Raw genomic sequence first — 72,089 nt, 5'->3', positions numbered from 1 at the left:
TAACTGAGTTACTGGCATGGGCCAACTTCAACATACGTCATCAGCTACTCTCATTCGTATTGCCAGGCCTTCCACAACGTAAGAATTGCCATGGGGGGCGTGACCGTTGGCTTCAAGCGATAGCCACAGAGAGTAGTGTAGAGGTCAGCTCCCTGTATTCTTTACTCCCTGGAGCGAAGCACAACGTTACCAACTACTCTACTTAGGAACTAGACCATCAGTGAGCAAAGGGTGTTTAGAGCCGCGAAGCGGCCTGAGGCCTCTAGTTACCTGAGGAAACACCATTGATCTGCACTGGTTAGGGTAGGGCCTGGACAAGACCATTGGTCTGGATTCGTTAGGGTAGTGAGCCCTGGACCAAAATTGTCCTTTTTCTGATAATAACAAACCCTATTACTTTTGATTGTTTGTACATAGCACTTCCAGATCTAGGCACCAGTGCATTTGTCCATTGTTGATACAGAATACGTATGTAATTCTATTGATATGAATTAATGCGGTGGATGCGTCATTAATGTTACCAGTTTTTTCATCTACTTACAAGAACAGCTTCAATGATTTAGTGCAATTGTATCTACATCACGATTTGTTTTCAAATAGCAGCGTATGTGAAAAATGTGGCCGTGAGGTTAAATTATTAGAAATAGTGAATAAGAAGCTCAATCGTGTAGCTTTTTCATGTCGTCGACGAGTACAAGGGGGTCGGGTCGGCAAGAGAAGGAACTATTTTGTTGGATACCTCGCCGAATTCCTGTTTAAAACCACTTTCCCCTTGGAAACGAGGGTGCACGAATTCTTCAAGGCTGCAAGTGTCCTGTATCCTCCACTACATTAAGATTAGTTCCATTTACAAACATTCTTCTTCTGTGTTATACAGTACATTGTTTAACATTCAGATTATATTTACTTGTGCTTTTTTTACTTCACGGGTTGGCAGCGCTATGTGCTTATAATCATTAATGGCAATGACGTAACAACACATTTTATGACAACAACCAATAGCAATGCGTGTTGCCATTGCAGCAATGGAAAATTGTGTCCGCTACTGTTCGTTAGGTTATAAAAGTAAATGTACTTCTTGAGGTGGGTGGGTTCGTGGTTCCCTAGCCATGGAAACAGGCACATCTATTATCTAAAAGCAATTCCACGTAAGTTTAGTATGCTTTCTTCTACATCACCTCCTTATAAAACTTGCGTGAACACGGCTGAACTTTTACCTTAACTCGAACAATTCCAGTGGTTATTAGGTTATCGTTCTCGTGTTCTTCTCTGAAAATGATTTTTTTTTATTTTCAGTTTGTTTCAGTACGTTTATAGTTTAATCACATGGTCTATGTGCTGTGTGATAGATGTAAGTCCAATTATAGAGGTAGTGAACAAGCTTCAGAGTTCAGATTTCCAAAAGACCCAGTATTAAGGCAAAAAAGGGTTAAGTGTAATTCATAGGGATAACTTAGAGCCAAATGACAAGCCTAATATTGTTGTGTGCATTAATCATGTTGATACCGAATATATTGTAAGGTTAGGGAAGATAGAAGGTGGTGATCCAATTCGAGTGCCGAAGTTAAAAGTATTGATGAACTATCCTAGCATTTTCCGCTGTCAACCAATGTAGGCCTACCTTACTACAAAGAAAAGTAAATCGTTCCCGAAAAGATCCGGAAAATCGTGACCAAGTGTTATGATTGAGTGGTGGTGGTGGTGGTGGTGATTATTGTTTTAAGAGGAAGTACAAATGGGCAACCATCCTCTATATAACACTAATCAGAGAGAAAAATGGAAGGGGTCCGACACTTCAGAAAATGAAGGAATCGGCCAAAGGAAGACAAGGGCCACGAGGGGCGTGAAAATGAAAGACTCCCCAGGCCTCCATACGTAATACCGTCGGGGTCGGAAAAGAACAAGAGTTGAGCAAGAGAGGTCGGATAGGATAGATGAAAGTGAGGAGCCTGGCACAAGTAAGTTGAAGCAATGCCAGGACTCAGCTGAGGGCCCCGTGGTCGCCAACCCACGCTCCACATTTCAGAGCCCCTGAGGCCCTTGATTGAGAGACGAAAATAATTTGAAACGGTGATGCAAGAATGATATAACTTAACATAATAAGTTTCAGTGTTTCACAACGGAGGTGCGTAAACTAAACGAAACCCCATTTCTTGTGAGTGAAAATGAGGATTACGTTCTTTTTTTATATATAAATTACAGGAGCATGATGTGCCATCAATTACGACGAGTTTTAAGGTGACTAGAGCTTTAGATGCTCAAATATATCTTACAAATATTACTGCATCTACTCAACAATTCAGGTGTATTTCGAGAAACGCATTTCTTTGCATGTTTTACGTAATGGATTATGGGTAATGTGATGTTGCATGGCATTTCATGTAAGGTTAATAATATTGTTTGTTGACACCTATGTATCTTACTTGCTGGCCGGAGTTTTATTATGCGAAATATTTTTATAGTGTGGGTCTGTTTCAACCTGATGTTGATAAAATAATTCTCCCTTCGTTATTTCCCCACTGTATTAGACTTACAATAGAATTGCGCGATAACGCTACTTTTGGTGCATAATTATTCATATTTTGAGTTAATGAGTTGCATTTTATGTCGTTCGACTTGTGATTTTTCTTTAGATGACTGAAAATAATCACGTTTCATCTTCCCCTTCACCTCTCATGTCGCCCAACGATGTCCGCCATGTTTTTTTTTTCTTTTCTGAATTACGGTCTGACGTAATTGTTCAAGACCGACTCCAATCCTCAGACCACTGCCTTCGTAATATACAGGCCGGACTGTAGAAAGCGCGCCAAGCCCATCAGCTGATCAATTCAGGCCGGCTAAGCGAAATTTACAAATTGTACTCGTGAATGTAATTCATAAGGATTGGGGGTATTCTTTGGATATTTGTAAGTTTTGAAAGATATAAATTTATATTTAAGTATATTGCATGTTTGTTCTTTAAATTCATCACATCAGGATTCACGTAAATAGCTGTTATTAAGATAATGAGACCTCATAGTTTAGGTTAAGTATAGTATCTGCATGTGATGAATGATGTAAATTCAAAGGCGTAATACTTCTCGTGGAATTTATTCATTTAACTGTTAACGTATAACACGCTTTTGTGGAAATATAACGTGTTGTGAATTTAAATAACTGTGTGTGAAAATTCGCAGTTGCCACAATGCAACCCACGCCCCCAAGTTAATAGCACCACCATAAAACGTGTGCGTACTACGGCGAAAATACAACTGTACAAGTAAATATACACTAATATTTTCATTTTTATTTTTATGAAAAATGAAAACCCAGCCGAAAATGTACCTGTTACGAAGAATGAAGGATTATGTTTCACTCATTTTCCCGAGCTGATGATGGGTTCTGCTTTTGACTTTCTTGTTACACAGATTTACAGCAGGGCGTTATATTGATGATACAGAATGAGCATGAAAGTGGACAGTAAAAAAATTGAACTTACATATGGTTATTTCTTGGGTCAGTAATGTTGAGTACGCGCTGCATTTTCTCCCCAAAATTAATGCGAGTAAAAGCAAAACACAGTCTAGAAATGTAGAATTAAATACAATCTATAAAACGTAACCTTCTGTTAATTTTACCATTTTTATGCACACATTTTACATTTTGAAAATTAAACTCTTGCTGGTAGATAACATTTAGATGTTAGAAGCAATGCTACTTAATAATTAAATAATTCATACATAAGTAATAATCAAGAAATTATTTCTCGGTAATTTCCATGAATGTGAGAAGTAACTAACAGATCTTGCTGGCCAGGAATTAATATTTTCGAAAACATGGGCTATTCCTAAACAAAACAATGATACAAACGTTTGTGTGAAAGAAATGGTCTGAAGGATAGTGCCAGAAGTGTTAAGAAAAAACAAGAAAGGTATTGTATTTATGGCCGTTTAGAGGTATGGAGGTAAAATCTATTATTATTAGTGTACGGTTGTTCTCTCCATATTTGTATTAATGCACAATGATTACTTTATTTATTGGATACATTGACGAGTAAAACCCTCAAGCTTTGGCCACATAGATCGCACTTCAAACCTACTTCTCCTAAACTTACATAGACCTGACTTACGAGTAATGATGCGATTACAGGTGTTAATGATCTAGCCTGTTATGTTAATATAAAATGTGTGAATATTTCGTAATTACAAGGTACAGACGTATCATATCCTTGCATTGCACGGGTCGGACGTAGGAAACAGTTTGCCTCTTTGCGTGACGTCATCGGAGCTACAGTACGGCCTGTACATTACGAAGGCGGTGCTCAGACCTTAATGCTACTCTCGGTCGTTCAAAGATGGCGAAACGAGTAGCCGGATATGTTGCTAATGTGTGTTTGTTTTCGTTTGTTGTTATTGTATTTAGTCGGTATCATTTTATGTAAGTTAACGACAAATGGTAGTTTCTTTGTAGAATATAAGTGTGCGAGTGTATTTAGATGAGTCAGTGGACAGCTGGGATCTGTAATCGTTTGCAGTAATGTGAGAATGGTGTTTATTTTGATCGTGTTACGAACCAGGTTTATGTCTAACTATGCCAATGCCTCTCATACAGCTATTCTTAGGTTTTCTACGGAATAAAACATTAAGACAGAAATGGATTAGGAATATACATCGTGATTATTTTGAAGTCGGTGATAAAACTGTAATGTGCATATACCGGTATTACTTTGAGAATAAGTCTGAGGTCATGGAAGACTTATCTCTAATTCCAAACGATGAAACTATTCGTATTCCTCAAAAAATATTTAGATAGAATATAATCGATATTGTGATGTTCCGTCAGTGTCTATGTCCTTTAAAGAATCGAGTGATTTAGATGCAAGTGTATTTTACAATAATCTGTGCTTGCCTGCGGAAATGTTTGGCTGGATCTTGGAGTATAAATTTTGTTTAAGTGTGACAGATGGAGTAATAGTGACTTGGTGGGCTTATCTGGGTTTGTAACGCAGGGTGTACACTACCGACACTTTCCGATTCATGTTGTGATTATGTGTTATGAAGCAGAATACACAGAACTGTAGCTCGTCCATGTGGTTAAATATCAGTAAATGAAATGAAATGGCGTATGGCTTTTAGTGCCGGGAGTGTCCGAGGACATGTTCGGCTCGCCAGGTGCAGGTCTTTTGATTTGACGCCGTTAGGCGACCTGCATGTCATGATGAGGATGAAACGATGATGAAGACGACACATACACCCAGTACCGAGCTCGATAGTTGCAGTCGCTTAAGTGCGGCCAGTATCCAGTATTCGGGAGATAGTGGGTTCAAACCCCACTGTCGGGAGCCCTGACGATGGTTTTCCGTGGTTTCCCATTTTCACACCAGGCAAATGCTGGGGCTGTACCTTAATTAAGGCCACGGCCGCTTCCTTTCCTCCTAGCCCTTTCCTGTCCTATCGTCGCAATAAGACCTATCTGTGTCGGTGCGACGTAAAGCAACTTGCAAAAAAATGCATACACCCAGTCCGCGTGCCAGAGAAATTAACCAATGATGGTTAAAATTCACGACCATGCCGGGAATCGAACCCGGGACCCCTGTGACCAAAGGCCAGCACGCTAACCACTTAGCCATGGAGCCGGACCAAATATCAGTGTTTAGAGTCAATAGAGATTTTGCACCCATGTTCTTTAGTGTCTGGTTACTAAGGTTACCTTCATTGTGTGAAGTGTTGCTATGCCATAGGCTACGTCAAAATTACGGTAGCATTACCAGGTTCGTTCATTAGGTTAACATAATCATTTCGGGTGTACTTGGGCTGAGTGGCTCAGACGATTAAGGCGCTGGCCTTCTGATCCAAAGTTGTCAGGTTCGATCTTGGCTCAGGCCAGTGGTATTTGAAGGTGTTCAAATACATCAGCGGCGTGTCGGTAGATTTACTGACACGTAAACGAACTACTGCAGGACTAAATTCCGACACTTCGGTGTCACCGGAAACCGCAAAATAGTAGTTAGTGGGGCGAAAAGCTAATAACATTACTATTTCGGGTGTACTTCCCTTTCATTTGGTGTTGAATATAAGAAATTATCCACGACTTCAAAACTAAGGCAACAAATTGTGTTTCACAGTTCTCGTGAGAGCGAATAAATCGAGGAATTTCGTACCTTAATTTATTTTGAAACATTAAAAACGATGTTAGAAGTATCATTTTAACAGTTTTATTACGTATTTTCATCTATCCAGCGAAGTGAAATCTAAGAAAAAGCGTTATTTGACGAATTGAAATTTCTAAATAATCAGCTTGTTGGTCTCTTTTCTAGTATACCGTAATATATGTGATTCTTGTTGGAGAAGCGTTTCCATACGTGTAAAAGTGATTTCCCTATGATGTTACATTTATCATGTTAATTTACCGCCGTTTATATAATATGTACGTGATATTTTCATGTTAGCCAACACCAGCAACCCGGCTACATCGGCCGCCATGTTTTTTATATTACGGTCTGAGGATTGGAGTCGGTCTTGCTTTAACAGTGCCATTCAGTAAAATAATGGCCTTGACTTCAGTCTGCCAATGCACGAGTTTCTAACTGAACTTCATCGCGCCATTGTATGACTTCATAAAAATGGGGGAAACTGTAAGGTGAAGTTCTGTAATATTATGCTTGTACATGAATTGCTTCATTTCTTTTGTCATTTTACTTTGTCGTGTCCTTTTAACCATATTAATATAAGGCTCTTTAGTTTTTCGAGAAATACTTTGATATTTTATATTAACATTAGAAGTGATAGATTAGATTTTAAGAATATAGTTTAGATGTAAGTACCGCCATGTTAATTGTAGTTTATATGACGTAGTTGCCACTGTAATTGGGGCACTAAGTCGTGTAGTGTGCAATAAATAAATAGTCCGCCTCTGTGGTGTAGTGGTTAGTGTGATTAGCTGCCACCCCCGGAGGCTCGCGTTGGATTCTCGGTTCTGTTACGAAATTTGAAATGTGGTACGAGGGCTGGAATGGGGTCCACTCAGCCTCGGAAGGTCAACTAAGTAGAGGTGGGTTTGATTCCCACCTCAACCATCGTGGAAGTGGTTTTCCGTGGTTTCCCACTTCTCCTCCAGGCAAATGACGGATGGTACCTAACTTAAGACCACGGCCGCTTCCTTCCCTCTTCCTTGCCTATCCCTTCCCATCTTCCCATCCCTCCATAAGGCCCCTGTTCAGCATAGCAGGTGAGGCCGCCTGGGCGAGGCACTGGTCATCCTCCCCAGTTGTATCCCCCGACCCAATGTCTCACGCTCCAGGACACTGCCCTTTAAGCGGTAGAGGTGGAATCCCTTGCTGAGTCCGAGGGGAAAACCAACCCTGGAGGGTAAAAGGATTAATAAATAAATAAATAAATAAATAAATAAATAAATAAATAAATAAATTAATTAAATAATCACCACCACCACCACCACCTATCTGGAATTAGTGTCATCAATTTAGCGTGGACAGAAATCCGACACTGTGGTAACCAGACAACCAGAGTTCGTCATCTTGTGCCCGATATATCCTACGCAAAGTTCACTATCACCTCTACATTTTTACAAGCATTGTCTATATTTTTGAATGCCATGCTACTACTAGCCTTCTGGAAGCTCTCTTCAGTATTTTCTGGCGGGGATGAATTAGAATTCGGCAAAAACGTGCTAAACAAAGAGTTACTCGAAATATTACTCGCCAACTCTTAAATTTACGTCTCTTATTTCTCATATCGCAGACTCACACTACACCGAATTATTACTTACATTCCGAGTGTAGCACGTTCTAGTGAATAAAATTAATTATCCACATAACATTAGTCCTTTATTTCTAATAGGTCCTTTTCTCTACGTATTCCAGAAATGTTTAATACCTTATCTATTAACAAGAACCTAGATTATATTCGTGTCGTTTCCTTCTTTCTGTCATGATATTTCTCATATAACTTGAAGTCTGACGTTTAGCGCCAGCGGCGAGAAAAAGTTGACTAACACTTCTCGAAAACGGTCTGGGTTGAAAAAAAATACAGTTGACCAAGGGAGGTCAGATAGGAAAGATGGAAGTGAGGAGCCTGGCATAAGTAGTGGAAACAATACCAGACTGATGTAGAGACCCGTAGTTGCCAAGTTGAAAGCCCCAGGTCCACTTTCAGCTGTCTCTTACGGCAGGCAGGGAATACCGCGGATGTATTCCATCCTTAGAGCCCAGCACGGATCCGGATATCCGCAACGAAAACAGAGATGCCACATTTAAGGAAGCTATCGTCTCGTGGGATGGCTTGCTCTCAGTCGCTTTTGTGATATTATTGGGGGGTTGTGTTAGTTGCTGCTGGTTTATGTAATAAGTTAAGTGTTCATTTCCTGAATATTATTTTCGTTGCCATATCAACCCAGGCAGTAGTAGGTTCGCGAGACCTAGGAAGACTTATATATTCACGCCCTTGATTGAGCTTGCCTTTATTTCGCCGATTTCATCATTCTCGTATCTCTTTCATTTTCCTTTGATTGGCGTTAAAAGAGGACGGTTACCCCAGTTCTGCTTCCTCCTAAAACAATTTACTAAGGGAGATGTTTGATAGATTTCCAACTGCTTTGAAATCATTTAAGACTGGCTAAAGAATTTGCTACCTGGGCAGCAGAACTAAATACAGATCGATTGATCGATCATTCTTTCGACATAGAGGAACCAAGCAGAAGGGAGGGGAAGGCTAATGACGACTTGGAAAATAAATACATGTACATTTCTCCGCTACATAGGAAAGCATAGAATCATGGATTTGTTTTAACGTAGACTTACGTTCCTCGATAAGGGGTACATCAGGGCCTCTCAGGGTGCATGCACTGTGCACGGTGCAAAAGACGACTTCGCTTGGTTGAGCAGAGTGCAGACCCCACTTCTCGATTTGGAGCAATAGCGCTGTCTCTCTCTTTCCGCACACCTGTCTCGCTCGCTCCCCCTGTCTCCCTCTTCCTCACTTGCTCCGTAGCGCTCCAAATCCGAGCTAAGTTGATCCGAGTTGAGCCGAACTTATCCGATTAGCCAAGAGACGAAGCGTTGGTCCGAGCCGAGCCGAGCCGAGCAGGACCAATGCACTGTGCACAGGAACTCTGCGCCGCTGTTTGCACGCGTGAGATTTTGGGCGTTTGACAGGCCCTGGGGTACATGGAAATAAAAATCTGAAGACGTTTTTAGTGTTTGGGTAGAACGCACATATCGCCGAGAGTATGTAACTGACGATTATTTTCAATATCTTAATTGACAGATAAAAAGGCACCTGTTGAAAAAAATTCTAAACGTAGTTTTTATGAAATAGCGCTTCAAAGTAAGGCATGATTTTTGCTAAATATGTGACGTCACACGCATACTCTGTTATAAGACGGCGCTGTGTTGACTCGCGCGCTCGGTTGGAGGTTAGCTGTGGTTGTGAATACATCGAGGTCAGTTGTATAGAATAACATACTTAATAATGGGAAAGAAAGATTTGATTAGAATGCTAGGGGCTTTACGTCGCACCGACACAGATAGGTCTTATGGCGACGATGGAATAGGAAAGGCCTAGGAGTTGGAAGGAAGCGGCCGTGGCCTTAATTAAGGTACAGCCCCAGCATTTGCCTGGTGTGAAAATAGGAAACCACGGAAAACCATCTTCAGGGCTGCCGATAGTGGGATTCGAACCTACTATCTCAAGCTCACAGCCACGCGCCTCTACGCGCACGGCCAACTCGCCCGGTTGATTAGAATGAGTCAGGCTGAAGACCTCCCAGCCGTCCTGAGGCAATGTGCCGGCCTGTTCTCGTATTGTCCCTTTCGTCTGGTGTCTCCGTCGATTTTCTGGAAGGCGAAATTCAAACGTTCGCATTCTCGCCGCTCCCCGAAGATACAAGAATTTCACTTGCATACAAGAGGAGGGTGAGGAGTGAACGAATTGGAGCAGTGACCTGTTGAAGCAGAGATGTGTGTTGAGAGAGTGTCATCGCGGTGAATTGTTGGAGCAGTTGTTGCTGTTGGTTGAGTGTATTGGATTCGTGGACTGTCGAAGAATAATGTTAATCGAGCGAGCTGGCGGTGCAGTTAGGGGCGCGCAGCTGTGAGCATGCATTCGGAAGATAGTAAGTTCGTACTCCACTGTCGACAGCCCTTAAAATGCTTTTCCGTGGTTTCCCATTTTCACACCAAGCAAATGCTTCCAACTACTAGCGCTTTCCTATCCCATCGTCGCCGTAAGTCCTATTTGTGTCGGTGCGACGTAAAGCCAATTGTAAACAAAAAAGGAAGAATGTTAAAGTGTTGGTAATGTTTGCCGTACTGTGTTATAGACTAGTGATATGTGTTAAGTAGTTCAACGTGTGTAGCAGTCACACTGATTGTAAATTAATTATGTTTAGGTGATAGTGCGAGTTATCGGCCTTGTCTGGAGTCGAACCGAGTATATAGCAGTCGTGTAATTGTAATAGTTATCGGGCCTGTCTGCAGTCGATCTGAGTGTATAGCAGTCGTGTGTTTGTATGAGTTATCGGACTTGTCTGAAGTCGATTCGAGTGTATAGCAGTCGTTTGTAAGAGTTATCAGACTTATCTGGAGTTGAGCGAAGCGTACAATCGTCGCGCTGCGTAACAGTCAGCAAACTTGTGTTCGAACCCACCTACAGGGAATTGCTGAGCAAAGAGACAGATGAAGTGAAACGCGTGGCCTGTCAATCAAGATTACGGAAGTATCGTAATTTCCAAATAAAGTCTGACAGGCTAGAGACCTGCTCTGAGGACAAGAGACATTGTAAATAGCCCCTAATTAATGAACATTAAATTAGATCAATGAAACAGACAATGTTTAATTCGTAACAATAATGTTATGTTTTTACTTCCCACTAACTACTTTTATGGTTTGCGGAAACGCCAAGGAGCCGGAATGTTGTCTCGCAGGAGTTTCTTTACGTGCCAGTAAATCCACTGACACGGGACTGACGTATTTGAACACTTTCAAATACCAACGGACTGAGCCAGATGCAAACCTGCCAACGTTGGCTCAGAAAGCAAGCTCTTTAACTGTCCGGGCCACTCAGCTCGGCGGGAATTTATTTATTATAGTTGGTTATATTACTCCGTAAAGGTAATAATGATAATAATAATAATAATAATAATAATAATAATAATAATAATAATAATAATAATAATTGTCCGCCTCTGTGGTGTAGTGGTTAGTGTGATTAGCTGCCACCCCCAGAGGTCCGGGTTCGATTCCCGGCTCTGCCACGAAATTTGAAAAGTGGTGTGAGGGCTGGAACGGGGTCCACTCAGCCTCGGGAGGTCAACTGAGTAGAGGGGGGTTCGATTCCCTCCTCAACCATCCTGGAAGTGGTTTTCCGTGGTTTCCCACTTCTCCTCCAGGCAAATGCCGGGATGGTGCCTAACATAAGGCCACGGCCGCTTCCTTCCCTCTTCCTTGTCTATCCCTTCCAAACTTCCCATTCCCCCACAAGGCCCCTGTTCAGCATAGCAGGTGAGGCCGTCTGGGCGAGGTACTGGTCATACTCCCCAGTTGTATTCCCCGACCAAGAGTCTGAAGCTCCAGGACACTGCCCTTGAGGCGGTAGAGGTGGGATCCCTCGCTAAGTCCGAGGGAAAACCGAACCTGGAGGGTAAACAGATGATGATGATGATAATAATTGCTTTACATCCCACTAACTACTTTTATGGTTTTCGGAGACGCCAAGATGCCGGGAATTAGTCCTGTAGGAGTTCTTTTACGTGCCAGTAAATCTTGAGACACGAGGCCAACATATTTGAGCACTTTTAAACACCACGGGACTGAGCCAGAATCGAACCTGCCAAGTTGGAGTCCTTTCGTAAAGGTAAGCTGGTAATTATTTTTACATTTTTTTCTAAAATGATTGTGGAATATAAGGAGTAGATTGTGCACAATATGAGCATTTTACAGACTAGGTAATCAAAGAGAATATGAATCCTGTTAGGTATTTACCAAGTTTAGGATTTATCTTTTTTAAGGATCCATTAACACATGTTTTTCATTAGCCTCATGGAATCGAGTTAGAAAAAAGAATCCGATAATAATTTGCGTTACTTTTGGGTTTGTACAGCAGTAATTGTGAAACTTTTGTGTGTGTTTATTATCTCATTTGCTTGGCTCTCTGGCTAAATGGTCAGCGCACTGACCTTCGGTACATAGGGCTTCGGGTTCAATTCTCAGCCGGGCCGGTGATTTTAACTGCGTACTCCTCTGGCTCGCGGACTGGGTGTTCGTGTTTGTCTTAATAGGCTACATCTCTGGATGCACTTCATACCACACTACTAGTACTAACCACAGCAGAAACGCACAATAGTGAATATATACATATCTTTACATAGGGCAATGTAATTCTGCCCGTGACTGGGGTGATAGAATACATCCATGATACCCCTTGTTTATCGTAAGAGGCGACTAGAAGGTGGCCTGCTAGAAACTCTCGAATTGGGAGCGTGGGTTGGGGACCACGGGCCCCTACCTGAGTCTGACATTGCTTTCAAGTACTTGTGCCAGCTTGCTCACTTTTTTCTTTCCTATCCGGCCACCCTTGGTCAATTCTTGTTCTGTTCTGACCCCGCCAGTGTTAGGTTTGCGATGCCTAGGAAATCTTTTATTTTCACGCCGTTTATGGCGTTTCACCTTCTTTTGTCAATAACCTTATTCATTAGAGCGTCGGACTTCTTCCTCAGATTAATGTTGACAGAGGATGGTTGCCCAATTGTACTTCCCCTAAAACAATAATCAATAATAGCATCATATCCATCTAGTAGGAGAATGATTCTTGCCCTACCCGACTTTTCGCATGTTTATCCCTTGTAGAAGATGGGTAGAATATAAAATTCACTCTCTCCCCGCCTATCGCAGGAAGCCACTAAAAGGGTGCGACCTCCCAGAAGCTCTCAACTAGGCGGGGAGCATTGTTATTATTATTATTATTATTATTATTATTATTATTATTATTATTATTAATAATGGTTTTACGTAGACGCCTAGGTGCCGAGATTTTGTCCCTGAGGAGTTCTTCAACGTCCCGGTAAATCTACTGACACGAGATTGAGGTATATGAGCACGTTTAAATACCACCGGACTTAATCTCAGAAGGTTAGTTGTTTATCGTCTGAGCTGCTAAGCTCGGGAATAATCGCAGTGGTGGTGATGGGGATGATTATTGTTTTAAGAGAAAGTGCAACTGGGCAACCATCCTCTATCTGGCAATAATAATAATAATAATAATAATATATTATTATATTTATTATTATTATTATTATTATTATTAACAAAGAAAATACTAAATCTCGTAGTATCTAAAAAATCACAACTGGCTTACAGAAATAAACAAAGATCTTCAGGAAATGGGTATAAATGAAGAAATCATACAACACAGGAAAAAATCAGAAATCTCGTAAACAAACACAAATTCGCTGATCAACTTAAAAGACAAACTACAGGATGGACGGAAGAACGCAAAAAGAAGCACAGCGAAAGGATGAAGAGATTTTGGGAAGACAAGAAGCGTTGTGTTAAATAAGTTCGCATGCGCTCCTTAGATGGGCATAAGGAATATAATAATAATAATAATAATAATAATAATAATAATAATAATAATAATAATAATGAAAAACTGAAATGTCGTATGGCTTTTAGTGCCGGGATATCCCTGGACGGGTTCGGCTCGCCAGGTGCAGGTCTTTCTATTTGACTCCCGTAGGCGACCTGCGCGTCGTGATGAGAATGAAATGATGATGAAGACAACACATACACCCAGCCCCCATGCCGTAGGAATTAACCAATTAAGGTTAAAATCCCCGACCCGGCCGGGAATCGAACCCGGGACCCTCTGAAGCGAAGGCCAGTAGGCTGACCGTTCAGCCAACGAGTCGGACATTATACAGTAATAATAAGCCGGGCTGAATGGCTCAGACGATTGAGGCGCTGGCTTGTGACCCCAACTTGGCTGGTACTATCCTGGCTCAGTCTGGTGGTATTTCAAGGTGCTAAAATACGTCAGCCTCGTGTCGGCGGATTTACTGGCACGTAAAAGAACTCCTGCGGGACAAATATCCGGCACCTCGGCGTCTCCGAAAACCGTCAAAAGTAGTTAGTGGGACGTAAAAACAATAGCGTTAATAATAATAATAATAATAATAATAATAATAATAATAATAATAATAATAATAATGTCATTATTGTTAGTTGTTAGTGGTGGTGGCGGTAGTGGTTCGGTAAAACTTCTGAGTGCCTTCTCTTGTAATAAGATTCTGAAAGAGAAAATATCGCAGGAGAAGAAGACAGCAATATTGACTCAGATATAAAACTGTAACGCTTTGTTATTTTAATCATATACATTTTTACGAATACTAAGAGCAATTAAATCGGTTGCCAGTCTTATTCTTTCTTACTAATTATTTTACTGAATAGCAGGGGCGGCTTTTCGGGTGAAGTGCCACTTCAATATTTATTTTTACCAGAATGAATGATTTTAAAAATGTTTAAAATGACATTTGTTGGTTTTACGGAAAGAAAATGTTTTTTGTATGGCGTTTGGAGCACCAAGAGCTCGCATCACTTGATGAGAACTAGGGGAACTCACGAAAGCGCCGGCTGTCGGCCACAGTACGGCGATTGAGATTGAGTGAAGACGAGAGATTCCGCAGCTGGCTCTACCTCCCAAATGTTCCCTCGTACCGCTTGGCCTTGGCGGTTGCCATGACAACGGTGACGTCACCCGCGTACTTTCCTCATAGCGGAATATGCAAGTGTAGTTGCCGGAAGATCGGAATGTTTCGTCTTCCCTGCGTCATCCTGTGTGAAGTACGAGTACTTACGCATCGTGGTTCATTCGTAGTGTTGTGCTGTTTTCTTTATGACATAGTGTGTATTTTATAAGAAACACCGTTTTCACGTTGGAGAAAAGAAGATAAGAATGAAGTTCTACGTTTTGGTCGCCCTAGTGAATCACTGCAAATTTGTGCTACAAAAGAAGTGAAACATTCCAGTAAATATTACAATCTTAGTTTCAAACGACCATGGTTTAAGGAATTTCCATGGTTGTGCACCTCTCCAGCTCTACAGAAGTTGTTTTGTTGGCCCTGCTTGCTTTTTAACAATACAAATAACGTTTGGAATAAAGAAGGATTTTTAGCCCTTTTGAACATTACACGTTCTTTACATAAGCACTCGGACTCTGCAGAACATATAAAATGCCAGCTAGATTTGAAGACTTTGGAAAGAAACCAAAATACGATCTCCGATGCCCTGAAGGAAAATACTACACTGTATATTGTACAGTTCAATGAAAATGTACGTTTAAATAGCCTTTCCCTTCAGTTGATAATTGATGGAGTGCTCTATTTAAGTAAGCAAGAACTAGCTTTTCGTGGTTATGACGAAACATTAAATTAAATAAATCGTGGTAATTTTAAGGAATTGTTAACATTGCTGGTATCAAGGAGCTCTGCAGAAATACAAAACCAGTATATTACGATAAAAGGTGTGTTTAGTGCTTTTTAGCGTGCTGGACCCTCCACCAGTCACAGGTACGAGGTACGAGTACAAAATAACCAAAAGCAACACATAGTTCCTAAATCTGTCGCTGGAAACCGAACGGGTTATAGCTCTTCACCATACTTTACAGCCACGAGCCGTCATTGCTGAATAGGAAGTGTGTTTCCTCTGCAACGCTCCTTCATCTTTGTCGTTGACGTGCCCTGTGTCATCCATTGTGATCCTTCACCCCCGTCAATGACCACTGAAGGGGTTCTCCCGCGATCCTCTTCAGTTGGTCTAACCATCGTCGAGCCGTCCCACACAATATGTTGCTCTCGACTTTACTCTGTAGTGAACAGTAATCTATCCAACGGTCCCTCGATCTCGTCGCATGCCATGTCCAAACAACAGTAGTATTATCTCATAAACCTTACCGAGCAAGTTGCTGCGTGGTCTGAGTCACGTAGCTGTCAGTTTGCATTCGGGAGGTAGTGGGTTCAAACCTCACTGGCAGCAGTCCTCAAGATGGTTTCCCGTGGTTTTCCATTCTCACACCAGGGTGCACCTTAATTAAGAACACGGTCGATTCCTTCCCGCTCCTAGCCCTTGCCTGTCCTATCGTCGCCATAAGACCTATCTGAGTCGGTGCGACGTAAAGCAAATTGTAAAAAAATTATCATTAACCCTACTGGATAACACTTTATAATGAAACAATACTCGAAAGATACCTCATAAAGCTGTTTCACATAAGGCTTTATTCTCAGGAACACATTTAGAGCCCTCTTACATGAGACACTAAAAGGATGCTCTCAACATGCAACGACAATTTTCTTATTTCGTTGCCAGCCTTTTTTACGTGTATAGTTCCGTTTTTTTTTTTTTTTTTTTTTTTTTTTACAATATTAAACCATTGATATGCCTTTGCTGGCAAGATGATGTAGTGTTTACAGTGCGCTATGTTTTCTGGTATGGGCTAGAATAAAATTGTTACTTTCATTGACCTGTCTCTGTCTCTTCCTTGGCTTTGACAATATGAAAGTGGCTGCAATGCCATTCCTTATGCAGCCAGTCCCTGCTTATGAATGGTGTGAAAATGTCGCTCATAGGGTCGGTTAGTGCAGGCATTTCAGTGGGCTTGGCAGACTGATGTGCAATAGCAACTTCTGGCTCGGTGAGGAAAGCAATGGGAAACTACCTCACTCCTCATTTCCCTAGTACGCCTCTTCTGTGACACCTAGGCCATCTATGACAGCTAATGGTGAACCTGTTGAGGATCCAACCAGCCTTTCGGGCTGAATACCCAACAAACATACTGTAACAGTAAATGTGGTACTTCGGTAGAGATGAGACGCAGGGCGTGTACCATTCGTTGAAGTGCATACAGAGGGAGAGGGTTTGTTTAAATAAATCTTTAAAAAAAATTCCCAGAGTTTATTAAGAAATTGAAAGTAATGTCACCTCTGTACAGCGGATACAGTAGAAAATGTTCATCGTCCTATGGCTGGCGATGTCCTTGGATTCCGGCAGCTCCATTTTCCATATCAGCGAACCACCATTCGTTCCCCGATGGAAGTTCTAGAAAACCCATTCGATGTCTTGAAGATCCATGCGACGTTAATGAATGGCGTTGAGGTAGTCCTTGTGAATGGTGAACATGAATGAACATCGTTAAGCCCTGGGGCGAGTTAATGTAAAGGCTGCTTCTGCACAGATGAGAGGAACGTTTATAAATGGTTTTAACAAAGTTCAAACACAAAATGTATCTTTATCACACGGTGAAATGTCACTCAATTTTGTCCCGTGTTAAGTGAAAGAATGCCACTAGACTCGAATAAGCATGTAAGTTAATACTCATAAAATAAAAGTCCACTTTTTTTTTTTTGCTATGGGCTTTACGTCGCACCGACACAGATAGGTCTTATGGCGACGATGGGATAGGAAAGGCCTAGGAGTTGGAAGGAAGCGTCCGTGGCCTTAATTAAGGTACAGCCCCAGCATTTGCCTGGTGTGAAAATGGGAAACCACGGAAAACCATTTTCAGGGCTGCCGATAGTGGGATTCGAACCTACCATCTCCCGGATGCAAGCTCACAGCCGCGCGCCTCTACACGCACGGCCAACTCGCCCGGTAAAAGTCCACTCGAAACTTATCGTCGAGTTTAACAGAGTCACTTAAAGTTTGTGGCACTTGGTACAACGTAAGGTAATGCCGCATGACTTAGTTCTTTGAAGCACTGTTCAACATAATTCATTGAAAATAAAGATGTTCCACTCGTGAATTAGAACTCATTCACGTATTGAAAATAACATGAAATCAAAAGACGAAATTAATCGAGTATTGACAGTCCTTGGTTCGACTGTTCGTAAACTGAATGTTCGCATAATTGAAATGTGCTGTTTATTAGAATTGAAATGCACTGTTCACACATGCACAGTTCATGACCTAAAATATTGACACAGTTCATGGAATGGTAAATTAAATTTGGATTCAAACACAGTCTTATAACTCGAAGTATTTAGTAGTCGGTAAGGAGCAATCAGTTCTAAGTCCTGTCCATAACATAAAACTTCAATTTCGAGCACTCGAAAACGTTTGCGAGTCTTAGACACTCGTATAGAGTAACAGTCAATAGATAATGTCCAGACGATACACAATTCATCTCACGTCCTATCGGAGTAAAAAGTTGTCACAGTATAAAGAAATCTGCATAAGTCCATATTCAACACGATTAGGTTAAAGTCCACGGACTTGAAACTTAATAGCGGCTTCACGCTCGATCACGGTGCCCGCGAACCGATTGTGCGAACACTACAGTCTAGCGTGCACATAGATACTCCGGCCACACACTGGCATCACACTCTGGCAACATGCTGTAACACACTGCAGCGTACTGCAGCACACTCTAACATGCTGGAACACACACTGGTCTGCTGAGCGAAGCAGTACGTATTTATATCTGATCCGGGCCTCCACCCCTTGTTCCATAACTTTATCGTCCCAAGTCAGATTCACGTGAAATTCGGCAGGAACATAGCTAAGGGATCAAGTTATATGGTGATGTTGTTCAATTTGTTCAATTATTATCGTGGGAAAAGTTATTACCCGTCGAAACTCGAAGAACATTCTACATCAGTCTAGGCTCTGTAGTGCGGCGAGGCATGCTGTGACGTCACCCGCTCACTACGTCACACGCGCACAGCTGTTGCTCGCCGTCCAGTCAGTCCTTCGTAAGCGGCCCGGAGCGTAACACGTAAGTTTTAAAATTTCTATGACGGGGACTTAGTTTGTACCGCCGTTACCGGTACAATACATACATACATACATACATACATACATACATACATACATACATACATACATACATACATACATACAAACCATTGATGGAGTCAAGTTAGCCACGTGACGGGAAAGTGGACACAAAAGTTGGCGGCTCGGCAACTCAAATTTACTTGCAAGGAAAGTTACAACCTAACACCGGCACAGATTGGTCTTATGGCGACGATGGGATAGGAAAGGTTTAGGATTGGGAAGGAAGCAGCCGTGGCTTTAATTAAAATACAGCCCCAGCATTTGCCTGGTCTGAAAATGGGAAACCACGGAAAACCACCTTCAGGGTTGCCAACAGTGGGGTTCGAACTTACTATCTCCCGGATGCAAGCTCACAGCTGCGCGCCCCTAAAGCCTAATTCACATGGGGATAGTTTACTGGAGTCAAGTACTTGAAACCTCTAAACTTGAAGACGCTATTTTTAATCAGACGGGGAAAGCTCTCGCTGTTTTTAGAAGTGCGTGTAAACATCAATGGTTTAATATTGCAACTAGTAACTACTAACAATTCCCTCTTGTTTTTCTTGAGATAATCTCGGTGCCTAATGTTCCATAAATATTCGTATTGTTCATAAATGTCGAGAAACTGTAACATTTGGTTTGCATTCCACTTGTTATTGTTAGAAACATTCATTAATATATACCAACAATTATACTAAAAACCTCGAGAAAAATGCACGTGCTGTTTTCATGTTGATTTGCCTATAAGTCGGGGTTCAGACGGGGCAACTAGTGGAGTCAAGTTAGTCACGTGACGGGAAAGTGGACACAAAAGTTGACGGCTCGGCAACTCAAATTTACTTGCAAGGAAAGTTACAACCTGACTGTCCTGACCTAATCATACGCGGAAAGTTGAAGGGTAGTCGACTTACAAGTACTTGACTCCAGTAAAGTATCCCCGTGTGAATTAGGCTTAACCGCACATCCAACTCGCCCGGTATATAGTTTCGTAACCGCACTTGGTTTTCCCTCGGACTCAGCGAGGGATCCCACCTCTACCGCCACAAGGGCAGTGTCCTGAAGCGTGAGACATTGAGTCGGGGGATACAACTGGGGAGCATGACCGGTACCTCGCCCAGGTGGCCTCCCCTGCTATGTTGAACAGGGGCCTTGGTGGGGGATGGGAAGATTGGAAGGGATAGACAAGGAAGAGGGAAGGAAGCGGCTGTGGCCTTAAGTTAGGTACCATCTCGGCATTTGCATGGAGGAGAAGTGGGAAACCACGGAAAACGACTTCCAGGATGGCTGAGGTGGGAATCGAACCCACCTCTACTTAGTTGATCTCCCGAGGCTGAGTGGACCCCGTTCCAGCCCTCGTACCACATTTCAAATTTCGTGGCAGAGCCGGGAATCAAACCCGGGCCTCCGGGAGTGGCAGCTAATCACACTAACCACTACACCACAGAAACCGACATAAGACATACTTTCTGTCATAATTCTGTATAATTAATCACTTTCAAATGTTTGTTACCGTATGCTCTGCATTGGAACAATACACAGAGCTACGTCACAGTCTCACATACCTTGATTGCCTTCTCGTCTTTGACACTGGGGCAGGATTTTATCTGAGGATTCAAACAGTAAAAGTGAAGTGATCTGCCATCTCGTGGCTACTTAAGGAACTAGGTGCACACGACGTTTGTATTGCGGGTGTTATCCGACTCCTTGGCTAAACGGTCAGCCTTGCGGACTTCGGTTCAGAGGGTCGCGGGTTTGACTCCCGGAGGGGTCAGGGATTTAAATAACGCGTGATTAATTCTTTTGGTTGGGGATCTGGGTGTTCGTATTTGTCCCAACACTCTCCTCTTTATATTCAGACAACAGACCACATTAACAACCAACACAGAAACACGCAATAGTGATTATATACCTTCACATAGGACTGGCGTCGGGACGAGCATCCGACACTAAACCAGGGCCAAGTCCACATATGTTACACAGTTCGTATCCGCCACCCCACAAGATGTAGGAAAAGCGATAGAAGAAGAATAAGAAGACGTTTATTTCAATATACTGTTAGGTTGTCCAAATATTCTCGGAGTTTTAATTTTTCGTAAAAGTACCAGTAATATAGGCCCTACATCTCGGGTATTTTAGTTGAGCGATTAACGCAACATAGAAAGTAAATATTAATGTTAAGAGCATCAAAGGATGTATCATATTTACTTTCTGGAGGTTACTGTTACATGATTTCTTCTATATAAACTTCCATCTGGAGGTCAGATAATATCTCCCCCTCTAGGTAGTTATTAGTGCGTAATCAGTCGCTTGGCAAGCACGCACTGGTCGCTGTCCTCTGACCCACAGTTGGCATATGACATTTTTTTTTTTTTTTTTGTTTGTTTGTTCAGCTCTTCCGTCCTCCCTCCCTCTCTTCTATTTTATTATTAAATATGCAAAAAGGCAAGCGAAGTAAGATAAAGAATGAGGATCCTTGTCAATAATACTACGGGTAGTCACGCCATCTTCGTATTACGACCAGATGGTGGGGAAACAAAGCTACATTCCTCCTCTTGTGTTCTAAGCAGACCCCTCATTCATCTAGAAACATTAACGATCTACAGGTTAAACGACGAACACTATCTGTTATTGCTAAAAGTGTACAGGACAGACAAATATTGATGGTAGTATATAGAAATATTGTTTTTGAAGACTTTCGTCTGGAGCGAGGCATTGTATGGAAGTGAAGCACGGACGATAACTAGCTCAGAAAGAAAGATAATAGAAGCTTTTGAAATGTGGTGTTACAGAAAAATGCTGAAGGTGAGATGGATGGATCGAATCACGAATTAAGAGGTAATGAATCGAATTGGTGAGAGGAGATCGATTTGGCTAAATTTGGCGAGAAAAAGAGACAGAATAATAGGGCACATCTTAAGACATCCAGGTCTTGCTCAGTTAGTTTTTAAGGGGCATGTAAGTAGGGGTAGACCAAGGTATCAACATGACAAGCAGATTATAGCAGACGTAGACTGTAATAGTTACGTAGAAATGAAAAGGTTAGCAGAGGATAGGGTGGCATGGCAGTTGCATCAAACCAGTCTATGGACTGATGACGCAACAACAAAAGTAGGCGTTTCACTGTCCTCAAAAGAGCTAAGCCACCTGTGTACAGGCCATGAAGGTGTCCATACATAAGCGGGATGCAGTGGTTAACTCTACGCCCGCCCGCTTTTCTCCCCAGGAATTAACGAAGTACTCATTTTTGAAGGCATGCGAGAGATAGTGGGTTCGAATCCCACTGTCGGCAGCCCTGCAGATAGTTTTCCGTGGTTTCCTATTTTCACACCCGCCAAATGCTGGGGCTGTACCTTAATTAAGGCCACGGCCGCTTCCTTCGCACTCCTAGGCCTTTCCTATCCCATCGTCGCCATAAGACCTGTCTGTGTCGGTGCGACGTAAAGCCACGAGCATTTTTGAGTACCAGGTTAATTCCTGGGGGCAAAGGCGGCCGGGCGTAGAACTAACCACTCTACCCCACCAAGTGCCGAGGTTACGGATAGTGGAAGCCTTTACCTTCCACCCCTCCAAGAACCTTCATGGCCTGTACGGAGGTGAGTTTACTTTGCTTTAGTCATCCGTTTTCTAAACTTCTCAACTTCCTGACTGGGTTCTGAACTTCTGAGCGTGAGTTGGCGACCAAGGTGCCCCTTGCTGAATCTGGCATTCCATTTAATTGTGCTTGGCACCACACTTAAGTTACATATTTCGTATAGGTGGGGGCGATGGAATGCATTCCCGTTATCCCCTGACTGACGTAAATATGGACTAAAAGGTGGTGACCCCCAGGGTACTTGATCTTGGTAGCGTGGATTGGCGATCACGGGGCCCCTAGCTAAGTCTGACATTGATTCCTACCCAACCTTCCTTGGTCAAATGTTATCTCTCCCGACCCCGACGGTATTAGGTTAGAGAGGCCTAGGGAGTCTCTCATTTTCACGCCCTTCTAGGCGTGAGCTTGCATTCGGGAGATAGTGGGTTCGAATCTCACCGTCAGCAGCTCTGAAAATGGTTTTCCGTGGTGTCCCTTCGAGATTCTTCTCTTACTTTTGCCAATACCTTCATTCTTCAACGGATCGGGTTTCTTCCCTTTTCATTTCTGATTACGACCAGCACCGCCAAGCACACAGAAAAAAAAAGCATGTTTTCAAGTACCGGTATTGGTCTTCAAACAATCTGAAAAGAGTAAATAAATAAATAAATAAATAAATAAATTAAATAGCAAAACGCGAAGTGAATTCAGAGAACAAACATATTTCTTTCTCATTTCAAGTTCACGGGTTCGAACAGGCTTAGTGCGATGGCATTTGAAGGTGTGTCAGTAGATTCCTGGCACGAAAAAGAACTCCTGCGATACGAAAATTCCGGCACCTCCACGTCTCCAAAAACCGTAAACATAGTTAGTGGGACATAAAACCAATAATCTATGTATTAAAAGAGTTTACTAAAAATAGCTTTGATAAATCCATCGGTCCGTTCTACTGGACCGATTTGTTTCAGTTTTGTTTTATTCTCTCCGGAATTATCCACCGGTGAATCATGAGACATTGATATGTCCCTAAGTTCAGCCAACTTGGAGTAATCATAAAATCAAATCATTAAATGATCACTCCAATAATTGCAGGCGAAGGCTTACCCTAACCCGCAATACACGCTGTTCCTAAGCGACTAACACTTTCATTAATATTCTGATATATTTGATATTCATCCTTAGTAATGACCTGCATGCAGCCGTGTTTGATTAGTACCTGACAAGCCAGAGAGTATACACTTCCTCTGATAACGGAAGAACACTATTCCTTGCTAGATACTCTTTGATTCTCTAACCTTTCCCAGCTTCCAGATATATTCAACAGACGGCAGAGCGTTCCTAATATCTTCGATGCTACTACGAGAAGAAAGTCTACTTAAAAACAGGCCCAATAATAACATGCGCCTTTATCCGGGAGCATCTATAGAACGATAACCTAGCTACACTAGAAAGAGTGAAGGCCATGTATCTTAAAGTTCTCTGCCTGGCAAAAAGCGCTCCTTCGAGACTAACCTATGAGCTCACGAGACAACCGTTCTATATAGAAGAACTGCGATTAAAAATACCATTGCCTTCTACGACAGAATACCAAGCTTTAGATTAAGAACTGTAGGATAAAAAAGCGATTATATAAATGGATAGATTTTTACTAAACAGACGGCATGATGACGTCAGAATGGATGAATTCTGACTACAAAGGGCGGCATACCATAATGCGCTTCTTATTAAATGTTCATGAAACCATTGAAAAGGGCCGGCTAAACAATATGAATACGACGCCCATATCAAGACGAGTTATCTGATCTGTTTTTACGAATGCTGTGGCGCAGCGCGGGTCCGCTAGTATTAATTAAAAACAAATGCTGATGTTTACATAACGAGATATGGAAGTCTAAAAACTGGTCGAACTGTGAAAGCAAACATCAAAACAGCTACTTCTTGCTGTAGCGAGGCTTTATGACTAATGCTAAAGGACGACAGTTCTGCTTTATCTGGCTGTGGAGCCGCCTTATTTGCTGATGTTGCTGGAGTGTAGTGTATAATGTATGCCACAGCGCGAACACGCCGAGCTGCTGTTGAACGACGCTATTTAGCCACTCTTTCCTCTTATCGGCTCAGAGACGTGACGGGGACAAAACGATCTGCCTCCAAGAGGCATCTGCATTCTCAACTGAACGTAAGGGGTGCTCTCAAGTGGCTTAATCAACGAGCAGGAGAATTAAATTGGAAGAAAACAGTAGACTATCCTCTCAGTTGATGGGAAGGGTTCTTGCAACAGTTGTGATTAGAGTATATTCAGAAGCATTATTAGTTTTATTTATTTATTTATTTATTTATTTATTTTATTTATTTATTCATTTACTAGTAGAACCGTGCAGCTCCGCAGCATTCGTTATAAACAGGTCAGATAACTCATCTTGATATGCCTGTCGTATTCATATCGTTTTGCCTGCCCTTTTCTATAGTTCTATAAATATTTAATAACGGTACATACTAATTGATTGATTCGTAACTTTCTCAAGAGTTTGTCCCTGCGCTTTATTACTGGCAATGATCATACAGAAGACTAGTCGATTGGATCCCTTTTATTTGTGCGTACGTCGATGTTTTCTACTAGCAGCATGTAAAATTAAGCAATTTCTTCAACTGTGCCGAAAATTGAAGCGCTAAAGGGCCCGGAGTGAGTCTTGGATTGCTCTATCAACAAAAAAAATGAAAATCACTTCCGGTCTAAATGCAGTTCCGGAAAAACAGCCTAAAATCGCTTGTTTCTTTACTCGTTTTCCTTTCGATTCAAATCCTGGCCAAATTACCTTATTTCTGGAATGTGTTCCTTGGTTCAAACCCTCAGGCCTTTTTCTTCTATTTACAATTGTTTAAAATACTTGTGATTGCATTTATGCTATTTATTTTATTCTTTTAGATCGTGTTTGAGAAAGGTGAAAAAAGAGCGAACTTTGAGGCTTTCGTTTGATTTAATTAATTTTCGACAACTGAGAGGGCTAAATTTTTCATTGAATGATGGAGTCCTCTTACTTAATGTATTGTTGAGCGATAATTGCATACGTTGAAGAAAAAGAAAGGATGATGTGTGGGCAAAATTACAAAAAGAGTAAACAACCATGCTGAGGACAAGTTGGAGTTTTATTACGTTGGCTTATTAATTCGAAAATGTCTGGGTTTACATGGATATAAATATGCCAGAGTTAAGTATTTATTTTAAGATTTGATTGATATAAATTAACTAGTTCCATGTTCAAGACTGAGGTTATATGTGAGAATAATGACTACGGAACACAAAATAGTACGTCACTGAAATAGCACTTTCTACATGAATTTATTTATCACTGAAACGTTTAATCAGATGTATTTAATGAAAGAAAAGTATCCTTGAGTTTAGCGACTGCAAGCACTGATTGGGTGGCTATATTTCTAGAAAATAGAACTCAGAGAATTAGAGTAGGCGAAGCTTTATCTGACCCTGTAATAATTAAGAGGGGAATTCCTCAAGGCAGTATTATTGGACCTTTATGTTATATATATATATATATCAATGATATGTGTAAAGAAGTGGAATCAGAGATAAGGCTCTTTTGCAGATGATGTTATTCTGTACAGAGTAATAAATAAGTTACAAGATTGTGAGCAACTGCAAAATGACCAAGATAATGTTGTGAGATGGACAGTAGGCAATGGTATGTTGTAAAAGTCAGGTTGTGAGTTTCACAAATAGGAAAAGTCCTCTCAGTTTTAATTACTGCGCTCATGGGTTGAAAGTTCCTTTAGGGGATCATTGTAAGTATCTAGGTGTTAATATAAGAAGATATCATCATTGGGGTGATCACATAAATACGATTAATAAAGGGTACAGATCTCTGCACATGGTTATGAGGGTATTTAGGAGTTGTAGTAAGGCTGTGAAGGAGAGGGCATATAAGTCTCTGGTAAGACCCCGTCTAGAGTATACTTCCGGTGTATGGGACACTCACCAGGATAACTTGATTCAAGAACTGGAAAAAATCCAAAGAAAAGCAGCTCGATTTGTTCTGGGTGATTTCCGGTCAAAGAGTAGCGTTACAAAATGTTGCAAAGTTTAGACTGGGAAGACTTGGGAGAAAGGAGACGAGCTGCTCGACTAAGTGGTATGTTCCGAGCTGTCAGTGGAGAGATGGCGTGGAATGACATCAATAGACGAATATGTTTGAGTGATGTCTTTAAAAGTAGGAAAAATCGCAATACGAAGATATAGCTGGAATTCAAGAGGACAAATTGGGGCAAATATTCGTTTATAGGAAGGGGAGTTAGGGATTGGAATAACTTACCATGGGAGATGTTCAATAAATTTCCAATTTTTTTTGCGATCGTTTAAGAAAAGGCTAGGAAAACAACAGATAGGGAATCTGAGCTAAATGCAGATCAGTAGTGATTGACTGATTGATTGGATTGATTGATTGATTGATTGATTGATTGATTGATTGATTGATTGATTGATTGATTGATTGATTGATTGATTGATTGATTGATTGATTGATTGATAATCAGTGCTTGATCAGCATGAATTTGCTGGTCAAATCTGATGTGAGATTGATCGTCGATCAAACACTGATTGCTGTTTCCGCAACTCACATAGGATGATTACCAATCAAACTCCAGTCAAACTTTGATTGGCTTTTCTGCAACCGGGCAATATTATCAAAGAGGGGCGTTAGAGTACAGATGGTCGATGTGACCTTGCAGGCTGTGATGTGAAGTATTGACGGATAGCCATAGCAGAGACATGACATAGACGGCTCTTTTATCAAGGAGGCCTCATCTGCTCTAGAGAACTGATTAGTTCATTCGTGCTGGTTTCATAGGCCGTGAGTCAGTTTCCCTCTTTCGATGCACTGAATAATAATGATCTTTATTTTTACGTCCCACTAACTACTTTTACGGTTTTCAGAGATGCCGAGGTGTCGGAATTTAGTCCCGCAGGAGTTCTTTTACGTGCCAGTAAATATACCGACCAGAGGCTGACGTATTTTAGCACCCTCAAATACCACAGGACGGAGCCAGAATCGAACCTGCCAAGTAGGAGTCAGAAGGCCAGCGCCTCAACCGTCTGAGCCACTCAGTCCGCCAATCCTACGCTTGTCGATTCCAAATTCCATACAAATGACTCTCGAAAACGATTCGTTAGATACAAATAAATTAATCGTTTTCAGTTTGAGGCTCATTCATTGAAAGTCCGGCTCCTTGGCCGAATGGTCAGCGTAGTCGCTTTCGGTTCAGAGGGCCCCAGGTTCGATTCCCGGTCGGATCGGAGATTTTAAGCTTAAATGGTTATTTCCCTTGGCTAGGGGACTGGGTGTTTGTACTGTCCCAAATATTCCTGCATATCACACACCACACACACACAACACTATCCTTCACTACAAAAACACACAGTTCTCATAAACAGCAGGTGGCGCCCACCCCCATATCATTTCTTTTCTATTTGCTTTACGTCGCAACGACACAGATAGGTCTTATGGCGACGATATCATGTTCTTACGACAGTGTCTCGTTCCAACACTGCTCGAGAAAGAATGTTTTGCCTCACGGGGAGTACTTGGTGAGATGGGAGAATTCCTTTGTCAATGACAACATTAGAAGCTGTACTGATAGTTAAGATGAACTACTCATTTACATGCCTCGAGTGCCGTCGTTTTCTTGACATGGAAGAAGAGAAGAAGCTGCTAAGGAGATTGAAAAGCAAGTAGGATGTAGTGCTTTATCTCATTTTAAAATTGGTTATAAGTTGTGATTGTGTTATGTGTATTATTTGATATTTTCAGAAATCACTGGACACCATACAATGATAATTTGAGGAAGCTAATGTCTTGCATTATACGGTTATTATCTAGGTTTCGAAATATCAGTTTCGTTCGGGAAAAAAGTCCAGATTTTCTTCATAAAATTGGCAATTAAGACCTTTCTTTCTTTCTTTCTTAATCCTTTTACCCTCCAGGGTTGGTTTTTCCCTTGGACTCAGCGCCGGATCCCAGCTCTATCGTCTCAACAGCAGTATCCTGGAGAGCGAGACTTTGGGTTGGGGGATAAAACTGGACAGGAGGACCAGTACCTCGCCCAGGCGGCCTCACCTGCTGTGGTGAAGAAGGCCCCATTCCTATTCCATCGTCGCCTTAAGACCTATCTGTTACCGGAGGAGTTGGCCGTGCGGTCAGGGGCACGCGGCTGTGAGCTTGCATCAGGGAGATAGTGGGTTCGAATCCCACTGTCGGCAGCCCTGAAGATGGTTTTCCGTGGTTTCCCATTTTCACGCCAGGCAAATGCTGCGGCTGTACCTTAATTAAGGCCACGGCCGCTTCCTTCCAACTTCTAGGCCTTTCCTATCCCATCGTCGCCATAAGACCTCCCTGTGTGGGTGCGACATAAAGCAACTAGCAAAAAAAAAAAAAAGACCTATCTGTGTCGGTGCGGCATAAAAGCAAAAATGGAAGAAAAACCAGCTCGAATGAGTTTGAGCTTGATAAATGGCAGCACTAATCAGGAGGAAAAAAATTCCAAGATATACACTATGCTCAAACTACAACCGTCTCCCCTAATGTACCTTAACGGGGGCCGCCTAGCCGAGACGTTAAAGGCATGGAAGAAAGGACCAGAAGTTGTCTTTGCCTGAATAGTCCTTGATCCTGAACACTGAATGTGTGTGTGTGGGGGGGGGGGGGAGAGATCGCTGATTCACTTAAACGCCGTGGAGGCTGTGCAGAACATTAATCTCAAGGTTTGACGTTTGACTGACCATGCCATCTAGCTTAACTTGTCGGAACAAGCTACACGAGAAAGACTAGTTGAATCTTTCTTATCAACATCCCACTCTTCAAACCACAAACAGCAAATACAGCATACAGAGTGCTGGACTTTGATACGTACAGTGTACACTTACCATTATATCAGTCCAATCTCCTCGTACAAGACCTGGAATGAGATAAGTATTATCAAGTTTCAGTTTAGGATTATACCTACACACAGTTTAACGTATTGTAAAATTCATCGTACTATTCATCCAGTAGTCATAATAATGTGTGTTTTTCTCCTTTCAGCGCACAACTCCACATGACGTAGCGAACTTTTATTCGTTTTGTGCTTCATCAAGATGAGTAGAACTGACGTGATAATTCAAGGTTATTTATTTAAGTATGGAACTCCGCTAATATGTGTTATCATTCTTTATATGATTGTGGCAAGTTATTTTGAAAGTGTCAGAAATAAACTGTATGCGCTCTATGTTATCAAATGTGATAACGTTTACGAGCGAATGACAAAACACTACAAAAAGGAGCTGTTTTCTCCTCTGCATTCTCTAGTATCAGCGAACTGGAAACTGAGAAATCAAGGACTCATCCGGATACTGGAAATAGGTGTACGCACAGGTAAGCAAACTCACCTGTGTTCATGTGATTCTATGGGAGTTGTACTATGCAGGTGTGTGGAATATACAATTGCAATATATTTAGGCCTACAGACGCGGAGGTGCTAAAGGGGCACAAGCAGTGGCGGCTGGTGTTGTCCGGCTCCATGGCTGAATAGTTAGCGTGCTGGCCTTTGGTCACAGGGGCCCCGGGTTCGATTCCCGGCAGAGTCGGGAATTTTAACCATCACTGGTTAATATCGCCGACACGGGGGCTGGGTGTATGTGTCGTCTTCATCATGATTTCATCCCCATCATGACGCAGGTTGTCTACGGGAGTCAAATCAAAAGACCTGCACCTGGCGAGCCGAACATGTCCTCGGACACTCCCGGCACTAAAAGCCATACGCCATTTCATTTCACTTTGGGTGTTGGTGATGCACAGTAATAAGACAATGATAATTTTAAAATTAATCACGGCTAACAGATTTGAGAAATAAGTAGTGAAGCCAAGGTAATCTGAACTTTCTGAAAAAATGTTCTGATGAAATAAATGTGTGCGCAGCGAAGGCCTGCCTCACAGTAAACGGCTATTAATCGAAATCGACTTTCTACCTTATAGGTCATGTTACGTACCTTTAGTAGGCCTACGTGATGAAAAGATGTTAAGTACAGCCAACCGGACACCAGTGGGATCCGAACCCACAACCTCCCGATTTTACGTCGGTTGCTCTACCAATTGAGCTATGGTGACCTAGGTCATATTTGTTCTGTTGGAAAGGACCTAAGCTACAGGTCTGGTACTACTGCCATCACACTGTAGGGTGCGTGCAAGTCGCCCGTTGTGCGCCAAGTCAATTTTTGTTCTATACTTACCATCTCTTCAACACGTACTACATGTACGTAACATGACCTAATAGATTGAAAGTCGATTTCAATGCAGTAGTGAAAATTCAATATTCATAAACGATGTTTAGTTATCGCTAGGGGCGATGCTTTTTCACAAGAACGATAGTACGCGAAATGCTTATTGAGGACAAATTGGGGCAAATATTCGTTTATATGAAAGGGAGTTAAGAGTTGGAATAACTTACCAAGGGAGATGTTCAATTTCAATCACTTAAGAATAAGAAAAGGCTAGGAAAATAACAGATAGGGAATCTTCCCTAAATGCAGATCAGAAGTGATTGATTGATTGATTGATTGATTGATTGATTGATTGATTGATTGATTGATTGATTGATTGATTGATTGATTGATTGATTGATTGATTGATTGATTGATTGATTGATTGATGCTAGTACTTTTGCATTTTCATTTTTCACGACATGTGTTTTGAAAATGCGATAAAATGCGAAATTTGTGCTACAGTGCGGTAGCCTATATAAGCGATACCGACGATTCTTCTATACTAATATTATCAAGAGGAAAACATTTGTATATTTATTTGTAACGGATAGACTCAAAAACTACTGAACCGATTTTAAAAATTACTTCACCTATAGAAAGCTACATTGCCAGTGAGTAACACGGGCTGTATTTTATTTTCAAAACAATTCGAGGGGGAGGGGGGCGATGGGGGAGGGAGGCGACGGGGGGAGATATAAAAATATAAAAATAATAGGCTAATCTGCCTGCTGTCATTTCTTGATGGATACAGCACTTTTGTATCCGTCTCATGGCACAGGCCAGAGTAATGTGTAGCTTCCACTGAAGTCCCAGTCTCATCCATGGCTGTGACAGTATGGAAGCTGCTGGGGTGTGGGTGGTGCTGAGTAATGCCATTCACTACACGCCAGTGCGTTTGAGTATCATGAAAGGTGTTGCTCATAGGGTTAGTTGTGCTACAATAGCACAGTCTGGCCCAGTGAGGAAAGCAATGGCAAACTACCTCACTCCTCGCCTTGCCTAGTACGCCTCATTTTCCTACTGCCATTGGTTTTTGTGGTTTCCCTATATCCGCCAGCCTTGAGGATCCAACCAGCCTCTGGGCTGATGACCTAACAGACAGACAATAGGCTAATATAGGCGAAATCGTATTTGTGGTTCAAGGACGAGACAAAGCTCATTTTAGCCCCGGTACGCAAAGAACGAAACTCGGTAAGCCCTACGGGCCCGAAAACCATGTTTTAAGGCCCTGAAACCAACCGTTATGAAGATATTGTAACTACACTACCCCTGCTCTAGGAATCGGATAGAGAAACGAACGGCCGTAACCATGGCAACGTCAGTTCCATGATTCTACAGCAGCGAGAAATAATTTTAAAAATCGGGTGAATTTTTAAAATGACTATCTTCTTCTTCTACATGTGGGGTCGCGGGTGCGTAAATGTACATTTGACCTTGTTTCAAATAAAACTTCATTTATGTTGTTCAGTTTCCTTCTGGAAACTTAAACCGACTACAGTGAGCACACTAAATACGCAGCGTTTGCTCAAGCAGCTTTGCAATGCATTTGGGATCTTACCAAGATTTTAGATGCAGTAAACATAATTTAATTTTAAGTGACAGGAGAACACGAATGACAGAACTAAATGTTCTGATTTATGTTCTATGATTTCCTTCTACTGTGTCTCTGTTTTCAGTTAATTTTAAACGCTATTTTCTTTTTATTATTCTGATTTTGCATCAATATAATTTTCTTCTGTGCCGTCCTCGCAGTGTAGGGGAAGCGTGTGCCTGCCTCTTACTGCTGAGGTTCCGGATTCGACTATCGGCCAGTTCAGGGATTTTTACCTGTATATGAGGACTGGTTCGAGGTCCACCCGGCCTATGCGAGTACAACTGAGAAGCTATCTGACAGTGAAGTAGCGGGCCAGGTCTAGAAAGCCAAAAATAACAGCTGAGAGGATTCGTCGTGCTGACCACACGACACCTCGTAATCTGGAGACCTTCGGGCTGAGCTGCTTGGTCGCTTGGTAGGCCAAGGCCCTTCGGATCTGTTGCGTCATGGGGTTTGGTGTATAATATTTTTTTCTGTCATGCTGTAGGCTAGCCTATATCACTAAACAAATGTACAGTCATTCAAGGGAAGAATGGGCGTATGGTACGGTACAGTACATTCCTGACTTAATTATTTTCACAACAGAATTGTCCGCCTCTGTCGCATAACGATTAGCGATATTAGGTTCCTGGCAAATTCCTGGACAATTCCTACTCACAGGTCACAGACGATTCCTTCCAGCTCCTTATCCAATTGAATTCGCCATCATTCATTTCATCTTCCTCAACTCCTTATCTGAGGTTGGCGTCCGGAAGGGCATTCGGCCGTAAAACATGCAATATAAATTCATCTCAACTCATACCCGGTCCCGTATCAAGGAACGAGACTAGGAGTAGACATACAAGTAGCCTATTTTCTCTTAAAACAGCAATCACACTACTACTGCTACCATCACCAGACTTCCTCTCAGAAGTCATCTGATGAGCTGTTTTACTCAACGTGAGAATCATTTAGTGTATGCCAATGACCTACTTCAGCTGGGTATGATTGTAGGTACTTTCTTTGCAGAATTTCAAACCATTCTCAGTATATTATTCAGGCCATTATAATTACTCGAGAAAGATCCATCATTCAATCGTAAATCCTTGGTCAGCCAAGTACAGTCATAACTACGGTCCGGATTCATATGCACTAAAAACTCCGAAAATATGCATGCTCATATGCACTAAAATGTTGTAAATATGCATGAAAATATGCACTAAAAATAAAACAAAATACAATTACCAGACGCATTATTTAATTTTAACTCGGTGTCAAACTGATAAACATGTTTAATTCCTTGCAAAATGATGCATGCCAGTAGGTTTCAACAGATTTTCAAATTTTCTGGAATAAATAACTTTCTGTTGTCGGCCAGAATTAATTTATACGCTGAAAATGATCGTTCTAAGTCAACGGATGTAAATGGATAATACTTGAATACTGGGACTGACTACTCGGAACATTCTTCTGGCAAAATCTTGAGGCAATTTTTTTAGTTTAATCTGGTGAAACACTGCAGTAGACGAAGAGCAAGTTAACAGATGAACATACTTGTTTAAGCAAACCTCGGGAGGCTACTGTAAGGAGAAGGAACGAGGAATGTCAGAAAGAAGGAAATATCTATTGTGAAAAGCGTCATTATCCGTCTACCTGCTTGTATTGCGACACTGAAAGCTTTTTCCTTGATCAGGGAAGGCTTCTTATTTTGCCAAGGCATGTACAACATACAGAGTTCATTAGATTTTTCATTTCGTTCAGAAATCTTAGATAATCGATCACTAATAAGGAAAAAAAAAATGTCTATATATGCACCAACGCTCAAAATATGCACTAACGTCCAAAATATGCACTTGCATATACGCACATGCATTTTTTAAATCCGGGCCCTAGTAATAACACAAAGATCAAATCTACAACAACAAAACTGGGGAATATTAAGTTACGACTTCCTCCAGCAGTGAGGAGTTACGTGATGCCAAAGAGGTTTGCGAGGAGGAGATGAGGCAGGACTGGACTCCAACGCTCTCTGGTCATCCTTCATCATCCTTCCGCTTAGACTAATCCTCCAGGCACTCTATAAATTATATTTCTTTCTCAGGACGTTGTCCGCATTATTATTTCTGTTAATAACCCGCATAATAACGACGTGTGGCCTCCGAAGAGGTGGTGGTCTTGATTATTGTTTCAAGAGGAAGTACAAGAGGGCAACCATCCTCTATTAAGACTATTCAGAGGGAAAAAATGGAAGCGATCCGACGCTTCGAAAAATGAACTTATCGGCCAAAGAAAGGCAACGGCCACGAAGGTCCTGAAAATGAAAGACTCCCTAGCCCTCGATACCTAATACCGTAGGGATCGGAAAAGAACAAGAGTTGACCAGGGGAGGTCGGACAGGATAGACGAAAGTGAGGAGCTTGGCACAAGTGGAAGCAATGCTAGGACTCAAATAACGGCCCCGTGGTCGCCAACCCACGCTCCCATGTTGAGAGCCCCTGGGGGCTTAGTAGGCTCGTCAGGGCTGTAGTGCCATAGGGTTTGGTTTGGATTTCGGCTCCAAATGTGAGCTACGATTTATTGTCTGGCTCCATGGCTAAACTGTTAGCGTGCTGGTCTTTGGCCCGAAGGTCCTGCTATAGGTCTTTCAAGTTGACGCTGTACAGGCGGCCTGCACATCTGTGAGTACCTATTATGAAATCTAGTGCTGAAGACGGCACACATACCCAGCCCCCGAGCTACTGAATTAACCAATGAAGATTAAAATCCACGTCCCGGTCGGGAATCGAACCCAGGATCTTCGGGCCAAAGACCAGCACACTAACAACTTAGCCATGGAGCCAGACAATAAATCATAGCTCACATTTGTAACCGAAATCCAAACCAAACCCTATGGCACTACAGCCCTGACGGGCCTACTAAGCGACCACTGCACAGCCCGAAGGCCTGCAGATTATGAGGTGACGCATGGTCAGTGCGACGAATCCTCTCGGCCGTTATTCTTGGCTTTCTAGACCAGAGTCACTATCTCATCGTCAGATAGCTCCTCGATTGTAATCATGTAGATAGACTGGACCTCGAACCAACCCTCACATCCAGGTTAAAATCCCTGACCTGGCCGGGAACCGAACCCCGGGCCTCCAGGTGAGAGGCAGGCACGCTACCCCTACACCGCGGGGCCGGCTTGTAACCCAAACACTTGAGAAAAGTACCTGACAATATAAAATCATAACCTAAATATCTTCATATTCATTCATCATATAAAAATCGATAATTACTTGTATATTGCCTACTTAAGTTTAGAATTGTTCTTTAGCAACGATTCTCATAAAATCAGACCTCACTAAAGTCACTGTACCGGTAGTACGAGTAAAATAAGCCATGGCTGTGTGGGGCGTTTGTAACGGACAGGTGTGGTGCTTGTGTATAAAAACAATGCGAACCTATTATAACCTGTTTCTAGATAATGTTTACTTACGTCATATTACATGCTCAATTATTATATATACCTTTCATTGTTCAACTTAAAAAGAGAAAAGAAGGTAAATTCGACAAATATCATTACCTGGAAGATGTACAGTGATTGCTACCTCCGTATCAGCCGACATCTTCATGTAAAATAATACACAGTTAGCGTTAAAGAAATTACTATTGACTATTGCTGGGTATGTCACAGAATGACATGTCAGTGTGCGAGAACAGGGATCAATAGAAACAGGAGACTATAGAGAAGAGTAGTCCTGTGTTTTCATGTTCGTCCTCGTATCCTTGACAAATTGTTCCCCAAGTGCTGAAGTCAGATCATGGAGTTCCACATGTAATCGCCGATACTATGTATGTATGTATGTATGTATGTATGTATGTATGTATGTATGTATGTATGTATGTATGTATGTATGTATGTACAGGATGGTCGGAAACAAAGTGAAACGGGTATATGAGCGCTAGAGCGTTGGTCATATTGATAGGTATCTCGCACCGTTGTAATATTATCAGCTGCTGAAGTTAGCCAATCAGATCGCTACGCGGACGACTTCAGACGGGCTTTGCGAGGCGGTGTTGCTAAATCTGCACGTGGCTCATGACCGGCTTGAGAGCACCAATAGTAGAAATACTCTTAGAGTAACCGATTAAAAGTCTGTGTGGTGTAATCAACACCCGGTGCGACTGTGGTCTGCTACATGTTATGTCTCACCGAGGTTCAGAAAAATGCACTAAATATGTTCTTAACATTGAAGTATTCTCACATGTCCAAACCGTGCACACATGCAGAAAAAAAATGTTTCAATAATCTTAATTTAAAATGAAAATTTGAATTAAAATGTCTCATTAAGATATGCTTTGTATTTCAAATATGTAATTGCATTTATTTCTCAACATTACTTACGACAGAATGTTCTTCCTGCATGTCTGGAATCGTTAAGTCACGGTATGGATCTACCATACCACAGTAATTTCTCCTATATTTTATTCACAATAGCCATTCAGCACTGAAGGCTACTGAAATAATGAGCATAAGAGCGCGGGAAATGTCCTTTACATCCTTCTGCGTTGTAATGAAATAAATATTGATTGATTTATTCGTGTCAGAAGCAATACATCATATAAATTATGAATTAAGAATGAGAAATGATAGGCCTAACTGGTGAAAACATACTAGAGATACATTCAAGTAACAATTATATCATATCGGACCAGAATTTGGCGAGATCTCGACCATTTGGTGTGTGGCTTTCACCAAATCTTGCATGGTGCAAACGAGAGGGCAGGAGTTTCAATTAAGTATGTGTGCCATGGTTTGTTCTTCTCTGCAAGCACTAAGGGTTGACTCTTCAGATAGATCCCCACTTCCTCATATTGTTCTTAGATCGAACGACCCTAGACCGCAGCCTGTTTAGACTCCTCCATGTAGACCACGACTCTTCATAACCGGCTGGAAGAGTTTCAGATGGATCCATCCATCCATCCATTGAGATGGAGGTTTGTGGTTCTCCAAGAAGTTAGTCTTGATGACTGAGGTGACTCCGAAAGGCAGTCAGTGGAATGAAGAAAACTTCTTCTCGATTTCAATCGTTGTTGAGCAGGTTGATAATCATATAAAGATTGATGAGCGGTGGTCAATAATTAACCAAGTACCGTAACACTGCCTTTGAAGTAGAGGGACACTTACCCAAATTTCATTTCGAGGCTGATATACTTCCACGATTTTTCGACATACAGTAGTTCCTATTTGCAATTTATTTCACTCTCTCCGCCAGACGACTGCCAGCGTGCTGGAAACTGGTAAATAAATGATTCAAAAATTCTTGTTCGCTGGTCGGCGCCGACTGCAAGTTCCGACAAGCCTGGAAATTCTTCCTTTGTGTTCGGCTACGTTTGAAAGCGAGGAAATATTGCTTCTCGCCTGTTGCCGCTTACCAGCGCCGACTCACCTGCGCTGGCAATCATTTTTTTACGTGTTCGTACCCTTTGATGAGTGGCGTGTCGTTGGAGATTTGAAGGGGCTGGCGGACCAGCCGGTATATGACTTAATTTGGCACTTGTTTGTTATTTTCCAATACTCATATTGATTTGTCGGGATCTTTTTTCTCCTTCTGAGCCGTCCTGCGTTCTCAGACTTTCACCACGTGCTATCATATTTATCTTTCCTTTGTCTATCTGAATTTCTTCTTATCTTACACTTTCAAAGAAGATCTATTAAGGTGGCCCCTCAATGAGTGGGCATGCCTGCCCTCCTGATGAAGGTGGGAAGTAAAAAAAAATAGCGTGTCGGGGGTTGATAATAATTTCGTGTGGCTATTTCTAGCCTGGTGCAGCCCTTGTAAGGCAGACCCTCCAACGAGCGTGGGCGGAATCTGCTGTGTATAGGAAACTGTTATTTGATTGGAGGATAGTGTTGTGTGTGATGTGCGAGTAGCAGGGATGTTGGAAACAGTACAAACACCTAGTCTCTGAGCCAAGGGAATTAACCACTTAAGGTTAAAATCTCTGACCAGGCCGGGAATCTATCCCGGGGCCCTCTGAACCAAAGAGCTCTACGCTACGCTCTATGCGGGGTGAACTAATAATAAATTGTTTACATTTCTCCCCTGAAGGGGAGGCGGACCTCTTATATGGTGATATGGTGACCTCGTCTCTCAGGCCAGGAGATTCGTGGTGGTGATGGCGATGTGTAGAGAAGGTGCGGGGTCCGTGGCCTATTCTAAGACCTGTCCAGACATTCGCCTTAGTGGAGGAGAAAGGAAAACCACGGAAAAGCATTCTCAGGACAGCCGACGGTCGGGACCAGCCCCTCTCCGTCTCCCGAATACAGAGGCGTAGAGCCACGGTAGAGCCGAGGCCAACCCTCCTCTGCTTGGTTGGTCGGACAGGTGCAGAGCTATCGGACCACTTGTAAGCCGAAGCCCACTCTGCAACCGCCGAGCGTGAGCTGAAAAGAAATGGATGTATAAGGATTGAAGTTGGCGAGGAGAGAGTCAGTCTATTTGAAGATGTGGAGAATCCTTTGTGTTTTGATATTTGTCCTTATCCCTCTTTTTATTGCTCGCTCGTCGCACACTGACCTGGCATTGTGTATTCGTTTTTATGATCGTATCATTCATTTTGTTTTCAACAATATCACAGGTTATACCAACCTGGAAATACCATAAAGTAACTCTATTATTATTATTATTATTATTATTATTATTATTATTATTATTATTATTATTATTTAAAGGGGCATAACAGCTAGGTCATCGGTCCCTAATGGTAAGAGGTGAACGAAACGAAAATTAAAACTTCAAAATTTATCTACTGACTAGAATCTACAGCAAATGATGATTAGAAAAAATGATAGTGGGTCTAATTCACAAAGCCTGAAATACTGGGATGATGCTTATTACTGTATCTAAAGGGGTCTAAAATCCAGGTCGCCGGTCCCGCATAATGGTACTAATCACTAAGCACGGTGTTCCTCCTATAGTGGTACTAATCACAGTAAATGAAGACCTATGTCGTACACAATGGCATCACTCACAGGTAACACAAACCCATGGTGTTTCGCACATAGTGGGACTAATCACGGGCGCCGATATTCCCGTGGTATCCCTCACTAAGTGGAGCTAATCACAGGCAATGTAGACTCACGGTGTATGGCACATTATGGTAATAACCACAGGTAATACCAGGCCCGGAACTAGGGCGGGGCAGGGGGAGCACATGCCCCGGGCGGCAGATTTCAGAGAGCGGCAAAATTTGAAAAGTTTATTAAAAAATAATAGTAAATTATTTTATTTTTTCAAAATAATAATAGCACAATTAATATTTTATTTTATTTTGTTGCCCAATTCATCAACTTTATTACACTGAGACTGTATACCAAGTTATTTTCTTCATTATAAGACAAGACACAAGAATTAACGTAATTCATGGGTCTGTAGTGAGTCTTATACTGTTATGCCTACTACTGATATGAATAATTAGTAGCCTAAGCGCTCGGCAGCAGGGTCGGGCTCGAAAACAGTCTGTCCGTGACGCGATGCGCGAGCATCTCATCTATCTCACCCCCTTTTTGCTTCCAATAAACAGTAAACTAAACAGACACCTACAGTCATCGTTGTCGTTATCGACGGCTACACATGTAGCCTGCGTACACTGTTGTCTGCGTGTGTTGATACGAACCGACAGTTGTTTTATTTTATTTGCATTTAGTATTTAGTTATTAGTGTTCGTAGTGTTGAGTAGTTATTCGTGTTATCGTTTATCAGCGTTTGGAAAACGGAATTGTTTAGTACATTTTGAGCTGCGTTTTTATCAGTTTCCAAATTATGGATGGCAGAAAACGACTCAGTGGAGCCGAGTATAGAAAACTTGCCAAAGAGAAAAGGAAGAAAGAAAGCGATGTGTTGTCACAAACACCAAAATTAGAAGCATTTCTTAAAAGCCTAATGTTAATGAAGATGAAGGCTCAAAAGAAAAGTCAGGTAAGTAAATATTAATTTTTATTTCAATAATTAAATGATAGCACATTAGGGAAGAGATGAATTAATTGTACCTTATCGGACTTAACGACAATATTTTAATACTTCATTTTGTAATATATCATATTACTGATTGAATTTTAATCCCGGCTAATATTTTAGATGACGTTTAAGCTGGAGAGGAAGGCACGCAACATGTCGAAATTTGCAAGAAACTCAGTCCTACTGATGAAGCGAATGAGGATGAATTATTATCTCGTCCAGACCTACAACTGGTCTTCAAGAAACGTCCGAGTTTTCCTTTGATTTTAGGGATCCTGGTTCATGGCCACAGAGTTTTTCAGATTCTGAAAGATGTTACATAACAAAAATGAGCTTTGAAAATCTGATCGAGCCAAATTTAATAGAAGCAGAGAAGGGTGTAACTTAACCACAGATTGATTTTATAAAGTTCTCAAAAATGGAGAAAAAGTAAAGAGATCATGGTTAGGCTATAGTGAAAGTAAGAAAGCTCTATATTGTGTTCCCTGCAGGTTGTTTTCACAGCATCCTTAGCTAAAGAAAAAGGACTTACTAATTGGAGAAAACTCAGTGAAAAATTGCCTGAACATGAAAATTCATCCAACCACAAACTTTGCTTTGGTTCGTGGAAAGCTTTAGAATCTTGTTTAGGAAAGGGAGGTATTGATGCAGAACTCCAAAACCAGATCCATCAAGAAGAGTCTCACTGGAAGGCGGTATTGCGCTGCATTATCGATGCTATTCTATTCCTAGCAAAGCAAGGGAGTCCATTCCGAGGAACTAAAAAAGACTGATTTCAGCGACCCATCCAGTGGAAAGTTCTTGAACACAGTAGAACTTATATCGCATTACAATGTCCCTCTTCTACAACATATTGAGCGGCATAAGAAAGGGCAAATCTCGTATTTCTGACATTAAATACAAGATGAGTTCCCAGAAATTATTGCCAATAATATAAGGCAAAAGCTAATACAAGACATTTTGGATGCGAAATATTATTCCTTAATATTTGACTGCACTCCGAATATCAGCCACCGTGAGCCAAGTAGTTTGTTACGTCAAAACAAATACATCCGAGGTAGAAGAAAGTTTTATTGCTTTTTCCCCAGGTGAAGGTCTCAGCCAAGAAATCCTTAAAAAATTAGACAAAGATAGACTAAACTTAGATAACTGTAGAGGCCAATCCTACGATCATGGGGCAAATATGGCCGGGAAGTATAAAGGAGTTCAGTCCAGACTACTTCAGGAGAATGAGCTAGCATATTTTGTCCCATGTGCTGCTCACTCCCTCAATTTAGTTGGTGCTAATGCGCCCAGTGCTACTATTGAGGCTCAGAATGTTTTCGAAACTTTGAACAGTATGTATTCTTTCTTTTCGGCTTCAACTTCACGCTGGGAAGTTTTCCGAAACTATGTGCCACTGACATTGAAACCTGAAAGCAATACAAGATGGTCTGCAAGATTAGATGCGGTCGAAGCTGTGTATAAACATTACGGTAAAGTTGTGCAGGCTCTAGGGGATCTTAAAAACCATGATCTCTCAACACCTCAAACTTAGAGTGAGGCCAGCCCCTTTTGAAAAATACTGGGGAACTTGAATTCATCGTTTTCACATGTTTTTGGCATGCTTTGTTCAAAAAGATCAATCATGTCAATGAGTTTTTGCAAAGAAAAGATATAACAGTAGATTTGGCTGCCCGGAAACTTCAAGGTCTTTTAACGCTCTTGAAGTCTTGCAGAGAGTTTGCTCCATCTGAGGCCATTACTGAGGGTAAATTCTTAGCAAGCATGAGTGATCTACCATCTGAGTTCTCAGAACAAAGACAAAGAAAAAAGTCCGATGAACTGTGTGGCGATGAAGCTCCTACAAGTACTGAGAATGTGTACCAATTAGGTATGTTATTGACCAGATGATTACGTAACTCAGTGACAGGTTTAAGGCTTTGGACAACATAAACAGCAAGTTTGGATTTTTGAATGGAGTTCGAATTAAAGAAATGCAAGCAAAAGATCTAAAATTGAAAGCAAAAGAATTGGCAAATATCTACACTGCTAATCTCAACATTGAGAATTTAAATTTGAAATAGAAAGTTTCAAGCATCACGCTTTATCAGTTGACGAAAATTTAAAGGAACCACATCAAGAGAAATGTTAAGTTTTATTTATAAAAATAAACTAGAGGAAGGCTACCCTACTCTAACATTACTACTGCACTGAGAATGTTTCTCACGTTGCCAGTTACAGTGTCATCTGGAGAACGAAGTTTTAGCAAACTCAAAATCATCAAAAACTACATGAGAAGTACAATGGGACAGGAGAGACTGTCTAATCTAAGTATAACATCAACTGAACACAAACGAGCATCCTTATCAACTTTGAAGACATCATCAGCACATTTGCAGTTAAGAAACCTCGAAGAATTCAATTTTGAGGTACGATACATAAGACATGTTTGCGTAGTTACAACTGAGTTACACTACAAATAAATTATTTGTATTAGTCATATATAAGTGTATTAATATAAGCGTTTTTCAATACAAGTGTAATGTATGTATTAATATGTATAAGTGTATTAATGTGTTTTTCATAAATAAAACTTCTTAATAGTATACATATGGTGTGTACTTTCAACAGCCACATCTAAAAAAAAAAAATAGCTTACGGAGATATTATATTTCAGAGGTAGGGGGAGGGGGATCGGGGGAGGCAAACTGACCTTTGCCCCGCTGACAAATCTGCTAGTTCCGGCCCTGGGTAATACAGACCCATGGTATTCGTCACATGAAGGAACTACTCTCAGGTAACGCACACCCATGGTTTTCGCACATAGTGGTGCTTACACGGGCGCCAGCCAAACCCGTGGTTTTTCTCACATAGTGGTACTAATCACAGGCAACGTACACCCATGGTGTTTCTCGTAAAGTGGTACCGGTACTACTCATAGGTAGCACAGATCTATTCTGAACCCAGAGGAATCCGCCACATTCCAGCACAGCGTTACGGCACATGGACATTAGTTCGCGCAATCGAATGCCCGCTCCCCCGCTTCGGTGGCATACACACGATCGCAGACCCTACTAACCACAGAACTGTGGTGTTCCTCACATAAAGGCACTACTCATTGTTACTGTAGATCCATGATGTTCCTCACATGGTGGTACTAAATTGCTAGTTGCTTTACGTCGCACCGACACAGATAGGTCTTATGGCGACGATGGGACAGGGAAGGGCTAGGAGTGGGAAGGAAGCGGCCGTGGCCTTAATTAAGGTACAGCCCCAGCATTTGCCTGGTGTGAAAATGGGAAACCACGGAAAACCATCTTCAGGGCTGCCGACAGTGGGGTTCGAACCTACTATCTCCCGAATACGGTGGTACTAAAAGCAAGTAACGTCGACCCATGGTGTTCCTCGCGTAATGGTACTATGCTCAAGTAGTTTCATGGTTCTAATGTCATCATCCCTTGGTCGCCCCTTTTAGTCGCCTCTTACGACAGTCATGGGATACCGCGGATGCATTATTCGTCTGCGTCTCCCACCCACAGGGGGTTGAAGTAACTCTTATAATTAGTGAAAGGATTTAAGGTGCAACACCTTTTTAAAAATATAGCTATTTTCATACAGTTAAGTCAATATAGTGTATATCGAGACATGGTGCCTTTGCTGGCGGGACCTAGTGTTTACAGTGCACTATGTCTTCTGGTATGGGCTAGAGCAATTTTGTTACTTTCATAGATCTGTCTCTGTCTTATCCTTAGCTTTGACAATATGAAAGTGACTGAGGTATGAGTGATGCTAGTAATGCCATTCCTTCTGCAGCCAGTCCCTGCTATGAATGGTGTGAAAATATTGCTCATAGGGTCGGTTGGTGCATGCATTTCAGTGGGCTTGGCAGACTGATATGTAATAGCAACTTCTGGCTCGGTGAGAAAAGCAACGGGAAACTACCTCACTCCTCATTTCCCTAGTACGCCTATTCAGTGATGCCTAGGCCATCCATGACAGCTGATGGCGGAGCTGTTGAGGATCGAACCAGCCTTCGAGCGGAGGACTTAACATACACATCGAGACATGAAATGAAGCGAAATAAACACATTTTGTTGCACCTTTTTGTGACGTTACTACATTTTGCCACGTTTTCCCTTCTATTTCATGTTTCAGCACCTTTTCACCCCATATTTTTCTGCGTTTTTAAAGGATTAGACATTTTTTCCTTTCTTGAACAGATTTTTAATATTTTGTTTCATCAGAAGTCAACACTAGTCAATATATAAATATTAAAATATAATTTATGTAAACCACCATTAACAATTCATATCCCAGCAACAATGGCTAACCACAGCAAGAGTAGCCAATCTGCGGCTTTGAAATAAAATTAAAATTTACACAATGATGTTGCACCAGTTTAAACTAAGTTTAGTTAGTACTGGCATGAATTTAACGGTTCAACCTATCTACTGTGTACTCTCTTGTTGGCCGTGTTAGTGTTTTACCAGGTCGGACCAGAGAGTACTTTTCACAACACAAAATCATGTCGCAGGTTAAGGAGGTATGGAGGAGGAACAGTGGAAAAAGTTAGGGACAACCACCACAGATTTGCTAAAGACAAATTCGAATTCAATTTGAAGAACAATTCAGATGAGGAAACCTGTGCGACTTGGACTGAACTCCCTTTACGAGTGCTGACAAGGTATGCTCCATTGGTTTCTGTAGATGTCGAGAGGAGTTTCTCGCTATATAAGGCTCTACTGAGCTCAAAGCGTTAGCGACTTACTGTCAAAAACTTTGAAATATTGTGTGTAATCCAATATAACATGTTTATTAATTATTAGAACGCAGTAAATGTGATAAGGAAAGTCTATGTCAATGGTTTGAACTTTAATAAAATTATTTCATCATCACCTTTTTTGCACCTTTTTGTATGTATTTTCAGAACCTCTTTTTCCCCTTTTCTGACCATACCTTCCACCTTAAAATCCTTTCCTTAGTTATAATATTGAGAACTGTCTTCACCGGTCAATAATAATAATTATTACTACTGTATGTTCGTATTTTTCAGGCCAAAACTTGAAGTATTATCCAAAAAACAGCCATGTGATTTTAGCTGATCGCAACAGTCGCCTTGAGAAACACTTTAAATCAGCAGATTATAAAAAAATTGACCAACTAAATGTTGTGAAGTATATTCAATCGTATGGAGAGAACCTAGCTGAAATTCCTGATGAGAGCGTAGATGCTGTTGTAGCAACGCTTGTTCTCTGCAGCGCTCCAGACGTTGACCGGATGTTGGGAGAGATTTGGAGAGTACTAGTTCCAGTAAGTCCTTAATGTTCTTGATTTCCTGTTAGAAATTGTTCAAGTGGTGTATTAATATAGAGGAGACAAGTTCTTTAGGCACTTTTAATCGTGAAATTACCAGTGTTTCTGTCCCAGTATGGCAGTGGGCTCGTCAGTTGGATTGCCACACCTTTCCAAGATGCTGGTGGCTAGTGCGCCGTTGAGACAATAGTTCCCTTGTTTTATGGCATTTTCCTGCAGCCAGATTTAAGAAGGGGAGATGCACTCACTATTGCGTGTTTCGTTTGTGATTTCAAGCGTGATGTGTTGTACGTAAATGTGTCTTAAAACGAACAAAAACACTCAGGCTCTGAGCTATAGGAATTAAACGAATGCGGTTAAAACCCGAGGCCCTCTGAACCGACGGCCGCTATGCTGCAGTAGGATACAGTGAAACACAAAATTCCAGTCATGTACTCGACTCATCCTCATGCCGAGCATACAGGAAAAAATAGTAGATGATGGAACGGTTTGAAGTGTCAAGTTCGCAGAATACGTTGTACACTACATAATACATTGAGCGGCCAAAAGTCACGGAAAGACACTGAATGTGATATTAATAACGTGTTGCTTCTCCGCGAGCCCTCAAAACGGCAGCAATATTGCGAGGCATCGACTCTACAAAGTGTTGGAATTGTTCTAGAGGGATCTGGACCCATGCATCTTGCACTGTTACCTACAACTGGTCTTGTGTAGTTGGTACGGAGTTCAAGGAACGTACACCAACATCGACAGCATCCCATAAATGATCAATTGGATTAAGATAGGGAGAAATGGAGGGTCAATTCATGTCGTAACTTCACTCGAGTGCTCCTCCAGCCACCTGTGCGCCAGCACAGAGCGGTGACATGGCGCATTGTCCTGTTGAAACATGGCATCTCCATCAGGGTACTCTACTCTGTGGATCAGTGGTAGAGTGCCGGCCTCCGGATCCCAAGATAGCGGGTTCAAACCCGGCAGAGGTAGTCGGATCTTTGAAGGGCGGAAAAAAGTCCATTCGACACTCCATGTCGTACGATGTCGGCATGTAAAAGATCTCTGGTGACACATTTGGTGTTTACCCGACAAAATTCATTAAATCTCAACCATAGACGCCCAAGAGGGTTTCAGTTTACTCGGTCTGACATCTAACGGGCCTAGAGTAAAACGGAACGTCGAAATTGACGAGCAGACAGCCAGATGGCGTCAAATTGAAATGTCTGCAGACGGTAGCTGAGGCCATACGATTATTATTATTATTATTATTATTATTATTATTATTATTATTATTATTATTGTTGCCACAAAGGCATGCAGAATGTCCACATAATGTGCGCCTGTCAGCGCTCCCTGAAGCCGGACAATGGGGCCTAATTGCGACCATGAGAACACCGCCTAGACCAGAACTGAGTTACCTCCCACCTGGACACAAGCTTGTTGACACGCAGGATCCATAACTTCATGAGGCATACGCCACACTCTGACGCGTCCATCAGCTCGGTACAACTGGAACCGGAATTCATCGGACCATACCACACGCCGCCACTGTTCCATGGCCCGATGCCGATGTTCGCGGGCCCATGCACATCGTTGAGCTCTGTGTCGAGGTGACAGCAAAGGGGCACGAGTTGGTCATCGGCTGGTGAAGCCTATGCGGTGCAGTTGCCTCCTTACAACCCTGCTAAAAATGGGTTCCTGGCTCCCAACATTCAACTGGACGGCAATCTAACAGCCCGTCGAGCACCCGGTATGGTTCTTCGGAGGTGACGTGATGTCCGTTCGTTAAACACCAGTGGTCTTCCCGTGCGCCTATGGTCTTCCTACGTTCAAAGTCCGTTAACTCGAGACTTGATGCCATCTTCACGACTGCTCAGCTAGCCGCAACGCTCAGGGGTCATACACGGCACATTTTCTAATGAAATGGAAATGGCGTATGGCTTTTAGTGCCGGGAGTGTCCGAGGACAAGTTCGTCTCGCCAGATGCAGGTCTTTTGATTTGACTCCCGTAGGCAACCTGCGCGTCGCGATGAGGATGGAATGATGATGAGGACGACACATACACCCAGCCCCCGTGCCAGCGAAATTAACCAGTTAAGGTTAAAATTCCCGACCCTGTCGGGAATCGAACCCGGTACCCATATGACCAAAGGCCAGCACGCTAACCATTTAGCCATGGAGCTGGACACATTTTCTAATGGTACACCCCTTACCGCGACTTTTGGCCACTCAGTGTATATTGTTCTCGATATTTGCGCTCAGTCGACACTTTTCGCGTTGATTTCTTTCAACTTTTCACAATAGCTTCTGGGCCCATTAACAATTTTCGTACTCCGTTTTATCAATGCAGGACACTTCCCAACTATGGAACACTAGCAGCGCTACCAGTGACTTAAATAATTATTGTCGTGTTTGTGACGGAGTTTCAGGAAACTTTACGTGAGTTCTCTATGAACATGGGAGATGAGTTTATCAAATTTACACCACAATTACAGCATGAAGATTCTCTTTTCTTTAGTAAAGTTACGCACCATGTCGTATACAAGGCATATAGTCGTCTAGAACGGGGGTTTCCAAATGGCATGCAGCCCGCAAAGCCATATTTTGCGGTCCGGAGGTCATTAAAAAATAAATTTTAAGAAATGTGAAGAAAAGTTACAAAACATATTTCATAGCTCGTTCAAAAATGTATTAATTTGTATACCCTTTACAGACCCATGTCGGAACTAATTCATCCTTTAATATTATTTCCTGTTTTTAAGTAGGCCTATTCACTCGGTCTGAAGAGATTATTATTATTATTTTTTAAATTAAAATCCAAACTTCAGCGGAAAACGAGCCTTCAGAAATGCCAGTGTTGGGTTTTACCATTATAAAAATGGCTATGGGATCCATACCAAATGTTGAACTCCATGCCATCCGCACTGTGGACATTTAATGAAACGTAGCATGCAGTGAATACCAAGAAATACTTTGATTGCCATTTGTGCAAGAAGCGGTTTCAATTCTTCGTTCTTCTCTCATTGGTATGCAGTGTCGCATACTCGAAGAAATTTTCAGGGAAGTACTCCTGGAAGTACGTTGCTAGAATTCTAGACTCTAACAACTGTATATCATTGTTCCCTTCACACTACTCACATTAAATTGCCCTACATTACTACATTATTCATTTCAGTTTGTCTTTAGGTATTTTTGTTTAACTTTTTGTCATTTGTCAAATAATTCAAATGAACTGACATTGCTGGGTGCTCTTCTTCTAAATTCAATTGTCCTGGGTATAATAGAGTTTATTTTTAATTTCACTTGTTTATATAATTATTATTGTTAAATAGTTCTTTAAGCAATAAAATGATTAAACCTTCGTTTCATTTGAACTATGCATATTATTTCATACCGGTACCTGTGTTCTATTTGCGGAATTTCACGAAAATAGGTCTATTATTAAAGTGCGGCCCGCGATCATGCCTATGGTTTGCAATTTGCCTTCGATCCCTTACAAATTGGAAAGCCCTGGTCTAGAAACAACAGTTGTTACCCGGCGACGTACTATCAACGTCACGAAACGCAGTTCCCGGTAGTTGACCTCAAATATCCTGAAGTATCCTGCATACGCCGTTTCAGTGTAGCTTTTTTCTACAGAAAACTGACTTTTGAGCTATCCTGTAGACATTTGCTTTCGAAACTAATCCACTAGAAAAATCACATTGCGCTATTTTCTGGGACTTATGTGAGATATACCAAGACCTACGGCTTTGTCTTCGTAACCATAGCTTAAATGAACATGAAAATTCACAGCCTGTTTCCACTCACTCGTCCGGGTCAGGAACGGAATGAATGAAGCCCCCATCTAGCGACGAGGATGGGAACTGTGCGGCTGCCGAAGCCTGTCGCACTCCTCTGGTACAATAATTAATGACTGACAGATGAAATGAAATTATATTGGAGAGTGTTGCTGGAATGAAAGATGACGGGGAAAACCGGAGTACCCGGAGAAAAACATGTCCCACCTCCACTTTATCCAGCACAAATCTCAGGTAGAGTGACCGGAATTTGAAACATGGAAGCCAGTGGTCAGAGACCGGCGCGCTGCCGCCTGAACCATGGAGGCTTTAACCATAGACTAAATATGAACTAAAAATATTATATTCAATAAATTATGAACAGAAGGGCGCAGATCTTTCCCACCCAGCATAAATTGAAGACTTAACCTCGAATGAAAAGACTAGGATAAATCAGACCACTACCAAGTTCCTTCCCACTTGCACATACGTCTTCACTGTGAATAGAAGACCATAATAATGTTATTTGCTTTACGTCCCACTAACTACTTTTACGGTATCCGGAGACGCCGAGGTGCCGGAATTTAGTCCCGCAGGAGTTCATTTACGTGCCAGTAAATCTACCGACACGAGGCTGTCGTATTTGAGCACCTTCAAATACCACCGGACTGAGCCAGGATCGAACCTGCCAAGTTGGGGTTAGAAGGCCAGCGCCTTAACCGTCTGAGCTACTCAGCCCGGCAATAGAAGACCAAACCACCACCAAACTCATCAGATTGACCGAGACATCACGGTGTGCTAAATAATAACGGTTTACGTCCCACTAAATACTTCCATGGTTTTCGGAGACGTCAAGGTGCCGGATTTTTGCCCCATAGGAGTTATTTTACTTGCCAGTAAATCTACTGACACAAGACTGATGTATTTGAGCACCTTCAAATACCACTGGACTTGAGCCAAGATCGAACCTGCCAACTTTATCTTTACCGTCTGAGCTACTCAGCTCTTCGCACGAGGGTCATGAGACACGTCTCCTTCGCAAGACATCGAGACATTTTCGTTTCTAATCCCTAGTTCTGAAGAGGTGTCCAGATAACTTTGATCAGATTATTGTTGTTAAAAAATCATTAATTAACACATAAGCAAACATACTAAGTTAACGCTCATTCTAATAGTTGTAAAATATAACAATATCTTTATTTCAGGGTGGGATCTACTTCTTCCTTGAACATATACAAGAGCCAGATGATCCATCCCTCAGAAGAATGCAGAACATTCTAACGAAGATAAAAGTTTGGCCGTACGTGTTCGATGGTTGTCATTTAAACAGGAATGTTAAGAAGAATATTAAGCAAATTAAATTCAAGGAGGTAAATTGTGATCATCTCCAATTCGATATGAAGGACCCTTATCCTCTAAAATTTACAAGAACTCATATTATAGGAACTGCCATCAAGTGAAAATAGATTGTGTTTGATGCTGAGAGTCTGGGTTTCTGAATTACAGCGCATTATAGAGATACAGTAGGAAATAGTGACATCTTCCAACATATTGTATAAATTAAAATAGGCTCATTTTCCAGACTATGATATCCGTGAAGAAGATAATCATTCAGTTGCTGTTCTTTCATATAAGAACCAGTTTACACGGGGCTAATGTATGCCACAGCCACTGACCACTGCAGTTGTGCACGACAGCAACCAGTGTGGTGGATGTCAGCTACACCTTAGAGGTTTGCTCCAGTCAAAGCAAGTATATCAGTGAGCGAGGATTGTGTTGTTCCTTTGTCTGCTGCAGAGAAACAGTCACTGACAAAACTGAACAATGCATGTTAATCCAAAAGGACTATTCCATAAATTACTCAAAATATAAGGAAACATAAATAAAATCGTGTGGCTATTTCTAGCCGAGTGCAGCCCTTGTGTGGCAGACCCTCCAATGAGGGTGGGCGGCATCTGCCATGTGTAGGTAACTGCGTGTTATTGTGGTGGAGGATAGTGTTAGGCGTGGTGTGCGAGTTGGAGGGATGTTAGGGTCAGGACAAACACCCAGCCCCCGGGCCACTGGAATTAACCGATGAAGGTTAAAATCCACGACCCGGCCGGGAATCGAACCCAGGACCCTCTGAACCGAAGGCCAGGAGGCTGACCATTCAGCCAACGAGTCGGACTAAGGAAAGATGACAAAATATGTTTTCGGTATTTTTAGCTGCACAAGTACTGCAGGTATTAGTTTGATGAACTGTTTCAGAACATCAAGTACACTATCACTGAATCGATACCGAGCAATCTGTCCGTGCGATTAGGTCACGCAGCTGTGACCTTGCATTCGGGAGATAGTGGGTTCGAACTCCACTGTCGGCAGCCCTAAAGATGGTTTTCCGTGGTTTCATATTTTCACGCCAGACAAATGCTGAGTCTGTACTGTAATTAAGGCCACGGCCGTTTCCTTCCCACTCCTACGCCTTTCCTATCACATCGTCGCCTTAAGATCTGTGTCGGTGCGACGTACAAAGCAAATCAACACAGATGATGACGTCAATCCCAACAGACGAAAGATTTGCTCCGATACTGCTGAATACAGTGGGACTGACTAGAAAAAGAAGAACATGGCTGTTGCGCCGTCTAAATGCACCTGTGCTAAACAGTGGTCTACCACTAAACGCCTCAGACGCTTGATGGTATAATTAGTAGCGCGGGCGAGCCACTACATAGCCGCTAACATCTACACTACCACTATTGAGACACTATCTAAATGCACGCATTTCTTTTTAGGTATTTCCACTGCCTGCTCGATCTGCATCCGATGGCTGCTTATACTGCCTGCTCATTACAACATTTTAACATGGCACTAAATGAAACACTCCGTTTACAAATACCCACAGCAGGTGGCAGCACTAACCGGCTACAGACCTGTCGGAATGAAATAGCGGGAAATAAGATAGACTGTACTTGTTTTCAGTGAAAATGGTGTACTGCTGCGTGCCTTTCTGCAAATCAAAGAAAGGGAAACCAGAATGCCGTGATATTTCATTCCATGATATACCTTCAAGTACACAATTGCGTCGAAAGTGGTTAAGTATTATATCCAGGGAAGGAAACAGCAAGGGAAGTAAATGGATTCCTTCTGATTATTCCGTGGTTTGCAGTCTACATTTCGTAAATGACGATTTCAAAGTGACCAGCAAAACGCGAAAATTAAAAACAGGATCTGTACCCAGCCCTTTCCCTGATTAACCAGCTTATAAACAACCGCTAATTTCAGCGATGATTAAGAGAAGGGATTCAAGCACAGAGATGTCTAACAAGAGCTCTTCAAACACCATTGCAGAAAATGGTAAGTGTAAGGTTTGAAGTATTACATACTAAGTAATATAATATCTGGGGACACTGTACTGTTAATGTGAAGGTACAAAACAGTATAATATGCTGTCATAGATACCATTGTCCGCCTCTGTGGTGTAGTGGTTAGTGTGATTAGCTGCTAACGCCGGAGGCACGGGTTCGATTCCCGACTCTGCTACAAAATTTGAAAAGTGGTACGAGGGCTGGAACGGGGTCCACTCAGCCTCGGGAGGTCAACTGAGTAGAGGTGGGTTCGATTCCCACCTCAGCCATCCTGGAAGTGGATTTCCGTGGTTTCCCACTTCTCATCCAGGCAAATGCCGGGAGCTTCCTTCGCCCTTCCTTGTCTATCCCTTCCAAGGCCCCTGTTCAGCATAGCAGGTGAGGCCGCCAGGGCGAGGTACTGGTCATCCTCCCCAGTTTCATCCGCCCGACCCAGAGTCTGAAGCTCCAGGACACTGCCCTTGAGGCGGTAGAGGTGGGATCCTTCGCTGAGTCCGAGGGAAAAGCCAACCCTGGAGGGTAAGCAGATTAAGATTCCATTACGAGTCTTTTGCTAGCAGTATAATATCGTGTCAATATACTGCTCTTTTTATTACTATTATTATTTACGCAAGTAGGACCTATTTAGTTAATTGGTTAATTCCAGTGGCTCGGGGGCTGGGGTGTGTGTGGCATCTTCAGCATTGGAAATCATCCTAGGTAGGGCTTTCATCTTCACAGATATGCAAGTCGCCTAATAGGCCGTCTATTATTATTATTCCCTGAGTATGTACTTGATTTACTGGAAGATTTTCGTGAGCCCCCTGAGTCAGTGTGTGTCACTTCGGAAACTGCTTACCAGGGATTAGTGTGTGGTTATTTAGTGCGTGTAATCGAAGAAAAAACAGAATGCAGCACGTGCTTGAATAACGTTTCTACCTCATTTAATTCATCCCCATTGATAGCTGCGCTAGCCCTAGTAACGATTTATTGGCCTAATTATGAGGCTTCAGAAATTTGTTGAGGCGGCTCTACCGTACTGCAAGAAATCTGCAAGTCTGCTCCAGATTATAAAAAACTATGTTCTACCTTCTTTGTGCCAATGTAAGTTTTTAAAGTGTTTTAGTAACAATAAGCACCAGGAACTTGTGTCAGGAACTGTGCTGGCCAAAGTCGTGAAACCTCTACTTAGTAATGTAGGGAAGTACCATACAGACAAAGTTTCCAGGTTTTCTTGTTCGTCGAAACCTCTTTCTCGAAAAGTGCTGAAGCTATAACTCTATAGAGCACCACTTTATACGTAAAATTCTTTAATATTTCTCTTACTTTCAGATTTTAAATTTTCATGGTATGCTTATCTAGTTGTATTCACGCGGTAAATGGGTACGTTTGGTGCTGCCATCTAGCGGCAGATTGTTTGTAAGGCGTGTTACACGTTTGAGTATGGAATGAGCAGGCAGTTTAAGCAGCCATCGGATACAGATCGAGCAGGCAGTGGGTATTTCTAAAAGTGGTCACTGGCTGTCGTGCGCTTTGGCCCAGTGTAAACTAGCTCTAAAAAAGAAGTGTGGGCCAATTTTAATCGTCTCGAACATGAGCCCTTACTTTCAAAGTTTTACTGTATTATCAACTGTTACATAGTGGACACGATATTGTATAGGCATTTGGGCTTATGTCGTGTCAAGAAAATAAGGTGAAATTCTTCACGTTTCGCAGAGAATTTTGCTCCGCGTCTTCAGAAGAAAATTTCCATTGTTATTGGAGAAGTCCTCCTTGTGAGAAACGTAAAGAATTTCACCTTATTTTCTTGACACGGCATAAGCCCAAAAAACGTGAAAGCATCATTGTTAACAACTATTACATTGTTGGATTTCCACCAAAATAAATTGGATTTCTTGATGCATTAATAAAAAGGAACTAACAATTTTATTTTTATTTAGTCAGTTTACAGCCCAAGTTTGTTTTTACCCTCGGACTCAACAAGGGATCTCACCTCTACAGTCTCAAGGGCAGTGTCCTGCAGCGCGCGAAATTTGGTCGGGGATACAACTGGGAAAGAGGACCAGCACCTCACCCAGGCGGCCTCGCCTGCTATGCTGAAAAGGGCCCTTGTGTGGGATGGTAAGATTGGAAGGGTAGGAAACGGCCGTGGCCTTAAGTACCATGCCGGCATCTGCCTGGAGAAGAAGTGGAGAAACATCGGAAAACCACTTCGAGGATGGCTGAGGCAGAATCGAACCTCCTTTACTCAGCTGACCTCCTGAGGCTGTGTGGACCTCGTTCCAGTCCTCATTACACTTTTCAAATTTCGTGGCAGAGCCGGGAATCGAACTATCTCAGGTGATCATGTTGATGAAGGAAAAAAAAAAGTCGTTTATCCCACCCACACCATTACTCCAAGGTTCAGGTTGTTCAGTTCTTTGTCCACAGGCAGGTTTCACGCTACCTGATTCGTGAAATTTTGTTTCATCATTATCTCGAAGTTTCGGTAAATTGCACACGCCTGTCAGGATCATCCTTATTTGGCGCAATGAGCAGGCATGGATGGTATGGTCTGAGCTCTTTCAACTTTCTTTGCACATTTGTTCCAGAAACACAACTTGATAATCAAACGCCTTTGTGATTAGTCCTTGGCGGGCGAGCTGGCTAGTTCATTCTGTAACCACCGTTTGCTTTCCACATTAACCGCACTTTCCGGTCTATCCGCTCCTTCGGATTGGCGGAGAACATTTTTCCTTTCGAGAAAATAAGGTTACTTTGTTACTTCCGGGCGCACGAATCAAATTGACGAATTTGCCGTATTTGCTGTCAGAGAGCGAGCCGCTGCCTGTTACTGTGCGACAGAGGAGGGATGGGAAGGGAGGGGAAGCGGGAGTCAGAGGTTATGATCGGTGCGAATTAACAAGTTTCTCTTTCGTTTCGCATAGTCGCTTCCCAGCCCCAGTAGGCAGTGTTCAGTTTGTTCTGCACAAACTGACTATTATGCGAACCCCGTAAAAACAGAAGATGAACTTGTACCAAGAATACAGAAAGCTTCCCAGGTCATTCGCGACACACCACACATTCCGAACAGAGTCAAAAGTAGGATGGGGCATACTGAACACCTACGGTAATCAAACCACAGGGTGTATTGTTTCCTTCGTTCAGTATTTCATTCCATTTACAATGTTGTGAGTGGAGGAATACACAATCGTGGGGCGGCAGCGTTGCATCTTCGAGCATGTTAAGTAATAAAGAACGTTACTGCGAGCAACAGACGAAAGGAAAAATTATCTGGTGCATTCCTTGGCTGACAAGTGTGTCTTTGGATTTTTGTTACGAAGTCCATAGGCCTATCAGCGCCGAGTCACGAGAAAATAGGTACACAGAATTTAATGAAAATCGGTATGTAAAGTGGGAGAATAAGGAACTATAGTTTACACTATACAGAATTTTATATTTATTTAAACATCGAACATTACAGGCTCTTCGCCCAAATTATATGTTTTCAAAGCCAATGAACTGAACTTTTTATTATTATTTTACGCCCACATTGAAGCACTGAAAGCAATCTATATACAGTCAAGTCATGAATATCGGTTACAAATTTGGTTGATGTTTCTTCTTTTATTCCGAGAAATGTTTCATTCTCTCTGACCTGGCAGCCCGTTCTTCGTCAGTAATGTTGTACTGTTTGCGTGTATAGTTCTTCAGTTCAAGTCTCACGTCGTTATTTCTCAGGATCCTCTTCTCTTCTGTTTTCAATTTGTTGAATTGTCAAGCCTAATTCATTTAAATCTTCTTGGACTTCTTTGAACCAGTGATTTTTAGTTTTACTATTCCTAAAGTAGTTGAACGAATGTTTGAGTATCCTAGTTTCTGGTAGTCGTGATATGTGACAGAAAAAAGCAACTCTTCTTTTCCGCATTGTATCTATTATAGACTCAGTCTCCTGGTATACAACTTCATTAGGTAGTAATCGCCATTGTCTATCTACTTGGTGTTTTTTGTTTAGAATTGTTCTAATGATTCGTCTATTTTCTGTAATGTAACTGTAGTTGATTTTGTATTCAAATTGAATAAGGTTTCACTAGCATAGGTTGCTTCAGGCTTAATCATGGAGTTGTAGTGTTCAAATTTTGCATTTATCGAGAGAGATTTCTTCTTGTAGGTTGGCCAAGTAATGTGTTGTGCTTGTTTTAATTTGGTAATTCTATTTTCAACTGATATTTTCTCTTTTAAGTTCCAAGTTATAATCTCTCCAAGATATTTAAATTTATTAACAACCTTAATTTGTTTGTTATTAGTCAGTGTGATAGATGATGTTTCCACTTTGAAGGATGGCATCATTTTCGAAGGAGATTTGTAATCCAATTTTTGCTGCTATTCGTTCTAATTCTTCAATTTGGAGTTTAGCCTCTTCTACTCTACTTGCAAGTATCGCAAGGTTATCTGCAAATGCTAGACAATTGAGTTTGATATTTTTGCCAATCCTGATGTTTGGCTGACATTTCTTAGACCATTCTCGCACGACTTTCTCCAATGCACAGTTAAACAGTATTGGTGAGAGACCATCCCTCTGTCGAAGTCTACTCCGGATTTCAAATGATTCAGACAACTCTCCTCGGAATTTAACTTTTGCTCTAGTGTACTTGAGGGTAACACCAACGAGACTACCGGTAATGAGTTTCTGGTGTAACCCAAATTCTTTAAGGATTTTAAGTAATGACTCACGATGAATACTGTCATATGCTTTCTTGAAGTTAACAAAAGTGATAACCAGCTTTTTGTTTCTCATTCTTTGATGGTTCATAATCCATTTAAGACTAATGATTTGGTCAGGATAACTTCTTCCAGGTCGAAATCCCCCCCGATACTCTCCAAGTTCTTGGTCAGGTGTTCTTGAATTCTCGTGAGGATAATTCTAGACAGGATCTTATATGTGATATCAAGTAGAGAGATCCCTCGGTAATTATTTGGATCCAGTCTATCCTCCTTTTTGTGTATTGGATGAATTATAGCTGTATTCCATTCTGCAGGCAGTTTTTCAGAGTTCCATATGTCTATGATGTGTTTGTGTAGGTTTTGAAGTGTTTGGTTATTTGTATTCTTCCACAGCTCTGCAACCACTTGATTTTCTCCTGCATCTTTATAATTCTTGAGCCAATTAATCGCTTTAAGTACCTCATGGAAGTCTGGCGGGATAACCTTGTCTAAGCGTGTTTTATTGTTTGGATCAGGTGAAAATTCTATGTATTCTTTTGGGTCTTCAGCATTTAGTAATTCTTTGAAGTGATCAGCTAGAATTTTGGCATTCTCCTGATTATTGTGTGCTAGCTGTCCTTGTTTATTTCTCATCATGAGTGTAGGTGGAGTATATCCTGATTGATATTGTTTAAATGTCCTGTAATAGTCTCGTGTCGTATGTTATTTGAATGATTCGTCTATGTTAGCTAGGTTTTCTTTTTGATGGTCTCTTTTGATTCTTCTAAGTTCTATGGCCGTTTGTCTTCTAGCAATAGTTAGTTCATCTCGAGATTGTGCCGTTTTCTTTTGTTCGTCATTTAGCCATGCTTTGTGTCTTTTCTGTATTGCGACCCCACCGCCCAGTGAGAAACCACTGCAATCAGCCACCCGAGTATTGGCGGGAAAACCATAACGTTGGAGGGGTATGGAGGAAATGCCTACTCCCAGTCCTGAACAACTAGGAAGAATCACCTTCCCAGATCACATCTGGGATTGTAACTCCTGACCACGGTCAGAACATTGATCATTCAACTTATCATGTACAATCTTTTAGTATAAACTATAAGGAAAAAAACCAAATCAAAGTCTAAGGAGCAAAATAAGGCTCGGGACTGTCGACTAGGTCCTTAGCCCAAACTAAATAGAAACTCTAGAACCACGGCAATCGGCAAATGATATACAATTTGGTACGACACCTGTTAATTAGGTTACGTAGCCAGATATCTTAAAATGAGGCAATCTCGTTATGCGAGCTACAGCCTGGTGTTGACTAATATTTCCCCTGCAAGAGCCAGTGGTCTAGTATTACGATGTACCATTACCGACTGGCTCCGAAAAGATATGACATTCTGCTGAGTGCGCAACCCTTCTTTCTGCTGAATCTGGCTTGTCCTCGTTACCATTTAAATTCCTGTCCGTTTGTTCACTTACATAATCACTACTTCCATCTAAGCAACATTCTGATCTCATTTTCTTTTCACACAGATTTCTCACGGCGCTTAGGAATTTATTCGAATTGCCTTCATTGTTCCACTCTCTAATTATCCATGCAGTAACATTTTAATTATCACTGTGTCTACACATCGCTATCTGTCACTTAAGAACTTCTTCCTTAACTTCACAGTTTCTACACACACTCTGACTAAATGTAAACTATCCGTTCTCTTCCCGCATAAAATGCACAGTAAGGTACATTTTCTCCTGATCCAACCTTTATTCTTGTATAACCCCATTATCCACCAAATCATCCCCCCTTTCTGCCTTTTATTTCCAAACCTTATATTAATCCTAGAGACTTGGAGTATCTTATAGAATAAACTAAGAGAAGCTCTCTTCCCACATTCTTCTATCCACCTCTGCATTTACATGTCCTTAATTCTAGCTAACATAGCTCTCTGTCCACTACTTCCATTGGCCCTTCCATGTCTCCCACCAAATATACCCCAAACCTACCCTCTCCACGTAGGTTTTCATTTTAACCAACCAACTCTCTTCATACATACCCTTTTCCTGCTGTTTGAAGGCCTCCTGAACTACTAGGCCACCCTTTCTATGTTTCAGGCGCATCCAATAGTTCAGAACCCTTCTCACGCAATCCACTTCAATATATTCTCCACATAATATTGCCACCCTCACATTCGCTGCACATTGCGGTAGTCTCATACTTATCTTGCTAAATTTGGCTTAACATCTCCCTTTTTTTCTCAATCCCCCATACTTCTGCTCTATATAATGATTTGCTTAACACTAACGTCTTCAATACTAATCTCAATACCTTATAGCTTATCCCTGGAAATTTTGTTACTAAGATTTTAACTATAGAAAGTGCTATTTTGGATAGACACGGAAAAGAAAAATGGGCAGTGCCGGTAATGAATAATTTAGAGATACCGGGTTTGATTTTCGCAGATGATGTCATATTAATGGCTTTAACAGGAGGGAGTTTACAGAAGAGCTTGAATGAGTTGTTGGACTTTGCAAAGAAGTGGGCATTAAAAGTTAACAGTAATAAATCAAAGGTGCTCATTATAAGTAAGAATAAGAGACAGAAAGCGACAAGGAAACGGATACTACAGGGAGAGAACATAGAGGAAGTGCACAAGATATAATATTTAGGAGTGCTGTTAAGCAGAAGGGGAGGGTGGGAAGATCATATCAAGAGGACAAAATTGAGAGGGGTGGCAGCACTTTCTATAAATAATTTTATAAGGCACCCTAATATCACAGAGTCGAAAGAAAACTAAATGTGAAGGCTTACAATATAGAAAACTCATAAAATTGACCAACAATAACATTACATTGGCCATTGTTTTTTGTGATGTGCTTTGTGTCTTCTGTTGCCACTCATCTCCGATAGATAGTACTACAGCTGCGTACCGAGTATATTTTTTAAATTTGCTTTACGTCGCACCGACACAGATAGGTCTTATAGCGACGATGGGATAGGAAAGGGTTAGGAGTGTGAAGGAAGCAGCCTCGGCGTTAATTAAGGTGCAGACCCAGTATTTGCCTGGTGTGAAAATGAGAAACCATTGATTACCATCTTCAGGGCTGCTGACAGTGGGGTTCGAATCCATTATCTCTTGGAAGCAAGCTCACAGCTGCCCGCCCCTAACCAGATGGCCAACTCGCCAGGTCGTACCGAGTGTAACAGCCTGCCTGAATATTGGTGGGAAGTAGCTGGGGAGTTAGATAACTTTCTTCTTTAGCATGCCATTCCTCCGGTTCATAAATTTTCTGATACTTCTGGTACATAACACACTGGTTCATCATAGCACTCGAGCTATTCAATCCCCACTCTGAGGAACTGATTGGAATGAGCAGTGTGCATATTTAATGGAATAATAGCAGAGGAGTGTTCACGGCAGTCTGCGGCCTGGTCATTCCAGCTCTGGAACTTTGGACTGTTAGATCGGCACCGTAGTACTGTCCGTTATAAGTGAGAAAATGTGCAGTGTTTAATTTGATCGAGTATTTTATATAACATTGCTTTTAATCTCTACATTCCTGCTGATGTTTTTGTAATTACCTATGTTGACTTCATTGTGAAAACCACAGTCTTTCTGAGAAACCCGTAGCGAAACACGGGTACATCAGTTAGTTTATTTATATTTATGTGTCTCCCCCTATCCTGTGTTTATCCGGCTTTCTTCTTACACCATACTTTTCGCATCCTACATCTATCAAGATGACCCCGCAATGAGTTTTGAAGCCTAACCCTCCTGATTAGGCTGTGAAGCAGAAACGAGTTTGTCCGGGAACTGAAAGGAAATATACGTAGAAGAACTAGAGTTGATAATGAAAGAACCCATCTATTTGAGGACAACAGTGTATGGAGATTGTCCTTTTCCATTTTTGTTTGCTTGAGCTCCGTCTTCTCCAGCTGACCTCTCGTTGTGATTACCCTATTATGTGTCCTATTCTTATTCTCTAATCAAATTGTAATAATTCTAAAGTTACAATTGAAAAACTAGACCCAACTTGTTACGTTGTTCAAAGTAAAGCTTTTCAGTCTGTCTAACATGCTAATTATGACACACTTGACCTAAAAGAAAACTTGAGGTGTGAATTTTTGTTTGAACGTCAAAAATTAACTAAAATGCTCTTAAATACATATATTTATACGTTATTTTCCAACATAAAAACTAATATTAAAAAAGCATCCATATAATTATTATGCGTGTCAGGACTTCATTCATTCCTTAAAAAAAATCAGCTTAGTACATGTGAATATATATATGTACATGAATGATCAAGTGTTCTATTTTATAGAGGGGAACGGTTTAAAACAACTAAAAACCTTTGTTCAAACACAAGTGTACATTAAATTTCGTACAAGTTCTGTTTTGACAGTCCTTTTGGCGGCAGCACCCAGCATTGCTTATGCATTGCCTGTAGGGAAACCTAGTTCGTGCAATTCATTGTGCATATCAACATTCAAAACCTCATACTATTACATACATTGTTGTATCTTCACAATTTACGCTCACAAACCAATTTATACACATAATTGATTACATTCATTAAAGCTTCTATATTCGGAGCTAACTCAAGTCCTGATAATGATGCTTGTTGTTTAAAGGGGCCTAACATCTAGGTCATTGGCCCCAGAACTCAAGTTCTAAGCGGTCTCTTGATGGCCCCAGAACTCAAGTTCTAAGAGGTCTCTTGATGGTATACATGTTATATCAAAGCTGCTTACATTACCCACCAGGTTCAGGACGAGAACTGTGATGGTGAAGGGGAAAGAGGCGAAGTGCTCACCCGCGGAAGGATATTTTCCTCAGTACGGCATAACATCAAAGGGACCGCTTAGGACTTGAGTTCCGTTATTTATGAGTTTCATGTCCGTATTGACTGATTACATGTATATGGATAAGAAAGAAATTCCACCTTATCAATACTGTTTATTGTAAATATAGACTTACACCAGTACCGGTTTCGACTCTATTTGGCCATCATCAGCTGACAAACATGTATCCAAACATTCCCACTAAACAAACAATAGAAATAATCGAATCCAACCTAAAATACTACAGCAATTTGAGCGCTCTAGAAATAGAAGAATTCATGAAACTACTTGAATTTGCCATTAATAATAATAATTTTAAATTCCATGATACCATATACCAGCAACAGGGCCTACCTATGGGATCTCCTGCCTCCAGGATACTAGCTGAAATTTATATAGATCACCTAGAATACACATCAATCAGTAAAATAGAAAACATATTCTTTTGGTGTAGATTTGTTGACGATATTTTTGTAATCATCGACAACAGATCCACAGACGTGAACACCATGTTGGATAAACTCAACACATTGGACCCTCAGATAAAATTCACTAAAGAGATAAAAAACAACTGCACCTTAGATTACTTGGACCTAACAATAACCAGACATAAAAACCATTTATCCTACAAAATCTACAGAAAACCCACACATATCCCAAATACCACAAAAATTGATTCCATCCACCCCAACACACACAAAAGAGCAGCTTATTACAGAATGGAATACAGAGCCTTCAACATACCGATGACAAAGGAAGATCTAAATAATAAACTACAGCTAATCCACGATATAGCTAAACACAATGGATACAGTGAAGATATGGTCAATAAATTCATTCATAAAATCAAAATCCAACCCAAAACCAAGTTAACAAAAATAGACAAACCCAAGAAAGATTTTGCCTTATTTACCTTTAACAAAACACACTTATACCCCATAACTAATGTTTTTAAAAAGTACAACCTGAAAATAGCATTTAAAACCACGCACAGCAGCACTAATATTATACATAACGCCAACACAGTCAACAACAACAATAAATACAATCAATCAGGAGTTTCCTGTATTAAATGCAACAAGTGCGAAACAAGCTATATTGGACGTACAGGCAGAAACTTCACAATCTGCTACAACGAACATTTAAACGCAATAAAACATAACCACTTTTCATCACTAGGTCAGCATATCGAAGAATTCAAACAGGTTTACGGACATCGAGAATGATATGAAAATATTAAACATAAAATCTAAAGGCCCCCTGCTTAACATAACTGAAGATTTCTACATTTCCTTAGACCAATACACCAATCCTAACTATAACATAAATGACATTAGAGATAAAACCAATATCATCTTTAACAAAGTTATCCCCGCCCTAAAAATGATTACCTCAAAATAGTAAATAAACAGAACACAGCATGTTGCAAAAATTCGCCGAATGACAAGCCCAGCTCCACCCCTACCCCCACAATAGCCACTCTCCCTACCCCTCCATCCACACCCCTCACTACAGCGAACATAAGCCAAAGGCGAACGCGCAGCAGTTCACAAAGAGCTCTCAAACAGAACGTCACCCAACCACAACAGCAGTAAGTACAAATTCACTTTCGCACACAACCTTAGGCATTACTTCAAACTTACAATACTTTACTCATATTAGTTTATCTTTCACAGATAACCATAGCACTGGTACATATAGACAAGGAAGAAGTTACTACCAAAAATCCATAAAACCAAGACTTCATCATCTGCTTCAAAACTTTTAAGAATTCTATAGCTGAGCCACATATGGACTTTGTCCACAATATTGGACCACTTAATGATTTGTGTTTTCATTACAAGCTCACATGAAGACATCTTTCAGTCAAATAGAACATTTCCAAGAACCTACACCACTGTTTACGACCTCAAAATAAACATATACACACAAGACTCTTGGAAATCCGAAGAAAGAATACGCAAGACATGAACTTTTAAATTCACCAAGTGCTTTGTATACATGTTTATAGTGTTTTTTAATGTGTTTAATGTGTATGTACAATTAGTTTTAAGCTTAGGTTAAGTTTTTACTACCAATTTTAAATCTCAAAACAATTTTACTTTTACGGATGCACAAATGAAATGACGATAATTTCCAACTCATATCCCCATTAGATATCCGGATGTGCTAATGGATGACGACATCTTTTTAGATAGTAACACAAACTAGTACCAATAGACGTAATACTATGTTTGTCAGCTGATGATGGCCAAATAGGCTCGAAACAATAAACAGTATTGATAAGGTGGAATTTCTTTCTTATCCATATACGTAGGACTTGAGTTGACGTGAACTAATATAAATGCAATAAATAAGTACTTACTTTTGGCATTACTGGATTACTACTTCCCATCATCTCGCTGATCAACAGCATTTTTAAACTCTTCTTTTTGTATCCTGTTGGTCAAGCGCTAACTAAAAACAACTGAAGTACATTCTTCGTGCCCCGCACAAACACTGCAGCCCGGTCTAGCACAAAAAAAAACAAGTCAAATGCGCTCCAGGCATAAATAAAACAGGAACGCTCACAATTGTGCGTGCACCGTCTGAATGGGACATAAATGTAAAAACACACACACTATTAAACAAAGAATGACACGTTTCGTTCTTCAAGAGCATCCTCAGTTATATCTAATCACTTTAATCCTCTTAGTGCCAGGCCCAGGTGCTCAGAGTATGCCAAGAGTGCCAGGCAGATTTAGAGAATTATGCAGGTTCTCAATCTCTGGACTACATAGTTCACAAATATTATAACTATGATTTGGAATTTGTATTAAGTGTTAACGAGAAGCCACTCTTACTGCTGAAATAAATTAGAACACTAAAATGTTTTTGGGTATTTTGAAAAAATATTTTCCAAACAATTTTAAAACACGAAAAATTAAAAATCAGAAAAAACACACAAGAAACAGGAAATTCAACTTGATGATAAATATTGATGACTTCTTTGAAATTTCCTATTTAAGACGAATAAGCACGAAAAGTTTCATATTTTTATCTTCAGTATTTTAAGAGTTATGTACAATGGTATCGTAATATACAATGGGCCTGTTCAACAATGGGATCGAACCTGGAACATGGGTTGTAGTCAGGGTAACCAGATGGTGGAAGATTACCATTGTTCACAAGATGAAAGAATCTCAAGATCAATTGGAATCTGTTTCTTGAGAACATATTTCCAAACCATGGAATATAAGGGGAGTTTTTGACCCAAAAAGAAAATATGCTCGGCCTTCTAGTTATACAAATTTCCAACAAAACAGAAATGAAAGTCTTCATTTCAGTCAATGTAATCGGGCGCCACTGCTGTACTCTGGCTTGTGGTGAAAAGACATGATTTCTCATATCTGTTTGTCTCTGTATTTATGAGGTTCCATAATTGAGCCGTGAAAAATAAAATAAAAATACGCTATAGGTTAGCGTCTGACAAAGGGGCGTGTCTCGGGCCAGGAGTATCATAATAATCAGGTGAGGGTTGGTATTTTGCATCTTGACCTAATTGAATTTCACGGAAAACAGGAAATTCTTGCTGTTGGATATTGTTAGAGGCGTCATCATCATCAGTACTGTCACTCAGACGGTCATTACTACCTGCAATGTTTACACTCGGACAATGCGCACGTGGTTGAGTGTTTACAGAAAACTCGCTGTTATCACTCCAAATAACACTTTCACTTTCCTATTCCTCACTACTTGGAGGAATGAATTCCTCATTCGAGTCTTCATCATCCTCCTCTTCACTAAAAATTGTTAAGATATACAGCCAGTTCTTCATCGTTAACAAAATAACTTCTCCCGCTAGTCGCCATTTTACTCACGCGGCATGGAGAGCATACGTCGTAGAAAAACACGGACTTAAAAAATTCAATGCGTGATAATGAATGAATTTGCGCACCATCTAGCGGCATAGTTAAAATCTTATGACAATTCTCTATGGACTCGACACATAAGATGTTGCAATCTGACGGCCCAAGTTGTACAAACTCGTATAGAATTACGCGCTATCCAAACAACGATATATCGTGGTTGGCACTTTACGCGTATATGCGAAACAACGATATATCGTTGTCTGGCTCTCTACGGGTTAAAACATGCGTATGCTGAAATGCTTTTAAGTTACATTAACTGAGTCGACATTGAAAAGAATGGCTTCCAAACTTTGTTCAAATACAGTAGTAGAAGTGTTTATGGATTTTAAGAATGGTAGGCCCTACTCAACATTCTATTCTTTTGCAGAAACGTTAGACTAAGTTCTTCATTAAAAGAGTACCGACCAACCGGAATCTATAACTACAGAAATTATGAAAAGGAACAAGGGTGTAATTCATATAAATTTATAATTTTAACTGTATACTTCAAATTATTGCTTTGTGTTTAGCTTTTATCTTGGATTAAATATGGTAAATTAAGAGTCGAACCCCACTGTCGGCAGCCTTGAAGATGGTTTTCCGTGGTTTCCCATTTTCACACCAGACAAATGCTGGGGCTGTACCTTAATTAAGGCCATGGCTGCTTCCTTCCCACTACTAGCCCTTTCCTGTCCCATTGATGCCATAAGACCTATATGTGTCGGTGCGACGTAGGCCTAAAGAAACTTGTAAAAAAAAAGTAAAAAATATGTTTCATTCAATTTTTGTCTTTCTGGGAAAACAATTCATCGTATTTTTGTTAACTCGGTATTAAAGTTCAGGAATAGTCAGGATATATTGTACCCGCTCAAAGCCTGAGTCCCAACCAGCATTTATCTCAGGGAGTGTTACGGTCCGAATCTATCGCAACTAATACATAATAAAAAAAATATTTTGAGATGTAAGATCTCAAACTAAATGTAAGGGCGCCATCCAATCAGTACTACAGGGTTGAACGGGACACTCTAATCTTTAACTTTAAGGCTCATCATAAAACACACAAATTATATATATATTCAGATCAAAGGGAAATTATGAAGGCTCCATCCTAGGGATGGGGACGGATATTTAAACGGTCACCAAGGGTTTACTATTCTACAAGAACAAGAACCTGGAACTGTTTCCTTGCAAATGCTAAAGGAGCATTTTATTTAAGTAAACAAATTAATTTTTACACACAATAAAAATCAGTTGACCCTTGATTTGCCGGTAATTTGGCAAATTATTCCTGAAAAATGATTACATAATATTTATTACTTTTGACCACCCTTCCATTTGGGTGGTGGAACCGTTGATATCTGAAGGTATCAGATTTACCTATGTTAACACCATGACCATATTTGGTCGTGGACCAATTACCTGTTGGCTAAGTGGGCGCGATCACATGAACTATGTTATCGCCTCCACTTTGATTGAGATGAGACCAACCCGGGAAACTACAAACTCTCCCCGGGTTCCTAACCAAGATATGCTAATCGTTAGTTGAAGGAAACGACAAGGATACTCTAACCTAATGGTCCAGATGTAGGGATTTGCCTTCATTTTACAACTACTAACTTAACTTATTATTCACAACAACTTGACATTATTACGTTAATTCGCCAGCTCACTTCCCTAGTATCATTCATCATCAGCATCCGAAATAATAAAATATTTTAAAAATATTATTATTATTATTATTATTATTATTATTATTATTATCATCAGTGGAAATCGTGATTATCGTAACCCGTAATCATCCTCGCTATAATACTTCAACTTCTCGCTCTTATTATTCTCATAAAAAGTAGCTTCCTTTTTATTCTTCTTCTCCTTCTTCAAATGTTCTCATTATTATTATTATTATTATTATTATTAGTTAAAAATCTCAAATTTTTCATTTCGACTCCCAACATTATTATTATTATGTCCAAAATATAAAAAAGTAATTCTTCTTCAAAAAAAAGTAGCTTCCTTTTTTTTCAAATATTATCATTATTAAAGTGGTTTGAAAATTTCAATATTTTCAATTCAATTCCCACCATCATTATTGTTTTCATAAATAAATAAAAATTCTTCTTCTTCTTCTTCAAATATTTATTTTTATTATTATTATTATTATTATTAATTTAAAAAAATAATTTCGCTTGTTACACGGTAGTCCACTCTTAATATGTTTAACGCATAACCCCTTTTACAATTTCGATTTATTTTGGCACTAATCAATCCAGATATGATTTATTATTATTATTAATATTATTCTTTCGATAATTTTTATGTTTATGCCCCTTTATAATTTAGTCACATACGCTCTCTCCCAAACAGAAATCACCAAGATCCGAATTCACATCGGTCGGGACATAATAGTGTTCGAACCCGCAACCTTATTTTCGTACTGTCGTTAATTCATGGAGACCATATGCTCCTAAAGACAATTCTCAAATCCCATAACACCTCGCAGTTGGGCAAATACCTCCAATCTCTGCAAGTGTAAAATTATTCCTTCCTTTTACATTTTGAAGTCCATTTATCCATCGGAACTCTTCAAAACATTTTCGCTAATTAACCCTCGGTGTGTGGACTCTATTCTGCCACTCAATACACCGATATAGAAATAAAACCTCTATGTAGGCCTTAAGATAAATCTATTTCTTCATCAACATCAGTACAATTCACTTTCATTTCGGGCCGGATTTCTGTCCCACAAAACTCCAAATCTCAACTTTTGGCTCAAATAACTCTGGGCCTCAAACATAGCAGGACCATTTTATCAAAATGCCTATCTCGTTTCTACCAAAATTATTTATGATTATTATGGAGTCCAAAAACGTTAAATCAACAATTGGTGTTAAAATCGGATTCAATGCCCAAATTAAATATTCATGTCACATAATATCTCCACATTTAAATTACTTTAATTTGCAATCATTCTATCCAACTAGACCCGTGCCTTTATTCTCAAAGATTATTATTAAACACGCCTTTACACATTACCCAATATTAATTTATTACTCCGACACTTCTACAGATTATTATGATTTTGTTCACTGGCGAACTTCGCGATATTTACAAACAAATCAATTCATTCCGTCCCACAACAATTTATATCACTTGGCAACCCTACCTCTGGATTATCTTAACAACAGGCCTTAATATCTATAAAAGTTCCGATACTGGAAAAACACTTTGGAAGCACTTCTAAATTAATATTATCATTATCTTTACGTGAAACGTGCTCCATATCATATCAAACAACTCAAGCACTTGAATGAACAAATAACACTTCTATACTCTATTTAATAATCAAAATTATGATGAGTGCTCGATCTAATCATGTACATATTAATTTGTCCCTTTGTCTATCTATCTTTGAATTTATACGAGCCGGAAACGGCTCGTTTCACAATCAAGTTACCATGATAAAATAATATGATTTCCTCCCCCTAACGATATAAATCTACAAATATTTGAAAAGGTTACTCATCTCTGCCATTGTAGTCTGCTAAAACCGGACATGGAGCCTAGCCCCTCCGGTTTTTAGCACTGCATTCCACTGGTATTCATGCCAGCTTGAAGAATTAATCCTTGACCCTTTTCAACTTTACACATTTTGAATAAAAACAAATAAAATAACTGTTGCACTCTGGAATAATTTCCACCCTAAATTCTACTCACAAATTTTACACTCTCGGCCTTGTATCTAGCCCACTTAATGTAGATATACATTCTTCATTCCTTTCCCGGACACTAGGAACATGGGATACCTCGGGATCCTCTTTACAACGGCCCGTGCGCGCACTTGAATTTCCCGTCTCTTAGTTGTGTAGCTGACCAGGTATCAGTTTAGAATCGACTGTTAACTAGGTGACATAAATACTCGTGACCGTTCTCACGTAACGCACTTCCTAATCTGTTGGTAGAATCTCACACTCCGTAAGTTATGCTTTACTGAGTCCTGTCTATTTGAAACACTTCATACTAGTATACTGCTCAAGACTGTAATATGAGCTACATCACGTTACGAATCACTGTACTATGTAACAATATAATACTTCGAACCCTACTCCACGAGTAAGTACACACACGCACCCCTGGCGTAATCACGGCTCGAACAAAATACCAGAAGTTGTCACGCACCCCAGGCGTGGTATCCGCTCGAACGCTTTGTCAAAAGTAGTTGTCAGTCCTTGTCCACGACCTCATATTTATACTCGTATCCCCTCTCTTCCGAGTTCAAGGGAGGTTATCCTAGGACGCGCAGTCCCGATATCCTCATATGACTATTTGCGCCTTTGCCAGTGGCTTAAATATGATATCCAATGATGTAATTATGTTCTCAAATGCTCTGTACCAATTCTCAACTATTATCGTTCGCTGGCAATGGATATATTTGCGAATTTAGCTGCCGTATCCCGGCCTGGGATTTCGCGCTCTATTGTGGCGTCCTTTGCCTCCAGCCAATCATCGGATAGCATTCATGAATTCTCAGAATTACACCATGCAATCTCCCGCAATTATTAACTTTTTGTAAGTTGTATAATACAGTAAGGCTCCTAAATTCCACCTTATTCTGAATTGATAACTCACTCCCTTCTATCAGTTTAATCTGCGGAGTTAGCCTCACTAGTGCTTCTTACAATACGAAGTTGTCGCCTTGCTTTGGTCAAGTGAATTTTTCCAATGGTCCACCTAAACCACGTGACCGTGAAGGCTCATATTTTTTTCTTCCAGTGCCAACCCTGCGTTCAACTCCCGCTAGTACATGGAGATACCCCTACGTCATTTCTCAGAAATTTGCACCCAGCTCTCTGCGCTGTCGCCACTACCTATTCTGCTCGGGGCTATGAAAACTTTCCGCAACTTGTCAACAACTCGTGCCTTTCTCTTTCCCCTTCGTCACAATTTCTGAGAATTCTAATTGTGCCGTTCATTGTGTTTGTTAATCTCAGCGGAGACAATAGTCTGTGCATGTTTCACCATACCATCTCGGCCTGGCCTGCTCTTACTGTATGTACAGTAAGATATTCTTTATTCTGAAAATGAAATATATATTCCTCAATAATTCATCATAATTGCATGACGCTTATCACACCCCCACCAGGGCGCAATATGCTAGGCTATATATTATTTGATTAGCATACAGCAGCATAGCACTATTACGGGAACCAAAACAGGAAATGTCGAACCTCTCCGTTAATATTAGCTGTATGTATAATGTAACTATTTAAAAGTTTATTTGAATCCGCCTTGATCAATACACTCATTAACCTATCATGGTTAAGTTTATTAATATTAGCTGTATCGAAAAACTATACATACTGTAATACAAGTTGTGCAAAATATTTCTGACCGTTTATGTCCCATGTGCTTTCAGCGTACGAGGGATATTAACGGAGATATTCGTGAATATTAATTATTTTTATGAACTTCCAAATGTCTCCGAAAATCAAGGTGCTCGCTAGTAAGCTAAATCTATTTTCCCTGGGATATTCCAGTTTTCCCTGAATTAAATTTAGTGGGACGTGGTACTTAAGAGTGACGCTCGAGTATGTTTATTATACTCCGGAATCATCTTGAAACATATTTTGCACGAACACTTACAATGGCATGTATGTATTGCACCCATAAGCGAATTTACGTAATTAATTTATGAATTAAAAGTTGAATAATTCGCATATTAGAATACTACAGTAGGCTGTGAAAGCCAGCAGTCACAAAGCAACATTCTGGCGCCAGTCAGTCGGCAAGGAAATCCTCGAAACTTGTCTTAGAGCACGAACAACTTGTAGACCGACCTGAGTGTAGCATCCAATAAATTTTATGGTACCGCCTAGGAGTGGCAACTTTCTACTTGGTTCTCACGAGAAAATCATGCGTTGAGGCTTGACCTACTTAGGACAAAGAGACAACGATAACACCCACCAACCCTTGGGAGAAAATGGAAGCATCCATGCTGCGAAGAGCGCGAAAGTCTCAGCCAATCACAAAATTCCAAATTTGAATGTCC

General features: G+C 40.9%; 1 protein-coding gene and 1 non-coding gene across 2 annotated transcripts; one reads left to right on the top strand and one right to left on the bottom strand.

Annotated features, from left to right (window-relative positions):
- Positions 1-29,293: 29,293 nt before the first annotated feature.
- Positions 29,294-52,085, top strand: LOC136880966 (thiol S-methyltransferase TMT1B). Its single transcript, XM_067153524.2, has 3 exons — positions 29,294-29,782; positions 45,278-45,534; positions 50,516-52,085. The coding sequence occupies exons 1-3, from the start codon at positions 29,506-29,508 to the stop codon at positions 50,768-50,770; spliced, it is 789 nt and encodes a 262-aa protein (XP_067009625.2). The 5' UTR covers positions 29,294-29,505; the 3' UTR covers positions 50,771-52,085.
- TRNAL-UAA (transfer RNA leucine (anticodon UAA)) lies at positions 30,442-30,514 on the bottom strand. Its single transcript has one exon. It is a non-coding gene; the product is annotated as a tRNA-Leu (tRNA).
- Positions 52,086-72,089: the final 20,004 nt, after the last annotated feature.

This window comes from Anabrus simplex, chromosome 9 (genome assembly GCF_040414725.1).
Source record: "Anabrus simplex isolate iqAnaSimp1 chromosome 9, ASM4041472v1, whole genome shotgun sequence".
NCBI lineage: Eukaryota > Metazoa > Arthropoda > Insecta > Orthoptera > Tettigoniidae > Anabrus > Anabrus simplex.
Note: the sequence above shows the minus strand (reverse complement) of the source record. Positions and strands in the feature narration are given on the sequence as shown.

Excerpts from the sequence above, each read along its gene's own strand:
- LOC136880966 (XM_067153524.2), top strand. The coding sequence starts at position 29,506 with ATGAGTAGAACTGACGTGATAATTCAAGGTTATTTATTTAAGTATGGA. Across the intron at positions 29,783-45,277 it reads GGAAATAGGTGTACGCACAG|GCCAAAACTTGAAGTATTAT; the intron begins GTAAGCAAACTC and ends CGTATTTTTCAG. Across the intron at positions 45,535-50,515 it reads TTTGGAGAGTACTAGTTCCA|GGTGGGATCTACTTCTTCCT; the intron begins GTAAGTCCTTAA and ends TCTTTATTTCAG.